The sequence below is a fragment of the Schistocerca gregaria genome, chromosome 3 (assembly GCF_023897955.1).
Source record: "Schistocerca gregaria isolate iqSchGreg1 chromosome 3, iqSchGreg1.2, whole genome shotgun sequence".
Taxonomy (NCBI): domain Eukaryota; kingdom Metazoa; phylum Arthropoda; class Insecta; order Orthoptera; family Acrididae; genus Schistocerca; species Schistocerca gregaria.
The window spans coordinates 593,991,623-594,063,711 of NC_064922.1; positions in this window are offsets into that span (position 1 = coordinate 593,991,623).

Consider the following 72,089-nt stretch of genomic DNA (forward strand, 5'->3'; position numbering starts at 1 on the left):
GAGAAGGCAGACGGCCAACGTTCCGCGTCGAGGAGAACTGATTTTAGAGCGTTAGAGATGTATATTCTGTCAAGTCGGCTGGCGGAGTGGCTCGTAATGTGTGTATACGCCGGGCGGTCGCCGTGTACCACTCGCCAAGTGTCGAGGAGACGAAGGCGGCGGACGAGGAAGCGAAGTTCCGGACATGTGGTGAATGGGGGTATTGGTCTGTGCGCTCGAGAACGCAGTTGAAATCTCCACCTGCGATGAGATGATCGTATCGGCCGAGGAATAAAGGTGTGATATCTTCTGCGTAGAACTGGGAGCGATCCCTCCGTTTATCAGTGCCCGATGGGGCGTACAGATTAATGATTTTGAGTCCGTCAACTGTGATGGCCACCCCTCGCGCTATTGGGAGGTATGCGACATCGGAAATTGCAATCCCTTCTCGGAGGAGGATGGCTGCGCCTGTGTGTTCCATAGCTGCAGGGGCGGCGTACGTCTCATATCCATAACACCCAGCCCAAGTTGCTGTCCTCAGTTCTTGTAACAGGGCGATGTCGATGTCCGCTGCTCTTAGCGTGTCACGGAGCAGTTGAAGTTTAGCGTGGGAGCCGATATTATTAGTATTGATAGTAGCTATTCGGTACGCCTGATGGGAGATTCGTGCTGCCGATAGGGTCGTAGCTGGTGAAGATTGTTGTGGTGGATGCTGGAAGTCCATAGAAGTCGCAGTAGTCGCCGTAGGAACTTCCCCCATTTTAGTGTTGGTCTAACGGAGGAACAGATCTCATTTCCGCATCAGATGGAGGTGGGAAATCCGTGTCATCCGCCCATGAAAAATGTCCGACAGGTTTGACACCGGCGAGAGGTGGCAGCGCCGGCCGAGTCGGCTCAGTTGCGTCGGTGACAACAGGCGTGCTATGTTCCATGGCTTCAGGGCGCGGGGCTTGCTCACGCTCTCTATTGGACGGTTCACCGTCTTTTGGATGACGCGTCTCCGTGGCAGAGGAGAAAGTGTTATCGTGTTCTGCGTCAGAGTGATGTGCCATCTCTTCGTCCTGCGGAGAGGGCTCAATGGTTGATTCTGATGTCTTGCGGCGTTTTTTTCGTCGTTTGGACGACTTCTGTTTTCGGCAATGAGTTTCGGTGTCTGAGGAAGGAAGAGATTCAAGTCGTTCGGGTACAAAAGCCGCGGATGCTATGATGCGGTCGTCATTCCCCAGAACACTCTCACTGGCATCCTTGTGATCTTCTAGCGTGGGTGTGTTCGGCTGTTGGACATGTTCACGGGCGGCATCGTCGGTGTCAAGGTGCTGGGACGCCTCCGAGTTATCGGACCAGAGAGATGCTCATGAACGGCGTCTTGTGTGGGCAGGACGTGCAGTGTCGCCGCATAGGTGACTGGAAGGGTGGTCGTGGTTCTGTCGGTGTTCGTATCGTCGGGCCTTAGTTGTGTGATGCGGCGTTGCAGGCATTCATTACGGACGTGGCCTTCTTTGCCACAACCGGAACATGTTCGAGGTTGTCCGTCGTAAATGACCACCGCGCGGCAGCCGCCGATAGAAATGTACGATGGAACGTGCCGTTTGAGATCGATTCGGACTTGTCTCATACCATTAAGCACCGGATACGTCGTAAACTGTGCCCATGTCTCGGCTAAGTGGCTCTGGACTTTTCCGAACGGGCTTAGCGCCGCGATGACTTCATCTTCTTTTACCTCGAAAGGCAGTTCGAATACACGGATCGTCCGAAGGCCAAGTCCTGCATGGTCGACATCCACAGGCCCGACGTTTCCGTCGGAGTGCCGAAATTTTAGTCCATGTCGCGTCCTTTGAATAATCTCATTGCAGGCAGCGTCAGAAGTCATCTTAACATAAACGACGCTGCTAATGATCGATAGGTGTATGCCGATGAGTTCATCACGGGGGATCTTCACGTCTTCGCGTAGGAAGCGTTCGACGGCCAGTGCTTTGGGTCGTGCGTATTAATTTGAGAAGGTGAACTTAAGAGTGTTCTTCCTGTAAGAGTTGGCCATTAGAGCGTGGTCGACTGAGAAGCGCCGTGACGACGATGTAAACAAAACACTCCGCGGGCGCAGCGGCGTGGACGGCCGAGCGCGGTGCGCACTGCTGCCCTGCCGAACGCAGACTGTCCAACTGAGCTCCCGAAGCACGACTCACGCCCCGTACTCACAGCTTTACTTCTGCCAGTACCTCGTCTCCTACCTTCCAAAAACTTTACAGAAAGCTCTCCTGCGAGACATGCAGAACTAGCACTCCTGAAAGAAAGGATATTGCGGAGACATGGCTTAGCCACAGCCTGGGGGATGTTTCCAGAATGAGATTTTCACTCTGCAGCGGAGTGTGCGCTGATATGAAACTTCCTGGCAGATTAAAACCCTAAGAACTGAAACGCACAGTCGCCTTGTGATCACATACCAATTAGCATCTTCCCCGCTGTATCCATAGCCCTGGAATATATTGTTAACTACCAAATGATCAATACGTCGTAGACAATCGTAAGCCCACAATAATGATGCTACTGGATTTCGGCCAAGCATTTGATACAGTGACTGCTCAGAAGAAAGGCGACAGCTAAAATTTTCAGGTAATACGCTGAAATGATTTGAAAGTACGTCTTCGAAAACGTATTGTCTTTGGGAATTAGCATTAATTAATGGTGGTGGTTTATTTCAGAAAATTTCAAATTATTACGGAAGTATATTATACAGCTTTCAAGAGCAATAATTACCTGTCAACTTGTACATGAAAAACATTTTTTTATTTATCATCGTTCCGAAGATATTCCCTCTAAACCTGAAGTGTCAAATTACTTGCGGTGTATGTTTTACCCCTTATAAGCAAAACTGAGCACAAACCAAAAAAAAGTGTTTTACGCTAATTTGCCCCTCTACACTCCCGCCAAGTTTCATAAAGATCGTTTCTCGACCCCTCAGAACGTTCCCATGTCGGATACGCACTCAGCGGCAAGTCAGATATTTACAATCCGACATAAAGTTTCTGCTCTAATCAGTCCCCTAAAAATTTAAAGTCAGTGTAAAATAAAATAGTCAGATCATAAAGAGCGATTGCAAGTATTCCGCCATATAGTTCTGACTTCTACTTGCTGCAAATTCGAACCATCCGTGCAAATGGCAGGCTTACAACGTGCTCCAGAGCCGGGAGAGAGCTGGATGCCAGAGAAGTATAGACACACACACATACGGCCTAAAGTCTAACCGCAGTTCTCACACTGCAGTAAGCTCAAATCAAAGACTGCTTTACTGTAACCGCACCGGACGTGCCGTACTCGCTTCCATCGAACAACATGTTCCTGTAGCCAGCCGTTCGCTAGCCAGCGGCTACCGCAGTGTATCTTTAAATGTTTGACCGTTCCGCTCTGCCTTCTGGGGCTCAATGTCCTTTCGCCTGTGGCACTCGATGTTCCTTCTGTGGTACACAGCTGCCTCCCACATTGGCTCTGGAAGGCGCGGCGCTCGTGTAGCGTCACCCCAGCTTGCAGCAACCTCACGCTGTGGCGCTGGAACGGCAGCAGCTGTGTTCGCACGGCCCTTCAGATCGCAAGAAACATATTCGCAATTGTGAATCTGATGAGACTCCAGCTGCGCAACGTATTTGTAACTATGAATACTGGTGCTGAACCGCGACTCATTTCTCGCATTACGTTAACCGTCGTTTTAACTGCCTTAGCCATCCAAGCACGGCTGCAGGACCGACCCAAACTCCCACGTGTCTACGCATCCATTCTGAAGGACACTACAGTGTACATCGTAAAAACACGGGCAATGTAATATAGTATAGCCTTCAAATTTCTGTGGGCGCGTTATGTGTGGTGACGGCGCACATATTATAAAAACTTAATCGGTACGTTTATTAACAAAAAGCTCTACTGCATCAATTATTGCTGATATTATTGTTAATATCTGTAGCCATTTTCCTCAGTTGCTAATAACAACTTCAATTATTTTTGTCATAATGATAAGAAAACTTCGTAATTTTCAGCTGAAATTTATTCTTGTGTATTAGACATGTTTTGGTTATTCACGTTAGGTATCTTCAGTGGTCTATAATATATATGCAATTAATTAATTATACATACTTTGAGGTGAGATTGGTAGTGATACTTTGGCAGTTTGTTTTATCTAGCTATTTCTATTTACAACTATACGCTTTTTTTCACTTCCAATCACTTTTATGACCTGTTCATCCAGAGTGTTTCCGATTCCTATAACAGGCTTCCAGGGGTTGTAGAGGGGACTTAATAGAAAAAGTTTTGAAAATCAACCTGCTTCTGGTTATGTACCGTTTGGATACAAAATAAGTTTGAAGATCGGACCACTTTCGGATCTCCCCCGCGAAGTTACACACATAAACTGATAAGAGTGGGGCCGTCGTCAGTCCTAGGTATAATTATTCCATCCTACACACCATTTTGGTGCCCCTATAAAAGGATCTACGAGAAACTAGTACGTTGGCACCTAAAAGGGTTCACTCTGATGCTTGACGGAAGCACCGCTCTCCCTACTTTGAAGAGGACATCCTTCGTTACGAGTAAGACAAACTGAAGATGAGTATTTGAAACATTGGCACGCCATGGGCTCCTATATAGCACACAGGCCAGAGCTCATTGTCTCCGCTGTGTGTGAACCGTGATGCCAGACGTTTGAAAGCGATCAGATTTTGAAATTTAATTTGCATCCGAACGGTACATTTCCCGACATGAGTTCCTGATGAAAACTTCGTCTACCAAGCCCCCTCGATGTCCCCTGGAATCCTGTAGTAGGAATTGTGAAACATCCTGTATACGTGCTAAATACACATGACATACGTTTCTTCCAATAAATACTTCTCTGCACATAACCTATAGTGTAAAAAGCTGCACATCTTTGCACTGCTCTTGGTCACATGCTGCAGAACTGACTGAACGATTATGCGAACTGAATGAAGGATCCCAGGAGAGTGTAGAGGGGTGTTCCGGTGGGGATGGAGGAAGTGTGGGTGGTGGGGCAATGTCTGTGTGCATCTTACTGTTTCTGCTTATGCTAAATTCCAACAAGTAAATAAGCAAAGGAAAAATTTGAAAAAGGCTTTCTGAGTTTCCCTAAATAGCTGCTCTGCATTTCTGTTGTAAATATTTGCATTATTAAACTAGTATGCTTAAAAAAAGTGATGACTTGTACCTGTAACAAAAGAAGCCTATTTAAAATGCACTACAAATCACAACAGATGATAATGCTTCCCATGCAGCTAACAGGTTAGTGATGTGACTGGGGACTCGCACAACGATTTTATCTCATTTATAGACATAACGCGAATTTTCCATCCTTGAACTTAGATAGCCAGATGACTAATTGTAGAAGTGGCCAATTTAAGCACCTTTGAACCACATTTAATCACTTACCTGACACTGTCTCAGTTTTATCGGCTTCCAATAAGTCAACTCTATCGCCATTCGCCCACAAATGTTTCTGTCCACCTTAGTTGTTGTAGCGTCTTGCCGCCCTCTGATGGCAACCAGATTATGCGAGTTCTATTATTTTTCATAACTCACTGCTGTACAATCATGTAATTTGCATGAACAGCCGAACTGCTCATTCCGTTTTATCCACGATATTTCGACGACCGACCCAGTCGTCGTATTGCGTATAAAATGGAATCAGTTACTTGGCTGTGCATACGAAAGCGCACCAGTAGTCAATAACACAGAGAATACATGAGAGATCGCAGTTATTGCTTTACTTGTACTGCGAGAGTTGCCACATTGGACAAGGGAAACGAGCTTCATATAGTAACCAGGCCACCCAGATGTAGCTTTCCTAAATCGACTGAGGTTACTGTCTGAACGGTTCTCTTCAGATGGAACAACCGATTTCAGTTCTGGTCCTTATCCGTTGCGAGATATCTGTAGTACCCCGACTCTAACGTTCTTCCTCGTGTTATTGATTCTACAATGCGCAAAACAATTAGTCACTTTTTTGAAACCCAATCATTTTACCCCATTACGAAGCAGAAGCTAGAAATTTGGCTCAAAGGTGCCTACAACCTTCAGCAATGCAAGAGCGTGGAGCCCTGCAGCGTCACTCCCAGGCTCGATGACAACAAGATGTCGACAAATGCGAGAAAAGGCCATATCTCAGAAGTTGTATGGGGCGTAAGGTGGGTTAGTTATGTCGCATTCGCACCAAATTTCACCACAATTCTGCCCAACGCCACTTAGGGCGTGTCACACAATAGGAAGTTTGTCACGTCCTTACTCACATTTCACCACCCCTTTTGACGCTTCTGGGAAGAAGATCAAAGCCGTTACTCCCAGCGTTTAAAACACGCGGTTTTCTTGCGGATGGGCGAGGAAAACACGCCGCCGCTTAGAATCGATACGAAAAGGCCTCAGGAAATAGCACAAAGGCCATCAACGAAACTACCCATTTCTCTGGGAGTTTCATTTACACAAATTTCCCTGTAGAAAACGGCAGTTTACAGTGCGATGTGCAACGACGTTCTTGACAACCTTTGTCACTGCTGATACCTTCCTGACGATTCAACCCTTCTCTAATGACATCGCTGGGCTGCAACCCCACTAAACATGATGTGACCCCTTTTGAGTGTAGCACGACCTCAATTTTTGCTCTGGTATATAGGGTTGAACCACCAGAAACACTTCAGAACCATTCAACGAAATTTGAATGTGATCCGAAGCAGAAAACTGTGTTTACACTTTCTCAGCGCTCCTGTTTCGCTAGCTCCTGCGGCGTGACCAAAAGGGTGAAGGTGTAACACTGACACATAATGACTAAAAGGGCACAGGTTCCCCATAAGACCTCCATTTAATGACAAGCTAATGCCACCCACGCACTTTTGTTCAGCACTTTAAAAGTGTACCTGTACAGAGACAACCCTTTCTGCTGGTAGACTACCCCTTCGGAATACCTCAGACACCGCGTGCCCACACGCAGATGCAGGATAGTGGCACTCAGGTGAAGCTTGTCAAGTGGTTGCCTGTTCATAGATGCCTGCTCAAGAAGAGGGCATGCGTGCTACCAGGGTGGTCGCAGCCAGGCTTTTTGCCATTTTATTTATGCATGTCAGTTAGTTAGTTCGTTAGTCACTTGGTTAGTTACTTACATGTTCCATAGCTCATTTCAAAGATTCTTTTATCGAAACGATATGGATAGAGTACAAGTAGTGTTAAGATTAATGAGCATATTATTATATTTAATCCTATTCATTGCTTAGCTATTTGTCAGACATTTTATGTTATTGGGCAAACGATCGAAAACTTTGTTGCTGTCTATTGAAAGCCTTTCTGAGCAATTGACATTTTTAACAATGGGGAATCACGATCATTTTTCCCTCTAGTGTTGTAGCTATAGAAACCACTTTTCTTCTCAAACTGCGACAAATTTCATTTGAGAATATAGGTATTATGACGGCGCAGATAAAATGCCTGGCTCCTTGAAGAGGTACCTACATGATGTACATGAGCGAACACCACATATTAATCTTACTGCTCTCTTTCCTGCAGTCAATACTTTTTTTTCTAAGTGATGAGTTACCCCAGAAAACTATTCTGCAAGACATTATTGAATAGAAATATACAAAATATATCACGAGACCAACACTTTTGTTTCCAGGATCAGCAATTACCCGAAGAGCGCAAATAGGTGAACTTAACTGTTTGGTAACTTCAATAATTTGCTTCTTCCAGATCAAGTTTTCATCAATATGTACACCCAAAAATTTGGAGCATTCTACCCTATTTACTGACTGCCACTCATGTGCCACATCAGTTGTGCTATGGCTCCATTTGTTGTAGGGAACTAAATGTAGCGATTTTTTTGTTTCTTTTTCAAGATATGGAGAGAGACCACATTCAGAGAAACACGTAATAATTCATTGGCAAATACTATTATTCAAATGTTCTATTGTTTTAATGTCTCCCTAACACTCAAATCTGTGTCCGATGTTAACAAATTTCTGTTTTTCAGATACACTTTTCTTGCTATTGCCTCTCTGTTTTTATATCTTCTCTTTTCGGCCATGGTCAGCTAATTTTCTGCCCAAATAGAAAAACTTGTCAACTGCTTCTAGTGTCTCATTTCGTAATCTAATTCTCTGGCATGATTTAAGTCGAGTACATTACGGTATCCGTGTGATATTTCTCTTGTAAGCTCTTTGCAAGACGCTGCCCAATACATTCAATCGATCTCCCACGTCATTTGCCGTCTCTGACGGAATGTCTTTAGTTATCTCCGCTGATAGAATTTATCGTTGACTGGTGTCACTGTAGAGTAGCGAAATATATCCCCAGTGATATGTTACGCGCTTCGTATTGTAATTGCTGCGAAGTGTACTTGAGGGGCGCAGCCACTGTTGTATAACGTGCTGAGGTGATAATACGTGCCATTTCCTGCGTGCTCTGTTTGTTGTCCATGTTCTCGCTGCTGCGTCATCGCAAACAGTCCTGAGGACAGTCCCGTTGCTGCCAACAACACGTAGATGCCATCGGTATCGCCAAAGGACTCAGGCATATTCGGGCTTGGAATAACATCAAATTAGAAACTGTTCTGTCACACATCATTTGGTATTGGAGAAACTGTGATGAAGGAAAAACAGCGTGTACCTTCTGGCTTTTGAAAGATGTCAATTAAATGGGGCTTACTGCCCATATCTAAACTGCGTCTGATCACTATCTTAAGCTCCAACAAAAGAGTTGCCTAACAATTATTGTTTGTTTTTATTTCTATCTTATGCATATTGCAGTTTAGAAAAGTGTTACACAGGGCACGTGTCCTATCATCACTGGTGGTTCTATAAATAATGAAGATTTTGTGTCTTGTAGTATTAAACCATTTTTGGTTATGGGTGTTGTATACAATTTACTTACGGTGTTTATTGTTGCTTTTGCATGTTTTGGAAATAACTGATTTTCTCTTGAAGCTAACTGGGGTTGTAGTCAAAAACGCTAAGATCCACTCTCATTAATAACACGTTTTCGGTTTCTAACAACCCATTTTTTTTTACTTGTATTGGGTTCTTTGCATTTCGCTTTACGTTTCTAAGTGTGTGTTTGTTTGTTTGTTTGTTTGTGCGCGCGCGCGTGTGTGAGTGTGAAAATGCTATATGTGGTGGCAAGTGTTGGTGTGGTGGTAGTGGTGGTGGTGGTGGTGGTAGTGGTGGCAGTGTTGGTGGTGGTGAGGTAAAGAGAATTTAAAATTCAATCGCAAAAAATGTTTTTCTGGGAAATAAAACAAAACATTGAAGTGCTGAAAGGCTATTCTCAAAATATTTGGAGTGCAACACTACGTAATGAAACCTGGACGATAAGCATTTCGAACAATAAAAGAAAAATAACTTCAAAAATATGACACTACAGAATAACGCTGAGAACAGATGGATACATTGGACACTCAACGTAGAGGTATACAACCGAATTGTGGGTAAAAGAAAAGTATACCACAGCTTGATTAATAGTAGGGGTAAGTTGACAGGGCAAATCTTGCGACATCAATACCAGGGCACACCATTCGGCGTCCGTAAGTACTTAATTTGTCCACACAAGGTAATGTGACGCGTAAATATCGCAGAGGGAGACCAATGCTTGAATAGAGAAAGCAGACTCATGATGTACTTACGTAGCAGAAGCTACGCAGAGATGAAGAAATTCTCGCAGAACAGAGTAGCGTAAAGCGCTGCATCAAACAAGTCTTCGGACTGCAAACAACAACAATCAATATGTTAAAGAAAAAAAGCGTAAATGAATAGATAGAGTAGACTGCCATAATTTTACGTAGGAGGTGGTAATTTAGCCGGTCGGCCGTTGTGGCCGAGCGGTTCTAGACGCTTCAGTCTGGAAGCGCTCGACCGATACGATCGCAGGTCCGAATCCTGCCACGGGTATGGATGTATGTGATGTCCTTAGGTTAGTTAGGTTTAAGTATTTCTAAGTTCTAGGGGACTGATGACCTCAGATGTTAAGTCCCATAATGCTCAGAGCCATTTGAACCATTTTTTATAATGTAGTCTTACCTCAAGGAACGGCTGACAATAAATTACACAAATAGAAAGAAACATATTATATGCATGACAATGCCAACACTAAACTCCATCCTAAAGACGCCACTGAAACTACAATTAATTTAAGATTTACTCACAACATACACAATAAATAATACGTAAAGCAAAATCGGAAGGCATATCTTAAACTGCATAATAAGACGTTTCATATTCTTCCAGGAGCTATCTTGACACACGTCTGCTCTGAGCCAAAGTTGACAATAGGTTGTGTAACAACGAGATCTTTTATCCCGTATGGTGTAAGAGGCTTACAGGGAGAGAATCGTAATCCAGGTGCTGGGGTGGTAGGACTGAGGTGTTTGATGGACTCACCGAGCTCTTGCTTCTTGTACGAGGAGTAGTGTTTTAATTAAACGTTGCAACCATGAAGCTTGGTGGCGGTGTTAGTCCTTCTCTACGTGTTTACCCTTCAATGCCATACATTTTTCCTAACGATGAATGGCTTGGCGGAGACCTTGGTTGTATGAAATTGCATTTTGGCTGTTAAGGAAAAGTTCGCCCCGAAAATCACTTCGTCTTTACTCTGGAAATTCCTGCCTCGCAATCGCTGCTTCAATCAAGGGCAGGTGAAAAAGCCGCGAGATTCCCTGTCAGGAGGAAAAAAGAGGGGATGGGGGGGTGGGCTGCAAGATTTGACAGCCCAAAGAAACAGCACCTGTGACTCTGAGTTGTATTCGTAGAATGCGTTATGCCTTTGTAGAACAAAAATACCCCTCCTTGGGCAGCTTTCCGGTACGCCTCGTTTTGATAACATTTCGTAACATCGTGAGGAGATTTCGGTAGTATTCTCCTACAATACATGCAGCACTGGCTGGCCGAATGACGGCTGAGTCTTCACCTTTTCCAGAGGTGGTCAATCCAGGTGCTGTCACTGCTTGCTTTGCTCCCTTATATCAAGGTCATAGTGATATAGCCAGCACTCGTCCTTAACGACTAGGCGGTTAAAGAAGTTATCTCGATCGATCAGCACAGTTGCAACGTATCCCCAACAGCCTCGTTCGGAGGGCTTTCGAATGCATGTGAACAGTCACAGATCCAACGGACAGTGACCTTTGGCGTGTTCGGAATGTTTTGATGTTAAAAACTGATCCGTGACTGATTTTTACTTTTCCTCACTACCGCTCACAGCTTCTTATGCTATTTTCCGTCCTTCACAGAGAGATGATCTGTCACCTCATTCTTTCTCATTCACACTTGCTCGACGGCGATGGAAGAACCTGTGCCATCTAACCACTCATGATGCGACCGCCTCCTTAGCTGATTGGTCAGCGGGTCTGACCTGTATGCAGCGCGCCCCGATTCCCAGCCGATTCTCCAGTTGGGATCGGGGTGTTGTGTTGACCACCTCTTTTTATCATCATCGACATGCAAATCGTCCACTGTGGCTTCGAGGGCAAAGACTTGCGATTTGGCGGCCGACCATGCCCAGGTGGGAACTCCCACCCATCACTGCCATACGATAGTGTCATTTCATTTCACTGATGGTGCATTGTTTTCCTATATTTTCACCAACTCATGTTGTTGCAGCCTTGTGCCCTTCCACGTCATCAGTCTGCTCGGCCATTTTGTTTTGGCATTTCCAGCGGTGTGCTACTGTAAGGTGGCGCGGGAATATCAATACGACCAGAAGTTTATCTGCAAACAGATAGGAATTTTTTCTTCCCCATTGCGTCGTCATTTGGATGTGGCCCACTACGAAATCCTCTCTTGTGCCAACCTTTTCATCTCGGAGTAGCACTTGCAGCCTACGTCCCCAGTTATTTGCTGACTGTATCCGATGTTCTGTCTTCCTCTACTGTTTTTACCCTCCATAACTCTCTCTAATACTATGCAAGTTATTCCTGGCGACTTAACAAATGTCCTATCATCATGTCCCGTCTTATTGTCAGTGTTTTCCATGTATTCCTTCCCTCGCTGATTCTGCGGAGAACCTCCTCATTCTTTACCTTATCAGTACACCTAATTTTCAACAGTCTTCTGAAGCAGCATGTCTCTAAGTGCAACTGTTCTCTTCTGTTCCGTTTTCCCACTGTCTCTGTTTCAATATCGTGCAAATGGTCTACCCCAAAAGTACATTCTCAGAAACTTTTTCCTCAAATTAAGGCCTATATTTGTTATTAGTAGAATTCTCTATGCCAGATACGCCCTTTTTCCGCTGCTGGTCTCCCTTTCATTTCCTCCTTGCTCCGTCCGTTATAGGTTATTTTGCTGCCCGTGTAGCAGAATCTCTTAATTTCATCTACTTCGTGATCACCAATTATTATGTTAAGTTTCTTGCTGTTCTCACTTCTGCTAATTCTCATTATTTTCGTCTTTCTTCGATCTACTCTCAATCTATATTCTGCGCTCATTAGATTGTTCATTCCATTCAGCATATGCTGTAATTCTACTTCACTTTCACTGAGGATATCAATGTCATCAGCGAATCGTATCATTGACATCCTTTCACATTGAATTTTAATCCCACTCCTGAACCTTTCTTTTATTTTCATCAGTGCTTCCTCGACGTATAGATTCAACAATAGGAATGAAAGACTACATCCCTGTCTTACACCATTATTAATTCGAGATCTTCGTGTTCGTCCACTTATTATTCCCTCTAGACTCTTATACATATTGTAAATTACACGTCTCTTCCTATAGTTTACCCCTATTTTTCTCATAATTTCGAACATATTTCACGATTTTACATCGTCGAACGCTTTTTCCAGGTCAGTAAATACTAAGGATGCGTCTTGATTTTTATTTAGCCTTGATCATCACATCATTTCACATTGTTAAAAATGGCTCTGAGCACTATGGGACTTAACTGCTGAGGTCATCAGTCGCCTAGAACTTACAACTACTTAAACCTAACTAACCTAAGGGCATCACACACATCCATGCCCGAGGCAGGATTCGAACCTGCCACCGTAGCGGCCTCGCGGTTCCAGAGTGTAGCGCCTAGAACCGCTCGGCCAATCCGGCCGGCATTTCACATTGTCAATCGCTTTTCCGAGGTTGACAAATAGTATGAGAGTATCTTCACGTTTCTTCAGTCTTGCTTCCATTATCAAGGGTAACATCGAACTGCCTCTGATCGACCCTTAAGAGATCCTCAATTTTCTTTTCCGTTCTTGTGTATATTACTCTTGTTCGTAGCTTCGATGCATGAAATGTTAAGCTGATTGAGCGTACTTTTCGCACCTATCAGCCTTTGCTATCTACAGAATTGTGTTGATGATACGAGGGTTTGAACTTAATTAGTGGCAACTATTTATTCACAACCGATACAAAACAGTTACATGTTTGCACCTGTTACTGTAATTCAAAGTAATCGCCGTTAGCAGAACCTGTTCTGTTGATGGTGTGAATGGAGCGGTCTAAAGTTATGGTGAGTCTCGTGTACGACTGTGATGGTGTTATCCTAACGCATTACGTTCCTCCACGGCAGACCGTCAATGCACAGTATAACTGTTCGTTTTCATAGAATCACCTGCGACCATCTTTGCGAAATAAGCGGTGACACTTTCTGCGCAACCCACCCATCATTTTGCACGACAATGCGCGGGCGCATACAGCGCAAGCTGTGGCTGCTCTGTTCGGTCGATAGGACTGCGAAGTACTGTACCGTACTCCCCTGCCTTAAGCTCTTGTGACTTTGATTTGATTCCGAAGATGAAGGAACCTCTTCGTGGCATTCGCTTCAGAACTGTTCCAGAGATTCGACTGGCAGTAGACCACTCCATTCGCACCATCCACAGAACAGGCTCTGTTAACAGTATACTACGCCTTCCACATCGCTGGCAACGGATTCTACACAACTCTGGTGACTACTTTGCAGGACAGTAATAGGTGCACACATGTAACTCTTTTTTATCGGTTGTGAATAAATAGTTGTCACTATTTAAGTTTCAACCCGCGTATTTTCACGAAAGTCTGATGGTATGTCGGCAGTTCATAGACTCTATACACGAATCTGATTAATTGTTTGATTGCCATTTCCCTTTAAGATTTTAGAAGTTCCTTTGTATCTATCCCTTCTGTTTTGTTTCATTTCAAGTCTTCTGTAGCTCTTTTAAATTTTGATTCTATCGCTGGATCCCCTATGACTTCCTTATCGAGTCGACTTTCTTCTTCTACCATGTCATCAAGCAAGTCCCTCAGTTTTATTTGTAAGTTTAATTTTTCGTTCGGATAATTAAAGCTCGACAACTACTCCTCGTATTGCACATATCGTCAGCACGTTTGTATCACAGTAAGAGCTTACTGGGCACAAAGTGTTCCACTTTTGTTCTAATGGAATGTCATAAAACTTGTAAACGTCACAAATACTGATTCCTATTTCCTGTAGAGCTAGTCACTCCTCTCTTGACAATGGCAGTCGGATGTGACGGAACTATCTGCTATAACAATTTTTATCTGACGTATTTATGCCAAGGTTAAAACGGATCTATAATAGTAATTCCGTATGGCACTACGATCTGATGCAAGTCTGTCACTTGGACGCAATATCGGCGACGTGTCCCTTACGCAAAATGTATGTTGGCAGCAGTAGGATCGTACTGCTGTCAGATTCAAATGCCGGTTCCCTAAATTTTCTCAATAGCGGTCCTCAAAAAGAACGTCGTCTTCCCTCCAGTGATCCCCATCTGAGTTTCCGAAGCATCTCCGTAACACTTACGTGTTGATCGAACCTACCGGTAACAAATCTAGCTTATTCCGATGTCGTTTCATTTAATATCCCTTTGACACGTTACGCCCAGACATTCAATCAGCCTGAGTGTGTCAGGTAGCACACTACCAATGCCGTATTCGGACGTTATGGAATTGTTTTTCATATTCATCTAAATTAGCTTACATTTTTCGACATTTAAAGTTAGACTCCATCTATCACACTGGTTAGAAATTTTGTGTAAGTCGTGTTGTATCCTCCGACTGTCACTCCACGGCGACACCTTCCTGTACAACACAGCATCATCAGGAAACAGTTGCATATCGCTGTTCATCCTGTCCGTCACATAATTTATGCGTATAGAGAATAACAGTAATACTAACCGCGCCCGACGTAATTTAATTTCGGTGATAGCTCGAGAACAGGCGTATCGTTTGCGGCAAGGTCTTTGGTAAAAGCGGACATGTGGAGGAGAGACGGTATCATTGAGCCTACCGTGAGACTAAAACTTGTGTACAGAAGGAAGTCAGTGCTTTTGAGCATATCACAGGGAGGAGTATGGACTGAGGAGTGCGTTCCTTTCCGTTTCAGTTGCTGCAGATGACAGGTGTCTGCGAGAGCCCAGATTGCGTACCTGCGTCGGCTCGTGCCCGCAGGTGCCTGCAGAAGCCAGATGGCGGTCGCACGGCACGCCAGATGGCTCGGCGCTTCCCCTGTGCTGAGGATATACTCACTCATAGCGTCACGCAATTCGCGCTCCTTGCTTCATCTCTGCCGTCACTCGCCGCAGCTGATCTATCAACAGCTTCTGACGCGGCTCATTTATTCAATTAGCGTGATTTGTTTCTGACACTGCTGCCGCTAGTTCCGCGAAACCCACTGTCGGAGCCACTGAACTTCAAGGCTGGCCATTCACTTTGCGCGTGTTCGTCATCGTCTACGGTTGTAACTAATCGCTTTTGGATGCACATGACTCTCGACAAATACAACCCTAATTTGTCCGCAATTGCCCAAGTAATTGGTCAGTATTCCTTCTAACAAGGCGAATTATCCCTATTGAAGAATCCGCAAGTCAAGGTTTTCTGACGCATAGTGCAAGGTTCCCAACTATCCTTGCAAAAGAGACTGTGTGGCTCAACAGTGTTACTTCCTCGAAGCAGTATGTTAATGTAGCACTGTATGAACTCCGTGAATACAGGACCGTTTCAACCTTTAAGCAAAATTATGTGGCCACCTAGGGCGGCAAAGGGAATGGAAAGATCCAGTGCCTTTAGACAAATACAACATCTACGCCTCAACGGCATTTGAATCCGGACCCATCTTGGATGAATGGTCAGAAGCCAATCGCTTAGACCACTATGCCAACGGGGTGCCTAATAAAAGCTGTATAGCTCTCGACGGAAACTGCAAACAAAGCATCATTTATTAGTTTCATCACAAGAAAACGGATGCTGAAAAAGATGAGATTTATTCTTCTTTATGAAACTATATCTATTAAAACAGAAACGAAATAACACCATGGTTATCCAGATGACCTAGTTTGATTCCTCGGCATGTCTCCCATATGTATAGCGTAATTTCCGAATTCAAGAAAAATGCATTCGCTCCGGGAAACAGTTCCAAACATTCATTAGTCAATTTTCTTGTAATTAAATGTAATAAATGATTGATTGCAAATTTGGTTGGATTGGTATAATCAGCTGAGTTCTACTTTAAAATGTTCAGCGCATTCTTGCTGTTTCAATTATTTCGGGAAATTTCAAAAAATGAGCGCACAAATGGGAAACTGAGGACATTTGTTATTCCCAGTAAGTTTTAAAGGAACTGAGGGAGACAGCACGAAAATTGAGAACTGACCCCAAAAAACGAGAACGTCTGATCACCTTAGTTTAGTGATTAAACCTATAACAGGAGAGCTGCATTGTTGTACCGTTGGATGTTGGTGGCGGTGGAAGGCAAAGGGCGGAGATCGTTGATGGTTAAAAGGAGAGGACGTCATTTTTTCAGTTTTCACCTAGTGTGGTAAGACACGTGGCAATGGCCCTGTTTATTTACTAACCGATGCAGTGACAGCACAATAGTGAAGAAACTCGATCATAACTACTCTATAACTTTTTGCTTCTTTTTTAAAAGTAACCAGAAGCAACTCTCTAAAATGAGTCACTGACAGACATATGTTAAAAAGGACCTCATTTTATTAAATGACAAGGAGCGGGATATCAGTTAAGTCTCCAACTTCACCATAGAGTATAAAGGAGGCTGGAATGTAAATTTCCTTGATGTAAGAGAGAATAGATTCAGTCATGGTTTCAGTAATGCATACATGGATGGAAAGGCGCACAAGCTCGAAGTGGGAAAACAATATGAAAGGTTATCGCCCATGTACTTTCAAAGGAACCATCCCGGCACTTAAAACTCAAGCGGTTTAAGGAAACCACGGAATATCTAAGTCTAGATAGCAGGACAGGGATTTGAACTGCCATACTGCCGAATCTACGTACAGTGCGCAACCCTGCTCGGTCATAATGCATATAGTAAGCGATAACCTCATTAACAAGCATTTAGTTTACCCTAAACTCCACATAGAATCTGCCCTGAGAGCAATGCATAACATGACCAGTTACGTTTAACTACGATACAACACTTCTAGTGTCGTCGTGTCATAACTTTCTCTTATTATATTTTATCTAGCCACACGGCATTTCCATTTCCATTTCATCCAGATTTGTTGAACAACGCATAATGATTCTGACATTAAAGACTCTGAATTAAAATTTTATGCCCTCAGCTGTAACCCTGAGCCGTCGTCCAGGGGTAGCGCCTTTCTTTATAATCAGAACGCCCTCGGTCCCGGGTTCGAGCTCCGCTATCGCTTGGATTTTAAATTTAAAAAAATCAGCATTGGCGGCGAAAGACTTCCGGCATATGTCACCTTCGTTCAGGTCAGATTACCTCAGTGTAATATCAACAGCAGCAGAGAATGATACAACAGAAGGAGAATTCGTTAACTCAGTACGTAATTCGGAGAGATGAAAATCTAATAGTCATGGGGGACTGGAATGCAGTTGTAGGGGAAGGAGTAGAATAACGGCTTACTAGCTGTGGAAGAGGAGAGAGACCAATTGAACTCTGCGGTAAATGTCAGCTAGTAATATGGAATATTCTGTTCCAGAATCACAGGAGGTGGAGGTATACTTGGAAAAGGCCGGGTGATACGGAAAGATTTCAGTCAGATTACATCGTGGTCAGACAGAGATTCCGAAATCAGATACTGGATTGTATGACGTACCCAGGGGAAGATATAGACTAAGATCACAATGTAGTTGTGGTGAAGAGTAGGATGACGTTTAAGAGATTAGTCACGAAGAGTAAATACGCAAAGAAGGGGAATACGAAAGTACTAAGGAATGAAGAGATACGCTTGAAGTTTTCTAAGGCTATAGATACTGCAATAAGCAATAACTTAGTAGACAGTTCAGTTGAAGAGGAATGGACATCTCTAAAAAGTGCAATCAGAGAAATTGGGAAGAAAAACACAGGTACAAAGAAGGTAACTGCGAAGAAACCATGGATAACAGAAGAAATACTTCAGCTGAGCGATGAAAGAGGGAAGTACAAAAATGTTCAGTGGAATTCTCGAATACAGAAATACGAGTACACGTTGCTGAGGAAAGAAATTGATATGAAGTGCAGGGAAGCTATAGCTAAATGGCTGCATGAAATAACAATCAAGAACAGTTGCAAATGTGAGTAATTTTAGAGTAAATATACTCAGAGTAGTGAAGCAACTTAAATCACTTAACAAAAGTACGTCTTCCGGTTCAGACTGCATACCAATCAGTTTCCTTTCAGTGTATCCTTATGCAATAGCTCCATACTTAATAATCACATACAACAGCTCGCTCGATGTAAGATCTGTACCCAAAGACTGAAAAGTTGTATAGGTCACACCAATACTGAAGAAAGGTAGTAGGAGTAATCCTCTAAATTACAGGACCATATCATTAACGTCGATATGAAGCTGGATTATGGAAGATGTTCGAGCATTATGAATTACCTCAACGAAAACGGTCCATCGACAAACAGTCAACACGAATTTAGAAAACATCGTTCTCGTGAAACACAGTCAGCTCTTTGCTCACATGAAGCGTTCAGTGCTATTGACGAGGGAATTCCAACTCATTCTGTGTTTCCCGCTTTCCAAAAGGCTTTTTAGACTGTACCACACATGCAGGTCGTAGTGAAATTGCTTGCTTATGGATTATCATCTCTGTTATGTGAGTGGATTCGTGATTTCCTGTCATAGAGGTCACAGTTCGTAGCAACTGACGGAAGGTCACCGAGTAAAACAGAACAGTATTCTGACGTTCTCCAAGGTAGTGTTATAGACCTTTTGCTGTTCCTTATATACATAAACGCTTTAGGAGACAATATGAACAGTCGGCTTAAGTTGTTTGCAGATGATGCTGTCGCTTATCGTCTAGTAAAGTCATCAGAAGACCAAAACAAATTGCAAAACGATTTACAAAATGTATCTGAATGGTGCGATAAGTGACAGTTGACCCTAAATAACGAAAAGTGTGAGTCAACCACGGAAGGACAATGTTGAAAGGATTATGTTAAACTTCGATTACAGGATAAATCAGTCAAATATAAAGGCCGTAAATTCAACTAAATACCTAGGAATTACGCTTACGATCAACTTAAATTGGAAAGAGCACATAGAAAATGTTGTGAGGAAGTCAAACCAAAGGCTGCGTTTTATTGGCAGGACACTTAGAAAACTGCCTACACTACGCTTGTTCGTCCTCTTTTAGAATCCTGGTGCGCGGTTTGCGCTTGGATTAACGGAGTACATCGATAAAGTTCAAAGAAGGGCAGCACGTTTTGCATTATGATGAAATAGAGGAGAGAGGGTCAGTGACATGATACAGGATTTGGAGTGGACATCATTAAAACAAAGGCATTCTTCGTTGCAGCGGAATCTTATCACGAAATTTCAGACACCAGCTCTCTCCTCCGAATGCGACAATATTTTGTTGACGCTGATCTACATAGGGAGAAATGATTATCATCATAAAATTAGGGAAATCAGAGCTCCGCGTGTTCTTCGAGATTGGAATAATAGACAACTGTTGCGAATGTGGTTCAATGAATCCACTGCCAGTCACTTAAGTGTGCTGTATCCTAGTACATGTAGATGTAGATGAAATCGAAAGAGAGATTGTTGGAAGGACTAACTCAGCATATGGTAAAGTCAAAACAACCTTCGGTGAAATTCAAAGCAAGGGTGCTAACATTAAAAGTACAATGCAAATTTCAATGTTAAATGCGGAGGAGAGAGCGGATAGGTGGAAAAAGTGCATTAAAGGCCTCTATGAGAGGGAAGATTTGTCTGATTAACAGAATTCGATTTAGAAGAGATAGGGGATCCAGTATTAAAATCAGAATTTAAAAGAGCTTTGGATGACTTAAGATCAAGGAAGGCAGAAGAGATAGATAAAATTCTGTTAGCATATCTAAAATCATTAGGGGAAGTGACAATAAAACGACTATTCGCAGTAGTTTGTAGACTGTATGTGTGGGATTAAAATTCAAGGTGAAAGGATATCAATGATACGATTCGCTGATGAAATTGCTATTCTGAGCGAAAGTGAAAGAGAATTAGATGATATGCTGAATGGAATGGACAGTCTAATGAGTACAGAATATGGATTGAGAGTAAATCGAAGAAAGATGGAAGTAATGAGAAGTAGCAGAAATGAGAACAGCACGAAACTTAACATTACAATGGCCACCTAGGCAACAAAATAATCAATGGCGGGCGGGGCAAGGAGGGCATTAAAAGTAGACTAGTAACGGCAAAAAGAGTATTCTGGCAAAGAAAAGTCTACTAGTATGAAACATAGGCCTTAATTTGAGAAAGAAATTTGTGTGAACGTACTTCTGGAGCACAGCATTGTACGGTACTGAAACATGGACTGTGGGAAACCCGTCAAAGAAGAGATTCGAAGTCTTTGCGATGTGGCTTTACAGAATAATGTTGAATACTAGGTGGATTGATAACGCAAGTAATGAGCGTTTCTGGGCAGAATCGGAGAGGAAAGGAATATATCGAAGACCCTGACTAGAAGAAGAGAGAGGATGTTTGGAGATCTGTTAAGAAGTCAGAGAATAACTTCCGTGGTACTAGAGGGAGATGTAGAGAGTAAAAACTGTAGATGAAGACAGAGATTGCAATACATCAGGGAAATAAATATGGACGTACGTTTCCAGTGCTACTCTGAGATGAAGAGGGTGGCACGGGAGAAGAGCTCGTGGCGGGCTAAACCAATGCAGTCAGGAGAATGATGACTCAAAAAAATGGTAATATTAATTTCCATTTTTAGATTTCGAATTTGAATTTGTACAATTTGAGAAGTTAATGTTAACAAGATACGTAGAGCAGGAATGACGATTATGATAACTGCAAACATATCTGTTGTCACTAGTGTTCATTAAACCCCCACTGATGATCACAGTTCTACTTGCGGCTGAAGAACATTAAAATTCCAATCTTCTCTGTTAAAGTTGTCTTATGCCTAAATAATTCACCATGATTTTGCCGTTCATTACAAAAGTCCTCTCTAGGCACAAGAGTATACTAAAAATTAAAGTGCATTCTGCTGCTAGAGATAATTTGTGTTCCTCATAAAATACAATAGGTTCGAAAGTAGATTAATTAGTTCTTTAACTTTTAATCTTCAGTAGATATTTCTTGTCATTACAGGAGCTGTACATTAACATCTCAAGTTTAGCTGATAAACTGCATTTAACTCAGTTCAGTTTACTATAAGGTTCAGTACTATAATATGTAAAAGTCTCACAGAAAAGACGCTGGCAGTATGTGAACTTTAATCTGACTGACGTCGACCTTTGGCGCGTTACAGCTTGTGATCATGTATTCGATAGCGCTGCCCGTCTTCAGAGGCATCACGCTTTACCCCGTGATCTGCCGTTTGTTACGTATCCCCGCGCACTCTCATTTTATGTACAGTTTGATTGAATGTATAAGAATGTTATACATTTAATTATCCATTTACTTGGTAGTAATGAAATCATGGACTGAACGTTTATGTTCTTTGTCTATAATACAGTTTATATCGCATAGCATTTTAAGTAACCCAAATGTTGATGTCGATGCAAAGACAAAAGATAAAATGAAGTTCTCACTACTGGTTTCTGTAGTTGAAAATTTAACTTTGTGCACTCTGATCTATTATGTGCGGATACTCACAACACTAAAAGATTTCCTGCTGTGAATGAATGATCGTTAATGTCCAAAACTATGTTCTCATAACTCTGATCTGGCTTGTTAGGAATGAAACACTGCATCATTACTGTAACTGATAAGGAAATTAAATATGTCTTTCTCTACTTTAGTCTCTGAAATGCACTGAAAATTACTCTTATCATACGCACACAAGTTACAGTATGCAATATTTGCCAAACATAAAATCTGCAGCGGATTTTTTAATATTTGAACACTACTGATTTCCATGGCTAGCACGAGAGCATAAAACTAAAAATGAAAATGATTTTAATATTATTAGCCAGACCAGATTTCAACACATCAGTCTTTGATCTCACACAAGTAAAGTTTTAACTCTCTGATTTCCGTAAATTATTTATGTCACTGATATTGTACTAGGAGTTGCCCATGTCCATCTGAAAATGACATAACAAAATCTGCAATTCTTCACTGTGGTCCCCGGGAAGCTTAAAGAAATAATTTTAATGTACAATTACCTGCTCGCTTAGTTGTGGGAAAACTGTTCTCATTCAATTATAGTTTGAATTTGCCGCGGCAGCGGCTCCCGCGATTGTGGCGCAGCACTGCGTCACAGAAAATGCTAAATTCGCTGAAAAGGGCTAACAATGTGGGATGAAATACTATGCAAGCGAGCTCCAAATTATTACAAGTATTTTTAACAATTTCTATATTCAGAATCAACATAAAATCCAAAGTACACACCTTTTTTATGCATCAGTGCCCAACGGCGTCTTTCTCGATGAAAAACGAAATGAAATTTTGTTGTGACACACTTCAACAGCATTCATAGTTCGATGCCTTTTTCGGTAACAGTCCCACATTTCTATTACGATATCCTCATTCTCTAGCCAGTTATCCACAAAGTAGTCACAAAATTGAGAGAGCCTTCCGTTATCAGGAGCTTCTGCATGAATCTCACTCAATCCATCCATTGCTTACGTCCTCCGGTTTTACAAATGCCAGTGCTGCACACATGCTGACGTGAAGTCTCAAATCCTCGTTCTGGCGGTACTCCTCAGTTAGACCGAGAACTCGAATTCTTCTCCATAAACTCTTCTTCATATGGAAATAGAGTCCATTTATTTCAATTCTAGGAAAAACGTGACGAATATCGCAGCTGCCTCAAAGTCGACCTTTAGTTGTTTAGGACACCACTCCGGGACTGCCTGTTTTATCAGACGAAACAGACGAACATATGTGTCTTTCTTCTTATTTGGGAACAGTGCAAATACAGTAGAAAGAATGTTTGTTTCTTTATTCGGGCCTCCTAAGTCTACGTGTATGGTGTAGATTTATGTAAACTGCTTGCTGCAGCTTTTAAATGTCCCATCCATAAAAAAATGGGAACATGTTTTTAAATTTTCTTTCCCTTTCCTTCCACTAAAAATCATTATGAAACGTCCCCTTTGAAAAATTATACACGACTGTGCTTAAACTGAGACACAATAATTTTTTGCGCAACGCAATCTGACTATCAAAAATCCCTACAAAAGAATGCCCCTGACTAACATTAACCTATACCTTTCACAAATCACTTACCTCACAAAAATCTTCGTTACTCGAGCTACTGCAATACAGTGAGCACCACTACTGCCAGCTAAATAAAATATTCAAACTACTGAAGGCACTAACTACTGACAGGCATAGTTAGCAAATGAAAGATTTTAATACAGAACAGACAATGTATTTACCTTAATAGTCATAATATATAAATCAGTTCATGACACCAATTCTTACAAATTTTAAAACTCCGCCATCTCTCTCCCCACGTCCACCACTGCTGGCGGCTCACCTCCAACTGCGCAACGCTACGCGCTGTTAGCATCCAGCTGCCGCTGCCCAACACTACAATGGCAGACAACAATGCAGACTAGCCACAGACTGCGCACAGCACAGCCAGTGATTTTTCATACAGAGCGCTATGTGGCGTTACCAATAAGAAAACCTAAACAGCCTACTTACATAGCCCCCATGCTCCCCACAAAAAAATTTACAAATTGTTTTGGGCAGTGGCCAATACAGATTTGAAAAATTTTTTCTTAATCACAATAACAAAGAAATGAAATGCACACACTTATCGATACAATGTTGGTCAAAAGCTAAAATTTTCTCACAGTCCATAAAGACAGTCCTGATCATTCATCAAAGTAAAATTGCAGTGATTTTCTCAAAGTCTGAGTAGTAAAAGAAAATGCACACGGAAGTAGTGGATTTCCATGCAGTCTTGAAGAAGTAGTGTTGTCCTTCCAACGGAAAGACAGTGCTGACTCTTGACATGCAGACAGGTAATGGGCCACAACAGAGCAAACCCACAGCAGAGTCAGTTGAAGTTGAAGACTATTGGTACTTAGGTCATCACAGAGCAGACCCACTGTAGGGCTGGTAGAGATTACTATTCTTGGGCCACCAGAGGTGCAGACCCACTGCAGTCCTTGTAGAAATAATGGTATTGGTGGGTCATCAAAGGTGTAGACCCACTGTAGTCCTTGTAGAGATGGCCAGCAGCCATATGTTTGACTGTGCATGCGCACAATCACCATTGAACAGTCTTGCAGATAATATAGCAAGTCCATAACCACCACTTGTGCACTCACAAAAATTGTTTTTGAAATGTCCTTACAACCAGCAATGCTGTTATCCAGTCCCTTACTGAATTATTAACACACGTGCAAACACTATCAGTCCCTACTTCTCAAATATTGTCCATATACTATGACCAATAGAAACGTGTGCAGTGAAATGTAATTTACAAGTTACTTAATTTGATGAACTGGTGTCAATTACAATTTTATAACATAAGAATGCAATAACAAAGGTGCAAAATACATCTTTAAAGAACATAAGACTACAGATATCATTTGCAGTAGTACAGGCTTTACAATAGAATCAAAATAGCAAATACATCAGTGTTACAAAAATTATGACATAAGTACATACATAAAAGATCAGAATAACTTTTGAAACATCAACTTCACACATGAGCATTAGAACAAAACAGAATAAACAATGTGTAAACATCTTAACAAAGTAAATAACATGTTATTAATGCAAATTATATTTGAGGATAACAGTATTCCTCATCATAGTGAATGTAGCTGAATATTAGAAAATTCTACAACATAAGTCTTATCAGATGAACATATAAAGACAGGAAGAACATAAATACACATGGGTACACAAACACATGGTGGGATAACACAAGGAAAGGGCAGGGTTTGTTTTACTGCAGTATTTTGCAAACAAAACTTTCTTTACTTCTCGGAGATATCCCTTTGTTCTTCATTATTTCCAAAAAGTCCTATCTATACCTAATTTCTGTACTTTTCTCATATAACCTCTCAGTGCATTTCTCCAAATTCATCGCAACTCATTCTCTTATATAGGCTACCCCCTCTTAAGCTAACTTAAATCTACTGAGCTCAGATGCTAAACTAAGGGACGAGGCAATGCAGCAGCACAAAACTATTAACACAAACAGCAATGATAAAAAAATGGATACTGGCAAAAAAGGCAGCAATATTACAACTAATATAAGGCAATGCGCAGCAAACAAGAAAAATAAATCAGTAGTAAAACTAGCTTAACAGAGTAATACAAAGTGATATTTAGTAGCACTATGCCAGGAAAACAGCAGCAGCAAATGCAGTAACTTATATCTAAACATGGTAAAGCTCAAGCAGAAAAATATTACACTAAAGACAACAATGCAGATAAGGGAAATGTATATTCACATCTTAATGTCTATATAATTAATGTGGTGCACCACGAAAACTTATTGTAAAAAAAAATATTACCATGTACTTGAAAAGAAAATTCTGTATGCAATTCCTGTGAAGGGAAACGTCTTTTTCAGCTCCTTCCTTTTTTTTAAGTACATCATAAAGTTATTATTTACTGGATCTGTAGGCTTAAAATATCTATATTAGTACATCCATTAAATTTTATTTTAACCAATGCTGCAGTGCAGATAGAAACTGGATATTAAACAAAATGAGCAATGTCGCAGCTAGAAAGATAATAGATATAAAATGTTTCTCATCATTTCATTTCAGTAAATATCATAAATTAAGAGCTTCACAGTTAATCATATGTTTTCAAGTTTGGGCGTGTCGTATTTGCGATGCTTTCTACAAAGGAATGTCAATAGCAAGGTTAATGGCCTCCTTTTTTCTCCACCTGTGCCTCTGAAAGGCACACACTAATGACTTTTTCTCAAGGCGGCTGGCACACCTGGCCGCTCGCAACGCATTACGTCACGGTCACCTACCTTTCTTACCGAAATATTTACGACAGCAGTTTCCGCTACAGTGACAGTCTCATATAAAAATATTTTCACAGGTCGAGAATATGCGTTACAAATCTGTAGAAACAAAATCCTGTAAATATAACAGTGTCCAAAAAATTTTCGGCGGCATTGTGGTACATTCACGCATTTACATACGTTTCATCTCTTAAAGTACGATTCTTGGTTTCCAACCACCTTTTTCACAAACCAGAGTCCCTAACCACTAGTCATTATTCCTTACCTTATTACACATATACATATTCGTCCACACTTCTTCAATATTTCATCATAACAAATAAGTAGCATAATCAAATTCCTCATATAGCATCAGCTTATTGATCATAAACATGCCACAACAGCATAATACACATCGTCATCGTAATAATAACATCATAACACCTCAGTCAACTCTCAAAATCGTCGTAGCTTCCTCCAATAATTTCAAAACCTAAAAAAAAATTCTCTGCTCATGTCAAAAGTGTCATCTGCCTCAAACGTACTTTAAAAATCGTGATCCCATACCAAATACACCATTCAAAGCTCTCATAGTATCACAATGGTCTGAAAAAGTATGAACAGTTCACAAAGTACAGACAAAATACAATTTCATAAGTGTGAAGTTATTCAACCATGTAATTACGTAAACATCTGTCACTGAAGTAGTAAAATAAATGTTTGTCTCTCTCAGTTAAATGATCAGATAGCTGTGTAATTCTGTGTTAGAGAAATATGGTACCGATGTGTAAAGTTGTATAAGCAAATACCATATTAGCTAGGGCTCCTTGTGCTTGCCAAACACATGGTACACAAAGTATGCGTGTACCCCCCTGAGGATTAATGTAATTATATCCTCAGGTGTTACAGATTACAGCAATGGAATGAAATGTATCACGGAAAACTTTCTTTGTAATTCAAATATGTTGAAAAATAAATAGTTTAATGCGTGTCCTGTAGCGCTAAATGTGCGTCTTGCTGTAAGACAATCTCTGTGGAAGTGTCGTAGTTATTGTCCTCCGAAAGCTAAGTTCTGCAGAAGTCAATGTACTTACCTCATGATAAACGAAATTGAAATGCTTTGCGTATAGATATCTTAGTTATTACGCTTATTGCCGTGATGAAGTAAGTACTGTACTGTACGAATTGTTGTGCTACAGAAAAGGCTGTCTCATTGTAGCTATACCACAAACGTTACTACTAAAACATGTTTTACTTTCCAGAAAAATTCAGAAAAACTTTGCAGATATAAAACAGATAAACTGCAAAAGCAACATTGTAAATTGTTGCTCATTAGTAGCGTCGTGATAAAATCGTGTAGCTGTTACATAAACTAACCACTGTATCATCTGGTATCTCACAGAAAGTACTTTAAATCCAGAATGTATTTTCAAGTAAACCAAAATGTTGCATTAAAATCTCATTAGCAATACTGGTAAATGTTCTAAGTATGTGAGCCTTATAGTCGTTACGTAATCGTGCAACTAACAAGCAAGAATGTACACACACAATAACACTGTGATGTCTGTTCACTATAACAATGCACTCGTAAATACTGTCTAAATATGTTCCGTAGGTTCTAGACTGGATAGTGAACTTCAAAACATTGTTGCATGTTAACAGTTTCTAAGTGTGACAAAGCATACTAGAAATGTGAAGTGAAATGTTTTATGGCAAAGACAAAGTTAAAAAGCAGATTATCTTTCAATAAACGGTTGCACATGTGAAATGTGGTCCCAGCCTTTACTCTTCCTAGTACGCAGACTGTCAACTGAAAAGCAATTATCATGTGGTTACGTCGGTAAGGAACACTGGAATTTTGCTCAAGTTTAGCTTATGTTATTTTTCTCTGAGCCAGCCGGTGCAAGCAGCTGCCTGCGGTGCGAGTCGTTGTCTGTTTCTTTGTTGGCGCGCGTCGTTAATGGGATTAGGAGACCTAACTTCTACAAATTCACCTTGTCGAGAGGGTCCTGCTCTGTTTGAATCCCGCCAGTTCTGATGCAATTCAGGTCTGTCGTTAAGATCATATCGTCTGTCGTCATGTCGGTAATTTCTGTAATTAATTTCTTGTCGGTCACGTGGTGGAGAATTTCTCCCTGAATCGTAATTGCGCGCTGGACCGTTGCGTCTGAAGTTATTCCGTCTCCCGTGATGATAATAGTTCTGGTTGCCATATTGTCTGTTTCTATGATTGTCTCTGTCATGTTCATTACTACGGAAATGCGATCTTTCCCTGTAATTATTATTACTCCGCCAGTGGTTGTCATATGGGTGGTGTCTGTTTTGGTCACGATTTGCGTTGTAGGAATAGACCTGTCGTGTCCAGTTATTGTTTCTGTCGTCACGGAATTGTGACGGATGTGACCTGTAGTGATTGTTTTCCTGTTTTCGTATCCGGCTACGGTCTGTGTCAATTTCTAATTCTTGTAAGAATCCCTGAAAAGCTTCAATGTCATCTTTGCAACGTCCCGCCAAAATCATATGTCGTAAATGTTCAGGCAATTTCATTAAGCAAATGTGGATGAGTTCTGTGGGGCTGTACGGGTTTGACAGGTACTGATTCTTGTGCAACATGTCTTCAAAATATTTCACAAGACTGGAAAATTCAGATTGTTCGAAATTTTTCATCATTATGATGCCATGTTTTACTTGGTCTTGTGTAGCTTGAGACCAATATGCTGAGAGGAAGGCATGGTAAAATTCTCCTTCACTGTGGCAATCGTGAATGACCGATCGCATTCTTACAGCTGGTTCATTCTCTAAGTAGCCACACATAAATTCTAATCTGTGCTCTAGTGACCAGTTGGGAGGAAAACAATGAGAGAATTGATGGAGCCACGCTTGTGGATGAATGTCGTTGCCAGAATTCTTAAATGTTTTGAATTTACGTGTAGCAATGAACAGCTTATAGTCAAAATCATCGTGTCGGCGGGTAGCATATCGTTCATTGTTACGTCGTGTCGGCAGTTCCATCTCAAAATTCGGTGCACCTTGCCAATTTCTTTCATAATTTTCGAAGTGCCCTGTGTTATTATTTTGTGGCTGTTCCGTATTTCTATGTCCCTCTTCCCGTATTGGAGCGCGAGTGTCCTCTGAAATACGTAATTGTTGTATTACCTGTGACAGCTCATCTTGTACTTCCCGGATTTCTCTTTGGTGTTGCGTACTAATTTGATTCAGACTTTGTTTGAATTTCCTAATTTGTTCGTACTCTTCTGTGTCATTAAAGACTACCGGTTTTGTGTCATTCAGATTATCATCTACCTTCGTAGATAAATTAGTGAACTGATCCGAAAGTTCGGCTACTTTCTCCGATAGTGAACACATTTCCTCAGTGTGTTTTTCTGAACCAAGTTTCAGAGTGTCCATTTGTGTTGAAATCGAATCTACTGTGTCCTTTAAGTTTTCCTGAGTTCTTGCAAGCTGCGTAACCGAATCGGTGGATGCAACTGAGTCCATTTTAGCTTGCAAGGTGTCGTGATTTTCACGAACAGTAGTTTGCAATTCTTTTATGGCTGCTTCGTGATTCTGCAATGCATTTTCATGCCGCGAAAAAATAGGTTGGAAATGCTCACAAATTTGTGTTTTTACGTCATTACAGATTTTTTGACATTTCGATTCAATGTTATGTAACTCAGTAGTTAAATATTCACGTGTTTGTTCAAGTGTGGTGTCTAACTTCCGAAGATTTTGTTCCATTGTGTCTAACTTTTGAAGATTCTGTCCCATTTGTTTCTGATTTTGTTCAAGCGTTGTGTCTAACTTTTGAAGATTTTGTTCCATTGTGTCTAACTTTTGAAGATTTTGTTCCATTGTGTCTAACTGTTGCTGTGTTTGTCTCTGGTTGTGTTTCATTTGTTGCATTAATTGCAATAATAATGAATTAGTGTCTGGAATCTGATCCTCTATGCTTTTCGGCAGTGCATTTGCACCGGCAACATTCACAGTTTGACAAGCAGAAAATGTGTCTCGACTTATTTGAGAAAACGGTGAGGACGCAAAACCTGAATGTACAGTATTTGCAAGATTGTGTCCTGTCATATCGGATTCCTGACGCGAGCTGTTGCCGACCGATCGATCGATAATGCTTCCCTGTTCACTAACTGTTTCACTTCCTACACCATTATTTGCAGCCCGCTCCATTTCCCTATGCACTATTACCAAATTACTACTTTGAACATTTGTGAATTCGTTACATGGTGGCGCTAACACATTGCTTTCGTCTTCACTGTCATTTCTCAGTTTACTTTGTAGCCTAGTATTACGTTTTTCACACGCCATTATTGTCACAATTTTTCACACGACAACACAGAAAAACACAATTTGAAGAACAAAAATAAGAGAACACATTAACATAGCACTGAAAATAATATCTAGTTAATTGCAAGCGCAGCTGCGAAATACTTCGTGCAAAACTACATGCATGCCACAACTATTTTACTGTACAACAATGAAAGACTGCAACTACAAAGGAAATTCTCTCTACAATTACGCGCTAGCAATAAACAAAATCTACATTAATTACACAAACTACAAGGAAAAAAATCAGGAGATTCCAGTGAGGTATCCTCGGCTAAGGGTCGACATATGAAACGTCCCCTTTGAACAATTATACACGACTGTGCTTAAATTGACACACAATAATTTTTGGCGCAACGCAATCTGACTATCAAAAATCCCTACAAAAGAATGCCCCTGACTAACATTAACCTATACCTTTCACAAATCACTTACCTCACAAAAATCTTCGTTACTCGAGCTACTGCAATACAGTGAGCACCACTACTGCCAGCTAAATAAAAGATTCAAACTACTGAAGGCACTAACTACTGACAGGCATAGTTAGCAAATGAAAGATTTTAATAAAGAACAGACAATGTATTTACCTTAATAGTCATAATATATAAATCAGTTCGTGACACCAATTCTTACAAATTTTAAAACTCCGCCATCTCTCTCCCCACATCCACCACTGCTGGCGGCTCACCTCCAACTGCGCAACGCTACGCGCTGTTAGCATCCAGCTGCCGCTGCCCAACACTACAATGGCAGACAACAATGCAGACTAGCCACAGACTGCGCACAGCACAGCCAGTGATTTTTCATACAGAGCGCTATGTGGCGTTACCAATAAGAAAACCTAAGCAGCCTACTTACAATTATTCTCTCCTCTAACCTATCGTCTTCCAGAAGAAAACAACTACCATGTCCCATTTTTAATAGATCTTCACGAAGATCCATTTCGTAAGAGTTCTTAGGCTCTTGTTGGTCTCCCCGCGCTTGACTACATCGACGTCGCGTGGTTCTCTTCATAGATTCTGAAGTAGGATCACGGCAACAAAGTCATAAACTTTATAATGTAGAGTTCCCATTTCATCCGCGTATATCTCCGATAACTGTGTAATTTCTTCTCGAGACCTTCTCTTCGAGCTTTCCACTTGCTTTCTCACTTTCAAAGCCGCATCGTCAAGTGGTCCACAGAGATGTTCTAATAGGTTCAACACTCCTCCGTTCCTCAAAAGCAGCTTTCCCTTGTAATGATCCGCTTTTCGGCGTAAGCACACCCATGTAACAAGACCTTCTTTAGATTCCCTCTGTTTAAGATACGCGTAAGCTTTGTAATGAGGAGGAGGCCTGTCCTTGCTCGTTGTAATAACGTCCAAACTGATAGCCACGTTAGGAACTTCGAAAGCAAACTGGGCGGGAGGGTGAGGAGGAGGAGGAGGGGGGGGGGGGAGGAGTCAAGGGATCCGACCCTCGGAGCAGGTAAAATGATGGCAAATGTCCAGTGTGGCAAATGTCCGGATACCGTAGCACCGACGGTGCGGCGGTTGGTGGCGCCTGCGCAGTCGCAAGCTGAGCGTCCGGCTCAGCTGTTGTGGCGTGTTGCAGATCAGCTGACTGGAGGCGGCACTGCACCCCATTGCTGCTTCCCCGTATGGATCTACGTCGCAATACATGTAACAAACATTCCACCACACTGCACTATCTTTAAACATGCACATTATAAGCTGTGGAAATAGAATGCAATTTAATTAATCAGCGTTTATTGTCCCGTAAGCCGTTGTTTCGCTGGCTTGCACTGAATATGTTGGCGTGATAACGGTTTTTATGGCCTGACAATGAATTGCACTGTGACACTGCTACTAAGAGATTATCGCGCGCAATTTGCACTACACACTTTTGTTTCGTTTTCACGGTCGATGTGCTGCCAGAGCGTCTCTCAACTTGCCAAATCATTTCGGTTCACACAGACTGATTGTTTCCGCCAAGCGATGCTTATTGTCTTCGAACGGATCACTATCTACTCTCTTACTCGCGGTAAGTTTATTATTATTTGAGCACTACGTAATGGCAGTTTGTAACTCAACATTTAATTTACTTCAACGTATATATTGGTGCAGTTCCAACAGTCACTCTCTGTCCCTTCTACACACAATATTCCGTCTGTTTGCTAGGCTGCGTATGCACACGCAGTCAACATGGAATGCATGTTAACGCTTTCTTACACAGTTACTTTCACTTATGGTGAGTCTATTACTGTTACAATGTTCATTGCACTTTTCTTAACATTGTTATAATAGATATATGACTTTTACAATTATTTGAAGGTGTGTGACTTTGTGAACTAGGGATATTACTCAATAAATACATTATTTGGTGAAAGAATTTGCATGAATAATCTTTCCTACGCGACTACAGTGTAGTTTCCGCGTAGAATGAATTAATTCGCAGTTACGAGTACAGAATACATGGGCTTCAATTGAAGCATTGGTACATACAAAGTGTACGTCACATCAAAAGGGTTCGATTCTGATTGAATTTATTTCAGTGTCGCCCTCAAATCACTATTGGTGGTAATACTGGTATACATACTCATTCTATGACTCAAAGTCACTTAAATTTAAATAGGCACACTCTCAGGGCCTTAATTTAAACTGACACAATAAATCTATTAAATGACTATATGAAAATTAATCATCAATTATCTACATACACTTTAATGAAAAATGAAAGAAGAAATTGCTCAATACTTTCTAAACAAGAAATTATTCACTTCTTGAAGAGCATGCAATATTTTTACTGACACTAATCTGTCTGTAAGCAAGTATTCATCTTGCACATTATTACACTTTCTAGTGAGTCTTCGCTCACACCATAAATATTCTTTAACTGCCTCGACTTTTCAAAACTGAATATACACAAATTAAAACTAAGCACACTTATATTCTAAGACACAAATACGCAATTTTCTTACAGCTACTGTTTACGAATTTTTGTACAAATAGTTTCACGTCTTTGTGTGGGTATAGTCCTTTGATTTTTTCCAGTTTGAGGATATGCCAACAGATAACTATATCCATGTGGCACCTTAACCACTACAATATATTGATTGCCACTGTCTCCCTTCTCGACCACGGGATGGAGTAAGACGCTCGGCAGTAATTTTTGTGGGTCGTCACCTCTATATGATAGTTGTAACCCCTAATTACTCCTGGTCGTTCAGAAAATACGATTGTATATTCTGACAACAGCTGCGTTAGCTGTTGTTTTTACATAGGCCTTAAACTTTGAGATTCCTGAACTTTATTCTGGAAAGCATCTACATTTAGTTCAAAATCATTACTTTCCTAGTTGGTAGTGTAAAGATACGTCGTTGTTGAATTATTATCTAAGTGCAGTACACACAGGTTCCTACACCTGATATTTATCCTGTTACAACATAGCACAAGTACCTCGTTCGATCGCATCATTGACAGTTGAACTCTTCTGCCTTCATTAATTATGCTTAGCTTTCCTGCGGAAAGGTCGATCAATGCGTCCCTCTCACGGAGAAAATCTATTCCCAGTATCCAGGCTACCGTTAAAGCCGTAACAACGAGGAACGAGATGACTATCGCTTCGCCCTCTATACAAATTTCTACCTGCACCTGGCGCCTGATTAACTGGCTCTGTGCGCTTATGGCTCCAGACAACTTGCAGTTGTTCACTGGGAAAGTCGGTATACTTCGTCCCTCAAAATGGTTCAAATGGCTCTGAGCACTATGGGACTTAACATCTGAGGTCATCAGTCCCCTAGAACTTAGAACTACTTAAACCTAACTAACCTAAGGACATCACACACATCCATTCCCGAGGCAGGATTCGGACCTGTGACTGTAGCAATCACGCGGTTCCAGACTGAAGCACCTAGAACCGCTCGGCCACTCAGGCCGGCACTTCGTCCCTTCCCAAGTGCTTTAAACAGTTCTACGCTCATCACACTGACCGAAACACCTGTGTCAGTGATTATATTTACTGTAATATCATAGATTTTTGCTTCTATGTTTGCTTGTATGCCTTCATTATTATTATTATTCTTTGCACATTCGAGGGGTTCTGTCAAGAGATCACGCTCCTTACTAATTTCTTCATTGTAACGCAGCATGTTGATTCCAGGTATACTGTCATTTGTCGTGCTCTCACTCCCCCCCCCCCTCCCCACAGCCATCGTCGGAGAGCACATCGTGGCCGAATCTAGTTCGTTGAACTATTTTCGTACGAGGTGCTAGGACGTTTGTTGTCCGTGATCTCTATAATATGCACATTTTGATTTGCAGGCCGCCACGGCTGCGCGATAGGAGCGTTTTGCTGCTGTGATCTGCTGTTATCATACCTCTTATTATTTTGCAGGTCTTGGTTCGGTCGGAGATTATGATTCCAGTTACCGTTATTTTCTTTGAAATTACTGTGCCAATGGCCTCGCGCATTTTTTCAGCGGTTGGCACCCGCTGGTCCGGAATCAAATCGATCCTCAAATCTACTTTTTTTTTTAATTATTTGACGGCTGACCATAACCATTTTGATTTCTGTTGTTGCTACTACTCGGGGGATATTCATGCTGTTTGCCACCGCCCCACCATTTCCTTGGTTTTGGGTCGGTTCGTTACTATTTCTAAGGTTTTAGCATCCTGAGCCATTGTTTCTCGCGTGTTCATACGCTGACTTCACGTCTTCCTGGATTAGCTCGATCGAATCTAGTACTGACAGAAAATGTTCCATACCATTTTCTTAATGTAGGTAGGAAGATGAGATTTAAGTAGCCTAATAACGTCTCTTGACGATATAGGCTCATCCCAATAGCGCGTCTTGTTGATGTATTTTTCAAAATATCATCTTAGGTTTCCAAGACGAACTGAATAAGGTTCAGGATTATACAACTCTTTCCTAAGCCTCTCTTGGATACAAGGCGACCAATATTTTGCTAAAAATGTCTTCTCAAATTGCGCATATATCATGCTGCTGTCCGCTACTTCAGTAGCCCATAATGCTGCGTCACCCTGAATATAGAACATGACATACTGTATTTTCTGCGCTTCATTCCACGAGCTTGGAAAGACGTTTCTGAAACTTTTGATGAACACTACCGGATGTACGGACTTCCGTTCGGTAGTGAAAGCCTGGAACTGTCTATTTTTAAGTACACTTTCCTCAACTAATATTTTTGAGTTGTACGCATTTGCACCTGGTGCATAGGCTACCTGCTCCGACCTGGAGCTGCAGTTTCTCGCATTATCGAACGAAGATTCCTCATTATAACGTCTCGCACATGTCTGTGCGTTACCAAAAACATCGGTTACTGGTGACTTACTTTCATTTTCTGCACGTTTGCTGCTACCAGCTAAACCTTTGTCTGATATCCGCTTAGCTACGTTCATCTGCCAATGCGGAATATCATCACTTAGTATTTATTTGACGGTCTGGACAATACTTTGTAAGTGGCTGTTTATTACAGCGCTAAAAGATTCAGAGTCCTTATCGCAAAAGCTGCTCTCACATTTGACTCAATGTTTTTCTCAATTTCAGTGTCTTTCGATTCTAATAAAGAATTAAACTCAGTCTCAATTTTAGTCGCATGTTCGTTCAGTTTTTGTTCGATAAGCTGTGTAGAATCTAGCTCTAATTTTTCGATTCGATTGGCTAAAATGCCAATTTTATCTACAATGGTAGTATTTGCTATCTGCAGATTATTTACTTGCGCAGTCAACTTCTATACAGCCTTAGGCATTGACTCACACGTTTGTTTCGTATTTGCAATCTCCTTTTGCACGGATTCTAAGTACCGCACTCCTTGTTGGACACGTTAAGCTTGCTGTGCAAGAAAACTTTCGATTTTTTAACCTTTTTCTGATTACTGACAGACAAAGACTTCCAATTGCTTGTCCTTTTCCGCTTGCTGGCGGTCCCGCTCAGCCTGACGTTCCGCGAACTTGGCCTGATAATTCAGCATGCGCTCTAACATGGCCTGAATCGAATGTCCACCAGGCAGATTACCAGTATCTGGTTCCTACTCTGCTGGTGGCTGTACGACATCTTTTTCTACGTCTGCTTGGGCTCTGGTGGACGGTGGCACCACTTTCTGTACCCCCGCCCCCATAGTTTCACAGGATATTTCCTCAAAAAGATTGCTAATTCTGCCTAAAGCACTCGCTTCTACGTTTACTACAATGGTCGGTTGCTGTTCATCAATATCCATGTTTCCTGTGTGTTGCCTACGCAGTTTGACCATATTTGTGGTTAACGGACTTGGAAACAGTACCTATCAATTTACTCGTTGCTCACAAAATATATGAATTTGTACACAGTACACCACACAATGAAAAATTCTATCTATACTATAACTCTGTCCCGTCACAAACTACTATCCTTAAACTACACACACACAAGTGACGTAAGATGACTTCGCTGAAATTACTACTCTACTGACAGGACAACTACACTGTAGTCTTACCTTAAATTTGTATGGTTCTGGGCTGGGCTGCACCAGGACTATGTTGTTGTTACAATTTCTCTGTAGAATCGGGTTCTACTCGTTCGGTTTGCTCGCAGTGGTGTGGTTCTCATGAAAGAATTTTACATGCATTAATACATGGCATTTGTTACAAAATACATATGTACATTTATCAATAAACAGACATATACAACATATTCTGAAAGAAAAAACACAAAATTGTTAGTACATTTTTGTGGCCTCTGCTGATGAGCGCCCCACGCTTCTGGGCGCTAAGTTGTTACGTATCCCCGTGCACTTTCATTTTTTATTCAATTTGACTGAATGTAAAAGAATGTTGTTCATTTGCTTGGTAGTAATAGAATCATGGATTGATCGTTTATGATCTTTCGCTGTAATACAGTTTATATTGCATAGCATTTTAAGTAACCCAAATGTTGATGTCGATGCAAAGACAAAAGATAAAATGTAGTTGAAAATTTAACTTTGTGCACTCTGACCTATTATGTGCGGATACGCTCAACACTAAAAGATTTCCTGCTGTGAATGTATGATCGTTAATTTGCAAAACTATGTTCTCATAAATGTTAGAAATGAAACACTTTACCATTGCTGTAACTGATTACGAAATTAAACATGTCTTTCTCTGCTTTAGTCTCCGAAATTCACTGAAAATTACTCTTATTACGCGCACATAAGTTACAGTATGCAATGTTTGCCAAAAATAAAAGATGCAACGGATTTTTTAATATTTGAACACTATTGATTGCCACAGTTAACACGAGAGCATAAAACTAAAAATGAAAATGATTATAATATTACTAGCCAGACCAGATTTCAACACATCAGTCTTTGATCTCACACAAGTAAAGTTTTAACTCTCTGATTTCCGTAAATTATTTATGTCACTGATATTGTACTAAGAGTTGCCCATGTCCATCTGAAAATGACATAACAAAATCTGCAATTCTTCACTGTGGTCTCCGGGAATCTTAAAGAAATAATTATAATATACAATTACCTGCCAATTAGTTGCGGGAAAACTGCTTTCATTCAATTATAGTTTGAATTTGCCGCGGCGGCGGCTCACGCGATCGTGGCACAGCACTGCATCACAAAAAATGCTAAATTCGCTGAAAAGGGCTAAAAATGTGGGATGAAGTACTGAGCAAGCGAGCTACAAATTATTACAAGTATTTTAAACAATTTCTATATTCAGAATCAACATAAAATTCAAAGTACACACCTTTTTTTTATACATTAGTGCCCATGGCGTCCTTCTCGATGAAAAAGCAAATGAAAGCGAACTAAGCGTTCGAAAGAGTATCACAGGCTGTTACAACATTCACTGCTACGAGAAGACGGAGAGAGTAATGTCGAAACCTCCGCTATTTATAAGCAATTTAACATGCTAATATTTTTAATTATCATTGTATGCGTCGCTTTCCACACTCGTCGACCAAAGACGTTATTTGTAAAATTGACATACATAATATTATGCAAACATAAAAATGCCAAAAGATTATTTCTTTTATACAGAATCCACATAATCGATAACTGTTCATACGGAAATGAAATATGATAACATAGATAAATGGTTTTTTCATATGTTACACAGGTTTTACAAATGTCTTTCCAGGAGACGTCACACGTTACACGAAAAGCGGAAAATACAATTTGTGGAGTCGCATAAAAAATACATATTTTAACATGTAATACAACTTGTAAAGCTGCCTATACGTTCAACGAACCTATTGCAGGTAGCGAGTGTGACAGAAAATTTCGTGGCACTAGACGCGACACATGAATAATAGTGTTATTAAAGACATTGCTATAACAATGCATACTTCACCACACACTCTGGTGAGCTCTGGGAGAAAATAAAATACCAACAACATTGTGACGTCTGGTTTTAATTCAGTCTAATGGTTCAAATGGCTCTGAGCTCTATGGGACTTAACATCTGAGGTTATCAGTCCTCTAGAACTTAGAACTACTTATACCTAACTAACCTAAGGACATCACACACATCCATGCCCGAGGCAGGATTCGAACCTGCGACCGTAGCGGTCGCGTGGTTCCAGACTGAAGCGCCTAGAACCGCTCGGCCTCCATTTAATTCAGTCGCAGACGCAGCTGAATATGACTGTACGCTTATCAGCTGAAACATGAGAAGAAGAAATATTGTTGTTCCAGATGCACCCTCGAAGAAATGATAAAATAATGCCTAAAACAGATATCTGACGGAATTGTTCCATAACTGCCTGCTCTACTAGAGAACAAATACTTGAAGTCGTTAGTGTTTTCGGAAACAATACCATTAAAACTCACAGCCTGTAGATGATGGGTGAAAGGATCACTGTGTTAAAAAGAAAAAGTCAACGGATACGAGTGACGGTACGTTGGCCCTTATTTTTGTTGTTTAAGAAGAGGGAATCTTCCTACACGTCGGTCAGGGGGACTGAAGATGGCGTAATGTAAAGCAAAGACTGAAAGCAAAAATAAAATAAAACTGAAAATTTAGACTACTGAAGTTGTTTTAGTAACACGTATTAGTTCAAAAGCAGCCGAACCTCAGTGTCTGACGAGCAACGTTCTGGCTGGCAAGTTGAAGTGTCAAGTCTTTCGCTTGAAAACAGCACTGAGGAAATTATTCGTGAAGATCGACGTATTGCAGTTGAACATGTAGTAGCAAACATGCTAATGATCAAGGTAAAGTCAATAATGGGAGAAAAGACGTTGTTGGTCACCATGCAAAGACGTGATACTGTTACAGGACACTACTCGTCCTCACACCGTCCATAGGACCAAAAAATAAAAGGGAGGGTTGGAGATACGACCTCATCTTCTCTACATTCCATATTTGGCTTCCTTGGACATTCATTTGCTTCGTCCACCCAAGGAGGCAGTGTGGGCAAAAAGTTTCAGCAACAACAAGACTCAAACTACAGAAACAACAAGACTAAACTACTTTGTATGAGGTAAAAAAAAGCTCGTTTCCCGACCAGGGTTTCCCTGAAAGTTTGTATCATCATCATGGGTAGAGTAACATTACTGTATGTAATACCCGAAGATAAACATGATCGATCGAAATTCACTGCCAGTTAACGAATGTAATTAGAATATCTTAACAGTGTGTTTGGTTGCAGTACATGTAAGTAATATTTATTCATTTCCTTTACCCAGATAATTCATTTGCAAACAAATTTACTTGGATTGATGCGGGCGAGGAGAGGTAATCAAAACTTTAAATTCAGTTTCCAATGAGCGTCATTATTTTTTCGTGAAATTTAACGACTGTTAACTGGTGAGAAGAATTTAGTCAGATGGTTCACGGTATGTCTCATTCTGGTTCGGAATTGACACTGAACTTTAGTTTCTCAAACAAGTTGCTTTGACAGTAGAAGGGTAGGAAACTCCCACCACCTTAAACATCAGCAGAGAGTGGAATTCGAACAATTGCGATCCACAGCTTTCTATGCAGATGTAAGGCAGTGCTCGATGTGGTGACCTTCTTTATGTAAAACATGTTTTACTTTCAACTTTCCAGACTCTCGTGACCCGAAGAAATTGTTTTCTTTGGAGTCAATTAGAATTAAACGAGCTACTGACCTTTCTTAAACGGAAATAAAGGTAACAAGCGCATTTTGAGTTAGGAGATCCTGGCAAGTCGCTCTCTTTGTACAAGCAGCTCACGTCTTACACAGAAAGTTAGCCCGGTCCTGTAATTCGTACTCGTGTTTCGCTAATCACGAGTAATTACGAGGCACGACCACTTGAATGATGGTTTTTGCGAAGCCTCTTTGTTGATTCTGATGGGCGTCCGAGGACGGTTGACGCGATCCATCCGTGAAGGCCCGGCCGGCACCAGTCACGAGTGAAAGGAGACGGCGCCGCTTCACGTCAGCTCGCCGTGTCCGAGTTACTGGTAGCGTCACGGGATCTGCCAAATGCGGGAGAATATCGCGGAAACACTATTCGGCCGTATTCTGTCTTGAAACGCTCAGCATTAGCAGTAAAGCAACTAAACAGTCATGGCATTTAAACTTTGTGCCAAATCGGATCACAACCAACAATTTAGTTTCCGTACCTGTGTTCTTACCGACTGATCCATCGGGAGATCTTTTAAAGCTTCCGTCTGCTTGTATCTTTCTCCTTTTCTTCCTAACTCTAAAGATGTTCTCCTGCATAAACAGTTGATTTCAATGACATTCATCTGTTTTTTTCTTCATGAATAAAGACAGAAACTTGACGTAAATCTTAACTTACGTGTAGGACACCAAGCTTATTTTTTTATTTGCAAAAGAAGTATATCCTTCACATATATGATTATACGAACTTGGGGTGCTTTTTGCAATTACGTTTAGCATCAAAGCTTTCATTTACCTTTCGCAAAAGTCCAATAAATCCTATAAAAGATACACAGCAAACATCCAGACGAGAAACCAACTAGCCCACAGTTTTGGGATCTTATCTGCAGCTACTGCATTCAGTTTTGCCGTGCACACAAAGTTGTTGGGAGGGGTGGGATTAAATGGAGAGAGGGAGGGGGGAGTCATCAGAATCCAGTGAAAACATGATTAAGAATAAAATAAAGTAACGAAGCTTTCTTAAGGCATAGAAACCTCTGTAACGTTAACAGGCTTACACCACGCATAATTATATACGCCTATGAAGTCAAATCTGACTCCCTCCTTCCCCTCCTTGCCTCATTCCCCCTTGGGCATTCTCCCCGACTCCTACCCTATTTTTAGGGGTACTATGTGCTGTTACATATATGTTATATAAGCACCTTTTTATATACGAGACCCTACGAGACCATTGTGATCCCATATCTAATTTTGTTGGGTCTTTTATGCATATGATGCCGTTTTACAACTAATAAATTACATTAATCTCCCGTAACCTGTTGGTGGCTGCCCCGCCCCCCTCTCTCCCTTCCTGGTACCCTCCATTATCCCTCTCCCCTTCTCCTACTCCCAGTCTTTCTTTTTTGAAAAGTTTGTTTCTTTTATTAAAGCCCTATATGGCTATGCATACCTATTTTCTGTCATCTGTGACTTAAACGTCAATCTGTACGGTTAAGCCACACAACTGACGCCACCTAATGTCTAGTTTGTCATTTTATGCACACACGTCGCCTTGCCTAGCCAGTATCATGTTGGCATGTGTCTAAGCAAAATGACTTCATGTTATTCGGATGTATGGCCTGTTCATATTTTTGTGTGTACTTTTCTATAGCTTTTGTATCAGTTTGTGAAATAATTATATAACAACTTTTTCCGTTATCAATATGTCTCCGCTGTGCTCTTTGAGGTTTTGTTACTTTTTCAGATTATCTAATGATGATTATTTCGGGAACGGGTCGTCACCACAAAACCTTTGACTCCAGCAAATTTCTGTGGTGGCCATATCGGCACTGTTTCGGCATTTAAAAGATATTCAATATGGAGTCATATCTCTTACAAGACTTCATGTGACAATTAACACTCACATAGCGTACGATGTGGTGACGGGCCGATGCTCGATGCGAGATCCCTACGGTGCTTACGGCCGATCCACCTTTGGGATAGCCCTTTGTTAACAAGTGCCCCCACACGCTGAAGTCATGACGGTCGTGCTCCGTCCTACTGCAAAGTGAAACCTTCCGCATGCTCTCGCAATTGTGGTAAAATCTATATCTGCAATATATCCAGGTTCGTGAACGAGCGATTCGCTACTTCAGGGTGACCCGTACCAGCAACCGTATGAACTCGCAACGTACATCTGGTACCAAGGAGAATTTTCAGTTTCGATCCGTAAATTAAAATTTGCACCAAGTTTCTACTTCTGTTTGTGTGTTCCACAACTGAAGCGCTATACCTTCAACTGTTTATACTAGCACTCTGGAGATGAATTCCGTCTTTTGCAAGACACAGTTTTGTAGTTGTGCATCTACCCAGACATGGCCCAGCACTTTATGTACTATCTTCAGTGAAATTTGCGTGTGTTAACGCGGCACAAGCAAGGGAAAAACATAATACCAAAAACCACGACTAGCTGTCGAATGCATGATATATTTAAAGCTACCAGCATACATATTTCATAACGTCATGTAAGAAAGAAAAGACACAAATAATCCACTGAAGGTAGCATATAAGCTGCTGAAACATGTTTGCGCAAAGACAAAACTATAAAATGGCGTCTTACATAAGGTGGAATTCCTCCCCAGTCGTTTCTTTGCGAGCACGGAAAAAAGAAGAGCTAAAACATCTTCCTTTCCCCTCCACGGTAATTTTTGAGAATTCGATAGTCTGCTCGAGTCTAATTTTACAGCCGTAGTCATGTCGCGCTATTTATTTATGAGCAAAGGAGGGTGCGAGGGACTATTAAGTCGTTCTACGGTGCACAGCGCAGGTATCCTTGCTCCATCAACTAGTATTTGTTGCTTGTTGCTGGTAATGATCTCACACCGATTAAAGTATCCCGTAGCAAATCACAGCGCACTTCTCTCTATCCTCTTCAAATCTACTATCGATTCGGTTTGACAAATATCCCTGACAAAGTAATAAAAAATGTGTTACAATATTTCTTTAGTGAATTTCAGTTCTGGTTGGGTGCTACCCACTAACAAATTAATATGCTCGTTTGCAATTAAATTATTTTAAATATCTGACGATTTTCATTGACTAATGGTATCTTGCCGAGGTTGTAAACAAAACATTTACTTAATTTTTGTAAAATAGATGTCTTGTCTAAGAGAACTCATATTCAAGCCTTACTTTAACAGAATAGAGGAACAGGCGTAAATATAGTATTCCCCTTTTGTTTTTGACTTAAACGTACTTCATTTAGAGAAAATTCAAGACTTTTTCCCTTCACTAACAAATGTAACAAGTTTATGGCGGGAAACAAAATAATGATTAATATCAATTATCTGCTCTAAAAAGAAGATCCATAAAAAGGTTGCAAAATAGAACTAAAAACGGGTGCAAATGCTTACCCTACCCAAAAAAGTCACACAAATCTTTCTAAATCAACATACATATATATAACGAAGAGTGTCCGTTGGTTTGTTCCTTTTTTTTGCTTGCACTCATGCAAATCTGCGGTTTATTACGATCTTCATTAAATTTTTCACGCTTTACCTTCAACACGAAAGTAAGATCACTGTCTACACCAGACTTAGTAATCTGACTTGAAACATATAAACATCAAAAAAGTATTGCATTACCTCGGTACCGAGAGTTCCGGAATCTGTACAGAAAATTGGAAAAGACATCAACATAAACATTAATTTCGCCCTTTTTATTGCTCATGAAAACTACGCATTGCATGTCGTACCACGATACAGCGAGAACTTCAGAGATGGTGGTCCAGACTGCTATACACACCGGTACCTCTAATACCCAGTAGCACGTCCTCTTGCGTTGCTGCGTGCCTGTTTTCGTCGTGGCATACTATCCACAAGTTCATCAAGCCACGGTTGGTACAGATTGTCCCATTCCTCAACGGCGATTCGGTGTAGATCCCTCAGAGTGGTTGGTGGGTCACGTCTTCCATAAACAGCCCTTTCCAATCTATCCCAGGCATGTTCGATAGGGTTCATGTCTGGGGAACATGCTGACCACCCTAGTCGAGCTAAGTCGTTACCCTGAAAGAAGTCATTCATAAGATGTGCACGATGGGGGCTCGAATTGTCGTCCATAGAGACGAATGCCTCGCCAATATGCTGCCGATATAACTGCACTATCTGTCGGAGGATGGTATTCACATATCGTACAGCCGTTACGACGCCTTACATGACCACCAGCGGCTTACGTCGGCCCTACATAATGCCACGCCAAAACATCAGGGAATCTCCACAATGCTGCACTCGCTGGAAAGTGTGTTTGAGGCGTTCAGTCTGATCGAATTGCCTCCAAACACTTGAAGGCATATGCGACACTCATCCGTGTAGAGAATGTGATGCCAACCCTGAGCGGTCCATTCGGCATGTTGTTGGGGCCCATCTGCACCGCGCTGCTTGGTGTCGTGCTTGCAAAGGTGGACCTCGCCATGGACGTCGCGGGTGAAGTTGCACATCATGCAGCCTATTGCCCACAGTTTGAATCGTAACACGACGTTCTGTGGCTGCACGAAAAGCATTATTCAACATGGTGGCGTTGTTGTCAGGGTTCCTCCGAGCCACAATCGATATGTAACGGTCATTGCTGCAGTAGTAGCCCATGGGCGGCCTGAGCGAGACATGTCGTCGACAGTTCCTGTCTCTCTGTATCTCCCCCATGTCCGAACAACATCGCTTTAGTTCACTCCGAGACGCCTGGACACTTCCCTTGTTGAGAGCCCTTCCTGGCACATAGCAACAATGTGGACGCGATCGAACCGCGGTATTGACCGTCTAGGCATGACTGAACTACAGACATCACGAGCCGTGTACCTCCTTCCTGGTGGAATGACTGGAACTAATCGGCTGTCGTACCCCCTCCGTATAGTGTGATAACGCGTAATGGCGTGTGATGAGTTTTATAGCAAGATGAAACGCATTATTACTGTGATGGCACTTGAAACTTTCTGACTATATGTGCGTAACATGTGGTTTTAAAATGCTTTCGCGGAAGGCAGGTGCACTGATTGTTGAGTCATATTTATTCCATATACTGTGTACGATACATTTGTGATGTACGGTTTTTCGACCATATCACACTAGCTTACGAACTACACTCCTGGAAATTGAAATAAGAACACCGTGAATTCATTGTCCCAGGAAGGGGAAACTTTATTGACACATTCCTGGGGTCAGATACATCACATGATCACACTGACAGAACCACAGGCACATAGACACAGGCAACAGAGCATGCACAATGTCGGCACTAGTACAGTGTATATCCACCTTTCGCAGCAATGCAGGCTGCTATTCTCCCATGGAGACGATCGTAGAGATGCTGGAGGTAGTCCTGTGGAACGGCTTGCCATGCCATTTCCACCTGGCGCCTCAGTTGGACCAGCGTTCGTGCTGGACGTGCAGACCACGTGAGACGACGCTTCATCCAGTCCCAAACATGCTCAATGGGGGACAGATCCGGAGATCTTGCTGGCCAGGGTAGTTGACTTACACCTTCTAGAGCACGTTGGGTGGCACGGGGTACATGCGGACGTGAATTGTCCTGCTGGAACAGCAAGTTCCCTTGCCGGTCTAGGAATGGTAGAACGATGGGTTCGATGACGGTTTGGATGTACCGTGCACAATTCAGTGTCCCCTCGTCGATCACCAGAGTTGTACGGCCAGTGTAGGAGATCGCTCCCCACACCATGATGCCGGGTGTTGGCCCTGTGTGCCTCGGTCGTATGCAGTCCTGATTGTGGCGCTCACCTGCACGGCGCCAAACACGCATACGACCATCATTGGCACCAAGGCAGAAGCGACTCTCATCGCTGAAGACGACACGTCTCCATTCGTCCCTCCATTCACGCCTGTCGCGACACCACTGGAGGCGGGCTGCACGATGTTGGGGCGTGAGCGGAAGACGGCCTAACGGTGTGCGGGACCGAAGCCCAGCTTCATGGAGACGGTTGCGAATGGTCCTCGCCGATACCCCAGGAGCAACAGTGTCCCTAATTTGCTGGGAAGTGGCGGTGCGGTCCGCTACGGCACTGCGTAGGATCCTACGGTCTTGGCGTGCATCCGTGCGTCGCTGCGGTCCGGTCCCAGGTCGACAAGCACGTGCACCTTCCGCCGACCACTGGCGACAACATCGATGTACTGTGGAGACCTCACGCCCCACGTGTTGAGCAATTCGGCGGTACGTCCACCCGGCCTCCCACATGCCCACTATACGCCCTCGCTCAAAGTCCGTCAACTGCACATACGGTTCACGTCCACGCTGTCGCGGCATGCTACCAGTGTTAAAGACTGCGATGGAGCTCCGTATGCTACGGCAAACTGGCTGACACTGACGGCGGCGGTGCACAAATGCTGCGCAGCTAGCGCCATTCGACGGCCAACACCGCGGTTCCTGGTGTGTCCGCTGTGCCGTGCGTGTGATCATTGCTTGTACAGCCCTCTCGCAGTGTCCGGAGCAAGTATGGTGGGTCTGACACACCGGTGTCAATGTGTTCTTTTTTCCATTTCCAGGACTGTATTTTAATATACACAGTATATATACATATATATGTACATTATGTGTACTTAACCGATTTACTTCAAATTTCTACTTCAAACGAGTCAATAAAAAAATTAACGTAAAATTAAAGGCTTCAAAAATCATATGTATCGTGTTAAAGTGACTGTAACTCCTACTTGGAGAATAAACTACAGTGCCAAGATCCGTCTTGGAGGCAGTACTATCAGACGTCTCTACATCACGAGACAAGTGAAGGTTCGACAATTTGACAGAAACATGACTGTAAACTCTTATTTTTTGATTGCAGTTGTTACATATTAATTATACCCAAAAAGATTTTTTAGTCCGTCTTTCACAGTTATTTTTATTTCGAAAATCCACAGTTTCCTACAAACGCTAAGGCAGTCCTGGATTTAGTACCAATAAAAGTCACTAGACAGTGGGCTGATCGTAAAATCGAACAGAACCCGAGTTTTTCCGAACTGTGACGTAAATTGTTCCAATAGCTCGAGTCGTGCTTAAACACAGCCACTTAGAAACAGTGAAAAATGAGATGAAACAGTAGAGATGAATTCTCCAAAGACACAATGACACACTTATCGCAAATTGCAACAACATATGGAGCAACTAATCATCCTTTCATACTGGGAAAGTACATATTCTGCGAAAATTTGCTTAAAGAAATGAATTAATGTGCTAACAGACACAGGTCCAATTACTTTGTGTGGCAGAGATTAAACATCACGGGCGACGCAAGACACTGCAGCTGTGTTTTAAGGAAGTTGTATCAAGCATTACAAAAGAATAGACTAGTCTACAAACAGGAACTTATTTATTTAAGCATATTAAATCAGCGTCGAACCAAGAATTCATTACAGAAATTGCAAACCTAAATAGCTCCTTCAGCCACAGCGCACTCTAAGTGTGTCCAGATTTGGTACATGGCACATTTAACATTCACTTCTCTGCAGGTGTCTGCACCGTTCAAGTGTAGTTTACCTGCATCGTTGATATCCGGGTCATTATACTGCCCACAAGAAGAACGTCACAGGAATCTGACGAAGAACTGGGTCTTTTCAAGGGTGGAATTCTCTTTTTCTCAAGGCCTTCGGTCTTCCCACCCCTACCCATTAGCGGGTCTCCATTCCCAGAAAAACTCAACGACCTCTTCTTGACAGCATGTTTGTCAAGTGATCTGGTCAGCTGATCCTTATATAGCAAATAGCGATCAAGCTGATGCTTGCAGCTTCCCTTTCGTGTGTGGTGGTTCCATTCTGAATGTTAGGGACAGCAGATACGTACATCGCCGGCCGCTGCGGCCGAGTGGTTCTAGGCGCTTCAGTCCGAGCTGCTGCTACGGTCGCAGGTTCGAATCCTGTCTCGGGCATGGCTGTGTGTGATGTCCTTAGGTTAGTTAGTTTTACGTAGTTCTAAATCTAGGGGACTGATGACCTTAGATGTTAAGTCCCATAGTGCTTACAGTCATTTTAGATACGTCCATCAGACGAAGTGCATTGTACATCCCCATGGATTACTAATGTGTTTAAATGAGAACTCATATTAACATCAACGCCGCCTAAGCAGCATGGTTCCTATCATATGTTTTGGTTGAAAAACATTCAATATGATAGTTAATTTAACTAAAGGTTAATGAGGAGATCGGATCTAAAAACAATAAAAGCTTTGAAGAGTAAATATGACTGCAGAGAGTATGTGCTGACTTCTTGATGACTTCTTGCTTTAATTAGCATTGTCACATTTAAGCTGGTGCTGTCTATCTCTGCTATTCTGAGAAATCTGGGGATTAGGACACACGGTGAATACAGGACAGACGATATAGGGCCCAGCAGAAAGTTATGGTACTTGGTGTGCTGCTGGGGCACATCCATTCATGCAAACAGGACTGAACCACGCCGCAGGTAGAGAGAGAGGCGTTGTCAGCATGAAAACTGCGTCACTGGGTGGCTCCCTGGAGGACAGCAGCTACAGTTCGGTTTTATGGCACATTTCCAATCTGGCTGCCAAGTAGAGAGCTGTGGTACGGAGAAAGAACTGGTATTAGAAAGAGGCTGGCGCATAGCCTGTTCTAAGAACAGTGGCTTCAACATGTAAGAATCTCAAGCTTTCCTAAGAAACATAGAGACACTGCACAATTAGCGGCCAGCTTTGGGCACAGGTCCTTAACGCTCCCATGAGCTGGGAAGCGAGGCTAGCTCCTGGATTTGGAAACGCTGATTGGAAAAATTCATGTGACATCATGAGGTCACATCATCTGGAGGCAAGCTTTTTAGAGAAGAAGGGAGGATGGAGAATTCATTGGATTTTTTTAATGTGGTGCGCTTATCTTTGAGGAATATTTTGCCAAAGAAGCAGTTACGTCATTTGGGGGAGGAGGGGCAGAGACTACTTGTAAAATAATTGTTGGTCGTTATTTTCTTTCTTTTTCTTTTTTCTTTGTTAGGAAGGAAAGAGAAGGCAGTTCGATACAAACAGACTCTACATTGATACGGGTCATACACGTCGCGGCAGGCTGCAGTCTCCATTAGAGAAGCCAAATAGTGGTCTTAAGTTCGAGTTTCTAGAAGCGTGATCCTGTCATTATACTCCAAAGAGCCACAGAAAGAGACAGCGCTCAGCTCGTCTTGAGCTCATAATTCATGGTGAGTAGTAATGGCTACACCAGTACATAAGGACAATTTCTGATCAGAATTCACAGTGAGCTTACAGTTAACTGTTCCACGTCCATCAGAGCATTGGTAGACTATGAGTTCTTTCGAATTTAGCATTTGGCCAAGCAGTCACTCTCATCACTCAGTCGTAAAACCATGAGTTATTCCAGAACATCAGTTGTGGACACAGGACCCCATATCAAACTTTCGAAGTAACTTTGCCAACAAGAATGTTCGCTTTATTTGCAATTATGATACTTTTCTGTATTTCTTAATTTGTTTGTTGTCAGATAGTCAGATACACTTCTGTCTTTCTTCTTTGTATGAATAAATCAGGAGAAAGTAACCTGGCGTTCTACGGATCAGAACGTGGAATTTCAGATCCCTTAATCGGGCAGGTAGGTTAGAAAATTTAAAAAGGGAAATGAGTAGGTTAAAGTTATAGTGGGTATTAGTGAAGTTCGGTGGCAGGAGGAACAACACATCTCGTTAGGTGAGTACAGGGTTATAAATACAAAATCAAATAGGGATAATGCAGGAGTAGGTTTAATAATGAATAAAAACATAAGAGTGCGGGCAAGCTACAACGAGCAGCACACTGAACGCATTATTGTAGCCAAGATAGACACGAAGCCCACACCTATCAGAATAGTAAGAGTTCATATGCCAACTAGCTCCAGAGATTGATGAAACGTATGATGAGATAACAAAAATTATTCAGATAGTGACGGGAGACAAAAATTTCGATAGTCATGGAGGACTGAAATTCGATAGTAGGGAAAATAAGAGAAAGAAAAGTAGTAGCTGAACATGGAATGATGGTAAGGAATGAATGAGGAAGCCGTCTGGTAGAATTTTGCACAGAGCATAACTTAATCATAGCTAACACTTGTTTCAAGAATCATGAAAGAAAGTTGTATACATGGAAGTGGCCTGAAGACACGGGAAGGTATTATATAAAGGTAAGACAGATATTTAGGAACCAGGTTTTAAATTGTACGACATTTCCAGAGGAAGATGTGGACTCTGACCACAATCTATTGGACATGAACTGTAGATTAAAACTGAAGAAATTGCAAAAGAGCCAGAATTTAAGGAGATGGGACCGGGATAAACTGAAAGAACCAGAGGTTGTACAGAGTTTCAGGGAGAGCATAAGGGAACAATTGATATGAATGGGGAAAATGAATACAGTAGAAGAAGAATGGGTAGCTCTGAGGGATGAAGTAGTGAAGGCATCTGAGGATCAAGTAGGTAAAAAGACGAGGGCTACTAGAAATCCTTGGGTAACAGAAGAAATATTGAATTTAATTGATGAAAGGAGAAAATATAAAAATGCAGTAAATGAAGCAGGCATAAAGGAATGCAAATGTCTCAAAAATGAGATCGACAGAGGTGCATAATTGCTAAGCAGGGATGGCTATAGGACAATTGTAAGGATGTAGAGGCATATATCACTAGCAGTAAGATAGATACTGCCTACAGGAAAATTAAAGAGACCTTTGGAGAAAAGAGAATTACTTGCATGACTATCAAGCTCTCAGATGGAAACCCAGTTCTAAGCAAAGAAGGGAAAGCAGGAACGTGGAAGGAATACACAGAGGGTCTATTACAAGGGCGATGTACTTGAGGACAATATTATGCAAATGGAATAGGACGTAGATGAAGATGAAATATGCGATATGATACTGCGCAAAGAGTTTGACAGGGCACTGAAAGACATAAGTCGAACACAGCAGTAAAGAATATTCCATTAAAGCTACTGATAGCCCTGGAAGAGCCAGACCTGACAAAAATTCTACCTGCTGATGAGCAAGATGTATGAGAAAGGCGAAATACCCTCAGACTTCAAGAAGAATATAATAATTCCAATCCCAAAGAATATAATAATTCCAATCCCAAAGAAAGCAAGTGTTGCAGGCGTGGAAATTACCGAACTGTCGGTTTAATAAGTCACGGCTGCAAGATACTAACACGAATTCTATAGAGACGAATGGTGAAACTGGTAGACGCCGACTTCAGGGAAGATCAGTGTGGATTCTGTAGAAATGTTGGAATGCGTGAGGCAATACTGACCCTACGGCTTATGTTAGAAGATAGATTAAGGTAAGGCAAACGTACATTTCTAGCATTTGTAGACTTAGAGGAAGCTTTTGACAATGTTGACTGGAATACTCTCCTTCAAATTCTGACGGTGACAGTGGTGAAATACAGAGAGCGATAGGCTACTGACAATTTGTACAGAAACCAGATGGCAGTTTAAGAGTCGAAGGGCACGTAAGGGAAGCAGTGGTTGTGAAGGGAGTGAGACAGGTTTGTAGCCTAGCCCCGATGTTATTCAATCTGTATACTGAGCAAGCAGTAAAGGAAACAAAAGAAAAAGTCGGAGTAGGAATTAAAATTCATGGAAAAGAATAAAAACTTCGAGCTTTTCCAATGACATTGTAATTCTGCCATAGAAAGCAAAGGACCTGGAAGAGCAGCTGAACGGAATGGACAGTGTCTTGAAAGGAGGATATAAGATGAACGTCAACAAAAGAAAAGCGAGGATAATGGAATTTAGTCGTATTAAATTGGGTGATGCTGAGGGAAATAGATTAAGAAATGAGACACTGAAAGTAGTATATGAGTTTTGGTATTTGGGGAGCAAAGTAACTGATGATGGTTGAAGTAGAGAGGATGTAAAATGTGGATTGGCAATGGCGAGGAAAGCGTTTCTGAAGAAGAGATATTTGTTAACACTGAGTACAGGTTTAAGTATCAGGAAGTCCTTTCTGAAAGTATTTGTAAGGAGTGTAGCCGTGCATGGAAGTGAAACATGAACGATAAATAGTTTGGACATGAAGAGAATAGAAGCTTTCGAAATGTGATGCTACAGAAGAATGCTGAAGATTAGATGGGTAAATGACATAACTAATGAGGAGGTACTGAATATAATTGAGAAATTTGTGGCACAACTTGACTAGAAGAAGGGATCGGTTGGCAGGACATGTTCTGAGGCATCAAGGGATCACCAACTTAGTATTGGAGGTCAGCGTGGAGTGTAAATATGGTAGAGGGAGACAAAGAGATGAATACACTAAGCAGATTCAGAAAGATGTAGGTTGCATTGGGTACTGGGAGATGAAGAAGCTTGGACAGGACAGAGTGGCATGGAGAGCTGCATCAAACCATCCTGTGCACTGAAGACCACCACACATGAATAAATTAATGTGCTCATCCAAATCTTGTTTTTATTACCATCTTATATCTTTTTATTTTGATATCATGCAATTCTCCCATTCAGGATCTACAGTTAGGGATCTAACATTTCACTGCGTTAGTTATTCTCTTTGCATACAGTAATTTAGCTTGGTTTTCTAGGACGCATCTGTCTCACAGTGGATTGTCTGATTAGAAATATTGCGTTCTACACATCTCAGGTTTCGCATGGTTACATGCGTCTAAAGCTAGTTTAGGATTCTGTTTTCCCCGAATATAACTGTGAAATTACTTTAAACTAACCATAAGAGTACGCAAAGAAAGCATTTCACATGTCCACCAAAGGTTTGCAATGTAAAACAAATACAAATACCAGACACTGCATCCACACTTCTTAAAGGAAAGTTCTACCAGCTCGCCAGTACCCTGTGTCAGCAAGTGCTACCGTCTGCGGTCCTGGCCACCAGACTGCAGCACCTCACGTAACTCTTTGGGGACGGGTGCCCATGTTACACCTGTGCTCGTTTTTGTATATTCTTTCTCCTCTATTAATTAGGCGTCATTACCGGCAATACAAGTTTTTGGCGATTACCTATTTCAATTTTTAGGAAACCATAATAGAAGAGACCACTCTTTCCACTATCACAACAAAAGGTCTGTTTAATGAGTGTGTCGTTGACACACCATGACACAGACTCACATGCCTCAAAATTCTTGTAAGATGGATCTACGATTTTCTTTTAAATTATGACTGTCCTGGTTTCATAAAAACATGTATTTGAAATTGTCGTAGTGAAAAGAACGACCTGATTAGAATAAAAATCGGCAATTGCCCAGAATTTGTATTATCATTCTTGAGGTCAACATATACAATGTGAAGACAGCATTTGACGACCTGGCAAATGTGTCCGACAGTTTAAAATGGTATAAGAAGTTAGAAATCCTGAGAAAAATAGGGATAGGCTATATGGAAAGACGGGTAATGTACCACATTTACAAGAGCCAAGAAGGAACAATAAGAGTGGAAGACCAAGAACAAAATTCACCGATTAAGAAAGATGTAAGACAAGTGATGTAGTCTTTCGCCTCTGTTGTGCAATCTGTATGTGATGAAGCAATCATGGAAACAAAATAAAAGTTCAAGTGTGGGATTAAAATTCAAGATAAAAGATATCAATGATAAAGCGTTGATGACATTGCTATCCTCATAGAAAGTAAAGAATAATTACAGGACCTGTTGAAAGGAATGGGCAGTTTAATGACTTAAGTGAATTTAGAGTGAATAGAAGAAATACTAAGTAATGAGAAGTAGCAGGAATGAGAACAGCGAGGAACACCATAATTGGTGATCACGAAGCAGATGAAGTTAAAGAAGTCGGCTACCTAGACAGCAAAATAATCCGTGATGGTCGGAGTAAGGAGGACATAAAAAGCAGGCTAGCACTGTCAAAAAGGACATTCTGACCAGGACAACACTCCTAGTATCAAACATACGTCTTCATTAGAGGAATAAATTGTCGAGAACGTACTTTTGGAGCATGGCATCGTATGGTAGTGTGACATGGACTGTGGGAAAGCCGGGACAAAAGATAATTGAAGTATTTGAGATGTGGTGCTACAGAAGAATGTTGAAAATTAGGTGGACTGATAAGGTAAGAAGTGAAGAGGTTCTCCGCAGAATAGGCATTAAAACGAATATATGGAAAACACTCACAAGAAGGGACAGGATGGTAGGACATCTGTTAAGATATCAGGGAATAATTGCCACGGCATATTAAAGAAAACCGTAAAGGATAAAACCTATAAAGGAAGACAGATATTGGGATACATCGAGCAAATAATTAAGGACATAGGTTGCAAAGGCTACTCTGAGATGAAAAGGTTGCCAATAGACGGGAATCCGTGACGACAACAACAAACCAGTCAGAAGACTGACGACTCAGAAAAATAAAAAAATAAAAGAAGGTAGCGTTTGCAGTGTAGGCGTGCAAGGCCGGTATTTTGTCCTGACGGGCATTATGCCGTGTTCCAAGACGGATTTCTGTGATTCAAGTTGCGCCTCCACCATCCAAAGCCATAATGACATGGACTGCAGATTCAAACTTAAAGAAGCTCATATTTACGCTCCTAATAACGTCGCCAGTATTACGAGACGAAACGTCAAGGGCAGAAAAATGCTTTGGCACAGAACTTTTGTGTAATAATCGCCAGTTACTCATCGCAGGATTGCGGAGGAAGGAAATCAATGAGAAGAATCCCTTTTCCTTCCAAAACAAGTAGCCATCCTTTCCAGCAGATTGAAACGACTTTTTTGATGGATGATCACCGGTTACTACACGCTCACTTGGTTGCTGTTTCGTTTCTGGCGTGTAATGGTGGACCCACTGTCATCTATAGTAACGATCTGTCGCACAAAGTACTTTACAGAACATTTATAAGCGTCCAAAACACCAAAATTCGTTTTCCGATATGCGTTTCGGTAGAATACAACGAGGCACCCATCTTGAACAAAGGTTTCCCATAACCAGTTCTTCGTGGAAAATGCACCACGCTGTTTCCTGTGATAAGCCTAGTGCTTCATCTATTTCAAAAACCTTTGACCTCCGATCGTTATGAGTAATATGGCACACTATTCCAAGTGCAAGACCTACTTCACGCGGATTGTCTTCTAGAGAAATTCGATCACATTTGCCGTTGCAAATGATGTTGCAGATTACCGACGAACCTTAACCAACTTTATTTCGTGGTATAGCGGCTAGGACAAGAAATTTTATGATGGCACTGCCTTAAAAAGTCGCATCAACAATATATTTAACGAAGATTATTGCAGAAAAGATAGTAACATGAAGAAATAAAAATTTCAGTTGCATTCACTGCACGCACAGGCGGTGGCCAAAAATACGGAAACACCAAAAAACATAAAGCATTACCGTTCCTAATACGGTGTAGGATAAACTTTGGCGTTCAAAGCAGCTTCAAATCTTCTCGGAATGGATAAACGAAGGACGTGTACGGTTTCAAGCGAATCTTAAACCATTCTTCCTGCGGAGTAGTCACAATTTCAAGTAACGATGGTGGAGGTGGATACCCGTGACGCTTTCTTCTCTCCGTAGCAGACCACAGAGGCTCAATAACATTGGGATCTGACGACTGTGGCGGTCAGGAGAGGCGCGACAATTCGTGCTCGTACTCACAAAACCAATCCTGACGATATGAGCATTGTAAACGGGGAACAAACATTGTACCGTGGGATGAACCTGATCAGTCAAAATTATCATGTAATCCTTGGCAGTGGCGCGGCCTTGTAGAGTACTTATGGGTCCCACTGAAGACAACGACATGGCTGCCCAGAAGATCACCAAACCTGCGTCATGTTGCGCACTTGGAAAGTAGACTCGGCCAGAAGTTGGAAACTAAAACAATACTCGTCGTATCAAATGACATTCCTCCATTGCTCTGTAGTCCTGTTTTATGGCTCGGCATTACGTTTTCCTGTTACAGGCATTTGTATCACTGACATTTGGATTGTAGCCTCCCCTGCAGTTCACCGCTTACGCAGCTTCCTTCGCGTTTTTTGGCGCTGACGGTGTTCGCGAGTGCCACATCCGGTTCTGCAATGACGTTTGCACCTGTCGTCCTTTCGTTTTTCGCCGCAGTCAGCTTCAGTGACCGTCCGTCAAGATCAGTCAATACACATATTCGTTCGAGTTTTGACTTAGGTGATGACGGTTTTCCACTTTAGCTGTATGCAGTATAAATCTTCGCTACAGTACCTCTCGAAACACTAAACTATCGATTACCTAGGTCACGGAAGTAACCACCATACGAGCACGAACAGCATGCCCACGTTCGAACTGACTGAGTTCCGACAAAATGAACACAAAACTACACGGAACACTGCTCTGATCACAACTGACGCTTGCAACGTGTTGAGCACTTTGCATAGGTGCCGTTCGTTGTCAAATACAGCTGTGCAACGTGCATGCCTGGCTGTAAACTGATTTATTATCAAGCGTGTATTTCTCGCGGTGTTTTTAAATTTCTGTCCACCTCTGTATGTGCCAGGGCGTGGATTTGTTTCTGCCCCTCGTCGCTTTGTTTTCTTATGGTCGAGTTTAGGTACCACCCTTTGCACTGAATCATCCTCCAGCGTGTAGAAATTCCGTAGATAACATCTCCCTACATGCAACTCTGACACCAATGTAGTTCGTTGGCCCGCATCACTAGCTTCCTCACAGAGCAAATGTGCTGTCAAACTGAACATTTTCCTGTTACTTGCGAGCTGGCTGGGATCGTTGCTCGTCAGTATTTCTGTTAACGCTGGCGTTCTCGAGCCAGAACCCTGGTGGGAGTGTTTATAGCGCTCTTCCGCCGTGTAATCGGTTGATCTCTCCTACCGTAAGTCAAGGGAACCGCTTTTTGTGGGTACCAGCCGCCACGCCAGGTGAGTCCATTGTTTTGCAGATCCTTAGCGCTACCTCCCACTCCTTTTCAACCATACTTGGAATGAAGCTCGCAGTTCTAAAAGAGCGTCTGTGAGAATTGACTGACCAATGAACAAAGGAGAACGGCCCCAAGTGTTGCGTAGCAACAATACTGGCAGGAAAAAGATCGCAAAACCGAGAAGTTGTGAGACGTGAACGGAAGTTGGTAGGAGTGTTCTCACATCTGAAAGTTGATGTCCTTTTAAATTTCGCGCCAGTCACATAAGAGTGGCGTTAATAATGTCGCTATGAGGATGCAAAGCAGATTCACTTTAAATACACACTGTAACGGACGTGTGCGCTAGTTATCTTTGAGACTGGAGATGGTGAGTTGATGTTTGTTATAAATAAATTACTTTTGAATACATTGTGGGAGCAACAGTGGTCAATGTTATTACTAATATTTACCATCAAAAACAGTCTTGATCACAAATTATTTATTCCGGTGAAAAATGGGTCTGAGCACTATGGGACTTAACTTCTAAGGTCATCAGTCGTAGAACTCCTTAAACCTAACTAACCTAAGGAAATCACACACATCCATGCCCGAGGCAGGATTCGAACCTGCGACCGTAGCGGTCTCGTGGTTTCAGACTGTAGCGCCTAGAACCGCTCGGCCACCTCAGCCGGCTATTCCGATGACCGGTTTCGACCACAGCTGTGGTCATCTTCAGACCAATGAACAAGAACCTCCTTCTGGTGGTTAATCACTACAGATTTACCACCAGAAGGAGGTTCTTGCTCATTGGTCTGAAGATGACCACAGTTGTGGTCGAAACCGGTCACCGGAATAAACAATTTGTGATCAAGACTGTTTTTGACAGTAAATATTTGTCATGAATGCCTTAAAGGAGACTAAGACGCCATTATCAACACCTCACTGAGTTCGGACGAGATCTTGTTATAGCACTACGAGAAGCTGTGATACTGGAGAAAGACTTGACAGGGATGTAGCCACTGTACATTATTGCTAACAGCTGTGGTCAAGAGAATGTGCGGTCACAAAAATACCGGGATCCGGACGGCCGCGTGGCACAACCGAGAGGGAAGACCATCGTCTTCGGCGTGTGTCTCTGGCGAAACGTACTGCATCTGCAGCAGCGATTTGATCACCAGTTGGCACCACAGTGGCTCAACGAACTATTACAAGCTGGTTACTTCAAGGACAGCTGCAAGCCAGAAGCCTATTACTATGCATTCCACTGACCCCAAATCACTGCATTTGCGACGTCAGTGGTGTCAAGCGACAGCTCATTAGGAGGTCTGGTTCTGCCTCGGTGTCAGTGATGGCAGCGCGTTGGTTAGGAGGCCAGCTGAGGACGTGCAACCAACCTGCCTGTGTGGTAGACACACTGGACCTGCACCTGGAGTTATGCTCTGGGCAGCGATTTCGTATGACGGTAGGAGCTCTCTCGTGATTATGCCACATACCTTTTTATATAAGCTTTTTCAGGATGCCTAGACATACAGATCTACGATTGGAAACCAAGAACTACCAAAGAGATATCCTGTTTCTGGCAGAAGGAACATGTAATTGGATCTGCGCGACCATTTTTGACGAACTGAGTGTCGGATATCGGTGCGTGCACGATAGTGCACGGTATCAACACGAGCGCGATAATGCTATTTTCCAGGGGGCCATATCTCGGTTTCTATTGATAACAGAGATACGAGAGTCTACAACAACATAGGATTAAAATTTAAACAATACACGCTTCCACTATCCCATTGAGCAAATCAGTTGGTTGTTTTGTGTTAGGTACAGTCTAGTGTGGCCCTTAGCGGCTTAAGAAAGCACCATTTGTTCGTGGGCGGTTCCTGAGAAATCCACGAAAAATCGTGATTTTGGGTACGAAAAGTACCAGTTTTGGAGGTGGCCAATTCTATAATTTCTGTTCATGGCTGATCTTCGAAATTTTCGCTATATGTTCTTAGGATGATATTCTCGGGGAATTATGAAACTTCATTTTATATTATTATTCTTTACCGAAGATCCAGATGTCCAAAGTTACAGTAATTACGCGGAAAACCGCTGTAACCGTTTTTTCGCTATGTGCCGCAATTATCTAAATATCTAACCACAGCAAATGAGTTAAATTTTAACCGTACGTTCTTTAGACGCTCATCTAGAAATATCATTTTCCCGTTTTCATAATATAGGGATTACAGATGGAAAGGTAGAAGCGGTAAGAGAACAAACGTCACATAGTCTGCTAAAAGAAAGGTGAGATGTGGTGAAAAAATTATTGGAGAAAATCGGAAATGACAAGGAATTTAAATTAGCACATGGTTCTTAGCTGCTCATGTCGAAAAGACAAATAACGGCATTTGTTTCTGACGCAATTTAACAAATTCTTCTTACCCAATTGCTCTTCGATTTTATGTTTTGAACGTTCTAAATTAAATTTCAGCACACAAAATGGTAGCACGAATAGCTGGATAGTCTCGTCACTGCGTCATTCTCTCTCGAAAAGAATATCTGAGCAACTTGCACAAATACAACTTTTTGTGGTAATTCCTTATTTTTATTCTTCCGTTGAAGTGGAGTGGACACGGAAGATTTGCGCCAGTACCCGTAAAACTGAGATTGAGACATTGAGATGCAAATTACGGCTTCCATTGTGATACAGTAGTCTTCTAACATGTCCCACAATGGTCTTACATATTTTGAAGATCAGTGTATCATACCAGCGCCATAGATTATTTTAGTAACCGAAATAGAGCAAAGTTACGATTTGACGTATGTCATAATCCGTTTGTAAGAGCAGGAACAAATGTTCTGTACAAAACGCGCCAGTCACGACTTTGAAAGGTAGGTTCGTGTTCGTGCTCTACACATTGATGTTACAATCCACGTATGCGCCTTTTTGCAGATCGTGACCTCTTAAGAGCTGATGAATCACATTACCATCTTGCACTCTTTGCTCGTAATGGGCATGTTAAATCGCTGAACAGATTCTCGTTAAAGGTCGCCTGCAGTTCTCAATTAGCGTAAATTGCGATAAAGGGAAATACAGAATACCTCAAAATCAAGCGCACACTCTTTTGAAGTGGATGTCGCTTTATTTAAAGTAAATAGAAATAACAATTGGTTGGTGTCTCATATATTAAGGTGGAAGTTAAGGTGGTATGTGCTCAAAACGACCACCTTCCACCGCAATGCATCGACAGAAAACGACTTACAACTGAGCGACATACAAGCTACATTATTTCTAAATCGCAGGATTCCTCAATTTGCTCTCTTAGATCATCCAGTGATTGTGATTTTGCAGTGTACATGGTGTTCTTTACTTATTAGATCCGGTGATTTATTGATTGATTGACTGAGGAGAGGTATGGGACTAAAAAGGGAGGTCATGAGTCCAACGATTCCATAGGTACTTTCGTAAGAGAGAAAAGGTCCGCTAAAGGGGGACGGATCCAGTCAGAGGGCACAAACTATAAAGACAGGAAATTGAAATACATACAGTAGAAGGCATAAAAGGGTAGGTCACATCTAAAAACAGTATAACCAGAGGGATAAAAGAGCGGTCTTTGCTTTGGGTAGTAGTCATGTGTCCCAGACCTGGAAAAGACGAAGAGAGACTCCAACCACAACCACTCTGGCCCTGCCCTGCCCCAGGAGTAAAGCAAAACCTTATATCTGAAAATAAAAAATGGAAGAGATCAAAAGATACACCCTTTCACGTTTAGCGTGGAGAGGGGTGGTTCCGTTGTCGCCTTTGGAGTGAGAATACTTAACGAGAGAGTGTGGGTTCGTACGTTTACTCAAAGAGCGAGGAACAAGTCTATCCTCAGTACTTCACTGGGAGAGCACCTCTGTCGAGAGTGAATCGGAGTGCGACTCTATATTGAGTCCTTGCGTTTAAGCATGGTTCACCGTGTTGGCCGCCACACTTATTGTGCGGTGTGAACAGACAGAGTTATAGTTAAACGCCTGAGTTTTTGAGTGGCATCGCGGTGGACTGGTTATCTGGCCAGTGTAACACGCCAGTAGTTAGACTAGAGGCGAATAGGAGTCCTTGACTTCATCAAGGCGTAGGGAGAGTTTGATTTGCGAAGGTCAATCCAGATAGAACGAGAGTTATCTTATTTGTCAGCAGCGAGTGGTGCAGTCTTCACAGCTTATGGTATTGTGGCCTACATCTCTTGCAAGCCCCATATTTCCTCCACAACAGTACACTTCACTGCACTTCATACATGACAGCCTTGACCGTACCTAGCAACATTCTAACAGATAATTATTCACGTTGAGTAGGCATGGGTCTCAGCCAGTCTGCCAAGTCAATAACAATCTTAAACTTTGTATAGAAATTTAATTAGCGAATCCTATCCTATTCTGAAAGGAACCCGGAAATAACTTGTTCAGTTCATAACTAAAAGTGCCATTGTGATTTCTCAGAATTTTTGCTAAAGAAGTAATAATTCTCGTTAATTTTATGTTTTTCTTACACTAACTAGCACTTCTCCAGTACCCAAGTATCCCACTAGTTACATAAGAAATTTTATGAGTTTTTGTGTCATTTCCTCACAGTGGACGACTCCAGAAGATATTTATTGCTGAAAGTTTATCAGAAATTTCTGTTTAGAACGTTAGGAGCGTCTGTCTGACTTCTGTAGTAGTGTGGGGGTGGAAATTGCATCTTGCAGGAGGCACAGGGTAAAGGGTACATCTCAGATTAATGCTTTGCACAGAATGACAGAATAGCACCCACACACTCACAGAAAATGGCGACCCTGCCAGGATAGGTAAAATAGGTAAGTTACCAGGATAGGAAAGTGTCAAGATAGTTAGGTTTGGCAGGTCGCAGCAGTAGCACTTTGAAGAACTTTCTTTCATGTATTAAATAGCTATTTGCAAAGATTGGGATCAGAACAGGTACAGGTAGTGAAGAAAGCAAAATTGTAGGGAAAAAGGAGTGTGTTATTGTGTTGGAAAATTCTGCATATTTTTACTATCTTTGTGTAGCTGTTAGGGCATAGGATTTTCAGGTGATAGGCAGAGACGCAAAGTGACGCAGTGACACAGTGTGACGCAGCATCATATAAGTCAAAATTAAGAAATAACATTTTTCTCCCTTTTCAAGCGCACAGGTGGAGATTGGAGAGCGTAGCAGAGCAGACAGAACATTAGCCGAGAAGTCACGACGTTGTTGTTGCTGTTGGTTCAACCAACTGGTAAGTGGTCGTACAGTTTTGTAGATATGGTTGTGGTGTATTGAAAGAATTTCCATATTAACCAGAGCACAAGCCAAAAGGTTACAGGAGAGACAGCAAGTAGACAAGTAGGATGAGAATCAACCAGATAGACAGCAAGTAAACGAGCTTATTGAGAATAGGACAGAAGATGAACCTGAGAATAGGACAGACGGTGAATCAGAGAATAGGACAGTCGGGGAGCTGCAGAATCAGCAGTCTCAGTTAGACTGGGATAAAATTGAGACAGATCAGACAGATAGGAATCAAAGGAACGAGAACATCGAATTTCCAGAATATAAAATTCCAGGTAGGGCACATACTGAGCCAGAAATAGACAGCCCATGTAGGAAATGGCAAAGATTATTAGCGAAACGAGCACAGAAAACGCGTTTGTTTGCCGCATATTCAGAGACAGAATACGCGTCAATAGTCAATGAACCCGCAGTTAGCTAACGTTCAAAGAGAAGTAGACAGTGAGGAAGAGGGAGAACATTTAGAATACGTCGAACCTATCGTACACATTCTAAATATGCCCCAACAACAGACACAGAATTTTGCGGAGTTACGAGCGCCACGAAAAGGTTCCGTAACAGACGCAACTGTATCTGCAAACACAAGACGTACACAACAGAGAGGGCAGAATGCGGAGTTGTTCGCGCCACGTAATGGTTCAATGACAAACGCAACTAGTCCTCAACACAGACAGCGGGGGTTATTGCAGTTATCAAACTTACGAGGGTCGGTCAAAAAGTAATGCCTCCCATTTTGTTTTCTACTTAAAAAAATTAAGTTAAGTGAAAATTTTGAATTTGGCGCCATTCCTCAAACCTTCTTCTGCAATCCACTGCAGTAGTAACTTTCTGTGTCAACAGGTGGCAGCACAGCAGAAGTTTGTAAGATGGCCGACATCGATGTTCGTTTGAGACAGCGTTGTGTGATTGAATTCTTGAATGCAGAAGGTGAAACGCCCATACGCATTCATGAAAGACTGAAGAAGGTGTATGGTGTTGTGACAGTGGATGTCAGCACTGTTAGACGATGGGTTCGTCGTTGTAAGGAAGCTGAAGGGCAAACACCGTTGACTGACGAAAAGCGGAGCGGCAGGCCGGTGAGTGCAATGACTCCACACAACATTCAGCATGTTGATGACATCATTCGTGGTGACCGTCGGGTGACTGCAGATGAAGTGTGTCGCATTATTTCTCTTAGAAAAGGCAGTGTGATCACGATTATTAAACAATTGGGGTACTCAAAAGTTTGTGCACGGTGGGTTCCAAGAATGTTAACCGATCAGAATAAAGAGGCAAGGAAAACAATAGCCTCCCAACACTTGCAGCGCTTCCGTTTGGAGGGAGATGAGTTTCTGAAAAAAATTGTGACCGGGGACGAAACATGGGTGCATTTTTTTGAACCCGAATCAAAGAGGCAGTCAATGGAGTGGCGTCACACAAGCTCGCCGAGGAAGAAAAAATTCAAAACTGTGCGATCGACAGGGAAAGTTATGGCAACAGTTTTCTGGGATACAGAGGGTGTGATTCTGGTTGATTTTTTTGAAGCAGGGATGCACAATAAATTCTGTTCAATACGTCACAACCCTCAAAAAACTTAAAGCACGTCTTCAGCGAGTTCGCCCAACAAAGTCAATGGCAGATGTTCTTCTTTTGCATGACAATGCAAGACCACACATCAGTCGTCACACCTATGACGAGATTGTCAAAATTGGATGGGAAGTTTTGCCTCATCCCCCATACAGCCCTGACCTGGCACCATCAGACTTCCATCTGTTCGGGCCACTAAAAGAAGCTCATCGTGGGATTCATTTTGAAGATGAGGAGGCCGTCAAAACATCCGTGCGTCAATGGCTTAGGAAGCAGAGCTGTGATTTTTACCGTGCTGGGATACATGCCCTTGTTCAAAGATGGACCAAAACTGTAGAGATGGGTGGAGATTACATTGAAAAATGACAAAATGATCCTCAATGTTGTGGTTTTCAACCTATGTAATTGCATTTAAATTTCCTGACAATTAAACGTAGAAAAAAAATAGGAGGCATTACTTTTTGACTGACCCTCGTAGAAACGCCACAGCATAGCCCAGTAAACGACGTAACTGACCAAGTAGAAAACAACAGATCAAGAATACATAGTTCAGCAGATGGTAGTGTTACAGGACAGGACGCGATCATGGAGATGTTACAAAAAATTAACGCTAGTATGACGAAACAGAATCAGGATATTAATACACAGATGACAAAACAGTATCAGGAATTGAAACAGGACAATCAGGCTACTAATACACAGATGGCAAAACAGTATCAGGAATTGAAACAGGATAATCAGGCTATTAAGACACAGATCCAACAGGTTAAAATCCAGATGGAAGAAGGGATCGCCAGAATTGATAGTCAGATCACTCAGATAAACAAAGACGCGAAAGAAACTAGAGAAAGCATTCAGGTACTATCACATGGTCAGCAGCAATTACGCACTGACATGGACAAGGTCCAATTGGACATCCTAAACGTTGACAAAAAGGTGGAAAGTTTTACGAAAAAAAGCCACTAGAACAGCAATACAAATTTCGGAAGAACAAGCAATTCAAAGCAAGGTCGCAAAGGTGGCACTGAAAAAATATGATCAGCGGATCAATAAAATAGAACTTACAAACAAAGATCAGTTTGAAAAGCTTCGTACAGAGTTGATACAAACTATTGAAGAAAAGATCGAGACCGGTTACGCCTGTAGCGAAACAACTGACGCGCTAAGCATTAATTCAGTACACGAACACGCGCCGTCTAAGAAAGTTCAAGTAGAACCAAGGTTCGACGTATCACTCGCGCAGAAATCGAAACAGAAAACCCCGATTAAAGTAATACATGACGTGCCACAGGATCAAGCACAGTACCTAGAAAAACGGAACACATACTTTCAGCCGATACCAGTCGAAAGACAGGCAGCTGAACCAGTAAATCCAACGACACAACATAATAGCAGCACAGGTACTATACCACGAACGACGAGAGTAGAAACACACGAACAACACTTTTGTTCACCAATGATACGATATGACGCGGATATGAGTCAGGAAATTGAGAATAGGCAGACAGGCAGTAGATTACCAGAGAATAAACACGACGACACAAGCAGTGGCAGATTATTTGAATCCATGAATCAGCCACAAACCGGATTTATGAGTAGATATAATATAGACCACTTCCTTACAGTAAGAAAATTTCAACATTTCAAGGAAGAAGGCGGTAGCTTGCATGCACGCACATTCACCGACCAGTTTCAAGTAGGATTACCAAACCACTGGAGTGTAGCTCACAACCGTGGCTTCATTTGTGCACACATGTCAGGGACAGTAGCAGAGGTGATGCAAAAGGTCGCAGCTACCTGTACGTCTTACTTACAGTACAAACCTGCATTTCTCGAGAGATATTAGTCTAAGCAGGCGCAAAACAAAATTAAATACAAAATTAAATACGACTTACTTCAGATGACACCATATGAAAACTCAGGAGAGAAAAGCGTGGTAAGATTCTTTGATACAATGGACAAAAAGAATCAATGCCTAGACAAACCATATAGTAACGGAGAGCTGATACGTCTATGTAGAATGAAATTGCCGGCCGCGGTGGTCTAGCTGTTCTAGGCGCTCAGTCCGGAACCGCGCGACTGCTACGGTCGCAGGTTCGAATCCTGCCTCGGGCATGGAAGTGCGTGATGTCCTTAGGTTAGTTAGGTTTAAGTAGTTCTAACTTCTAGGGGACTGATGACCACAGATGTTAAGTCCCATAGTGCTCAGAACCATTTGAACCATTTTTTAGAATGAAATTACCGGTAAAGTACCAACAGGCGACAGTAGGAAAAAATGAAAATACCGAAGAATTCAAAGAGGTTTTAAGGGAACTTGAATTTATGTTTAAAGAAGATTAGGTGAAAGAAGAAAGAAAGGGTACAGCAAAAGGAGAGGACTAGGAACGAATATTACAATAATAATAATCGTAATCCTAACACCAATAATTTCAGGCAATTTAACAGACAAGGACAGTGGCACAATGGAGACAATTGGCATAGAAACGATAACCAGAATAATTGGCACCGAAATAGGAACGGTGATGGAGACTCATACAGTGGCGGATATGGATATAGCAATCAAAATGCCAACGGTCAATGGTACTTTGAAAGAGGTCACGATGTTAGAAACAGCAACTGGCGAGACCAGGGCGCGAATAATTACCGAGGAAGTTATGTTCCACAGAGACAAGAACAACACAGCAAAGAGAAACCAGATGTAGAAATTAGGCCACCGAATACTGCAAAACATAAAGACTGAATTGAAAAATGCGGAAGAGGTTAGGCAAACCAACGTCCACCATATCTTATACTAACCACTAAATAAAAGTTAAATTAATAGATCAACAGAAGATCGCATTAATTTTTAAAAAAAGAGACACAATACACACTAACGATCTCTTGTATCAAGTACACTACAACATGCAGACAAACAATAAATTGTACACAACAATTATAATAATGAAGAAGTGGTAGGCTATAAAAATGAAAGAATGATCATGTGAGAAAGAAATAATAATTTTCTTCATTTTATAAACATTCCAATGTATAGAGTAAAAATCTTTTGTTGTTTATATAAGACAATACATTGTAAATAATTTCTCTACACGAAAAGAGGGACACCGCCACCAACACCAATCACCATCTCCCTTACCACCAGATGCTTGGAGATAGCGACAGAGAGGGTACAGACATGTTGAGGAAGCATTTAGAGCAATAACAACAACACGAAGACCAAGGCCACACTGGAAATGCAGGTTGCAACAAGGTTGGACTTCAGGAGGACAACGCGCAACACGGACATTTCATATGTCACGACACTGCTACACAACGGAAGAGCGTGGGGAGAATCATAATACGAGGAGACGATAATGAAGGTACAAAAAATTACTAAGATCTACAAACTCATCAAGTAACATTTGGAAAGGCAGTCAGATCCTACAAATCATATATTACTCCCACTCTAAAATTCACATGTTCCTAGCCCAAGAAGAACAGAAGAATGCTAGAAAAAATAAAAGAACAGAAGATGCAATATGAAGAAGGGCAGAAGACAGCAAAATACGTTTCTCTCCTATCCTACAAAGCAAATTGCTACAAACATCTTTCCATGAGCTTTGAGGCATGGCAACTACTACAACCACCTCTCCAAAAATAAACCTTGAATCGTCAAACAAATACAAGCAAACGGCAAACGGAATATTAAGCAGTACCAACCCACATTATCTAGAAATATATTCACCAAATGAACAGTATTCTCACTACCACATCATCAAATCGCCATACAGAACCAGGTGTGAAGTACCAAGAAGTCATAGTACAATATTAAGTGACGATAGTCGGTAGTCAACTACAATCATCGAACTGCCATACCGTCCCAGGTGTGACAGCAAAGGAGTACCAAGACATCACTGTTTATGCAGTGAACCATATTCATCATCATCGGTTAAAAGTACCACTCCATGATGGAAATGTCAACAAGTAAAACCTGGCATCGCATGCTAGAGTGCTTCTCTCATTATTTGTGAGACACATACAAATTAGTCGACGCCTTCCAGTACTTCAGTGGGAATCGTCGAACACAGAAACTGACTCAGCACAAAACAAAAAGACTGGTTAAATACAAACGTAGAGTTAAGAAAATGATATATTTGTAAAAACACTTTTTTCCTTTTTTGTAAAAGTAATTATTTTATCATACATGTCAAGCCCATAATGTGATAGAGGCCTTAAAATATTATATAAAGAAAATTAATTAGTATAAGTAGATAATCTGAAATATCCCTGTAAAGCCAAGTTAGTTTTTATACACTCCTGGAAATTGAAATAAGAACACCGTGAATTCATTGTCCCAGGAAGGGGAAACTTTATTGACACATTCCTGGGGTCAGATACATCACATGGTCACACTGACAGAACCACAGGCACATAGACACAGGCAACAGAGCATGCACAATGTCGGCAGCAATGCAGGCTGCTATTCTCCCATGGAGACGATCGTAGAGATGCTGGATGTAGTCCTGTGGAACGGCTTGCCATGCCATTTCCACCTGGCGCCTCAGTTGGACCAACGTCCGTGCTGGACGTGCAGACCGCGTGAGACGACGCTTCATCCAGTCCCAAACATGCTCAATGGGGGACAGATCCGGAGATCTTGCTGGCCAGGGTAGTTGACTTACACCTTCTAGAGGACGTTGGGTGGCAATGCGGACGTGCATGTCCTGTTGGAACAGCAAGTTCCCTTGCCGGTCTAGGAATGGTAGAACGATGAGTTCGATGACGGTTTGGATGTACCGTGCACTATTCAGTGTCCCCTTGACGATCAGCAGAGATGTACGGCCAGTGTAGGAGATCGCTCCCCACACCACGATGTCGGGTGTTGGCCCTGTGTGCCTCGGTCGTATGCAGTCCTGATTGTGGCGCTCACCTGCACGGCGCCAAACACGCATACGACCATCATTGGCACCAAGGCAGAAGCGACTCCCATCGCTGAAGACGACACGTCTCCATTCGTCCCTCCATTCACACCTGTCGCGACACCACTGGAGGCGGGCTGCACGACGTTGGGGCGTGAGCGGAAGACGGCCTAACGGTGTGCGGGACCGTAGCCCAGCTTCATGGAGACGGTTGTGAATGGTCCTCGCCGATACCCCAGGAGCAACAGTGTCCCTAATTTGCTGGGAAGTGGCGGTGCGGTCCCCTACGGCACTGCGTAGGATCCTACAGTCTTGGCGTGCATCCGTGCGTCGCTGCGGTCAGGTACCAGGTCGACGGGCACGTGCACCTTCCGCCGACCACTGGCGACAACATCGATGTACTGTGGAGACCTCACGCCCCACGTGTTGAGCAATTCGGCGGTACGTCCACCCGGCCTCCCGCATGCCACTATACGCCCTCGCTCAAAGTCCGTCAACTGCACATACGGTTCACGTCCACGCTGTCAAGGCATGCTACCAGTGTTAAAGACTGCGATGGAGCTCCGTATGCCACGGCAAACTGGCTGACACTGACGGCGGCGGTGCACAAATGCTGGGCAGCTAGCGCCATTCGACGGCCAACACCGCGGTTCCTGGTGTGTCCGCTGTGCCGTGCGTGTGATCATTGCTTGTACAGCCCTCTCGCAGTGTCCGGAGCAAGTATGGTGGGTCTGACACACCGGTGTCAATGTGTTCTTTTTTCCATTTCCAGGAGTGTATATAAAAAAGGCTTTGGTTAATCATAGGTTGAAAGAGGATAAAATAAAGAAAAAATACTTATTCACTCTTAAAACAGTGACACAAGTAATGCCAAAATAAATAAAAACAAAGTCAAACAACAGAGCTTTTGCGAACTTGCACGCGAAGCTTACCTATAGAAAATATATAACCACACTAAAACATGGTGCACTGTACACTAACGAGTTTAGAAAAATTAATATTGTAAAAACAATTTGGGAAATGAAAAAGACAAACAGAGACATATGTTGGCAACCTTTGTAAAGTCTATATTTGCCTACAAACAAAAAATAAATTGTAGAATTAAAAAATAGAAACAATAGCTATAAAGAAATCATTAGAGAAAATTGTTAAGAATGGCTGAGAAAAGTTTATTGGAAAATCTAAATAAACAATTTTTGCCTGTCTTTGTCAATGTTTTCCTCGGGATTGACAAACCCCAGACAAAAATTTTGTCAGAAGGAGGGAGGTATGTAAGACGTCGTGGTCTCCTGACCTTCATTGCTTACATATTCCGCCCTCACAATCATATTCAGCACATCAAGACGCTTCATTCGAACCCAAACTCGATAAGATAAAGTCAATGTCGTATGAATTCATGTAAACGATATGCAAATAACTAGTAAATCGCAAATACTCGAGGCTAGCGTCCACACACACACTCCAAACACGCCGATCACAGGAGCCTTTAGTTCAGGAGAGGCAGACAGCACGCCAGGAGGCCGGTCCCTCCGGAGGGTGAGTCAAGTCGACCTATCTACGTCGGCCGGCGACTGCCCACAGAGCAGACAGCGTTTGCCCGAGTGAAAGGCAGAAAGACCCCGTGTTCGGCTTAAAAACAAATTCCGCTACATTGTGTGGGTGCGCCCAGGATAACATTCTTTACAAACATTACACGCACTTTCAGAGGTTTTCACAGGGAGACAGCAAACGCCGATGCTACAGATTTCCGTATTGGTCGCCTTAAATGAAACGTCATTCTCCCGTTTTAGAAGAGCAATGCTGATTGGCAGAAGATATTCCTGACGCCTTGAGCTCAAGAAGTAATGGAATAGACCAAAAGATATACCCTTTCACCTTTGGCGTGGAGAGGGGCGGTTCCGTTGTCGCACTTGGAGTGAGAACACTTACCGAGAGAGTGTGGGCTCGTACGTGTACTCAAAGAGCGAGGAACAAGTCTATCCTCAGTATTTCACTGGGAGAGCACCTCTGTCGAGAGTGAATCGGAGTGCGACTCTATATTGAGTCCTTGCGTTTAAGCATTGTTCACCGTGTTGGCCGCCACACTTAATGTGCGTTGTGAACAGAAGAGCTATAGTTAAACGCCTGCGAACTAATTTTTGAGTGGCATCGCGGTGGACTGGTTATCTGACCAGTGTACCACGTCAATAGTTAGACTGGGGGCGAATAGGAGTCCTTGACTTCATCAAGGCGTAGGGAGAGTTTTATTTGCGAAGGTCAATCCAGATAGAACGAGAGTTATCTTACTTGTCAGCAGCGAGCGAGGCAGACAGCAGTCATCGCATTTTACGGTATTGTGTGCTACAGCTCTTGCAAGCCCAACATATCCTCCACAACAGTGCACTTCACTGCACTTCACACATGACAGCCTTGACCGTACCTAGCAACATTCTAACGGATAATTATTCAAGTTGAGTAGGGGCGGCTCTCAGCCATTCTGCCAATTAATTAGCGAATCCTATCCTATTCTGAAAAGAACCCAGAAATAATTTGTTCAATTCATAACTAAAAGTGCCATTGTGGTTTCTCAGAATTTCTGCGAAAGAAGTAATAATTCTCGTCAATTTAATGTTTTTCTTACACTAACTAGGACTACTCCAGTACCCAAGTATCCCACTAGTTACGTAAGAAATTTTGTGAATTTTTGTGTCATTTCCTTACAGTGGACGACTCTAAACGATATTTATTGCTGAAAGTTTTCAGGCACTTCTCTTTAGAACGTTAGGAGCGTCTGACTTCTGTAGTAGTGTGGGGGTGGAAATTGCATTTTGTAGGAGCCACAGGGTAAAGGGTACATCTCAGATTA